At 30.7% G+C, this 72,089-nt stretch overlaps 2 protein-coding genes across 2 annotated transcripts; one reads left to right on the top strand and one right to left on the bottom strand.

Moving 5' to 3' along the window:
• Positions 1 to 23,304: 23,304 nt before the first annotated feature.
• LOC137928780 (neural proliferation differentiation and control protein 1) lies at positions 23,305 to 35,502 on the top strand. Its single transcript, XM_068771791.1, has 6 exons — positions 23,305 to 23,396; positions 24,188 to 24,286; positions 25,620 to 25,763; positions 27,172 to 27,327; positions 34,795 to 34,897; positions 35,266 to 35,502. The coding sequence occupies exons 1-6, from the start codon at positions 23,305 to 23,307 to the stop codon at positions 35,362 to 35,364; spliced, it is 693 nt and encodes a 230-aa protein (XP_068627892.1). The 3' UTR covers positions 35,365 to 35,502.
• A 20,695-nt stretch (positions 35,503 to 56,197) lies between these two features.
• Positions 56,198 to 66,182, bottom strand: DopEcR (G-protein coupled receptor DopEcR). The gene is made up of 4 exons (XM_068763902.1): positions 66,161 to 66,182; positions 60,539 to 60,715; positions 58,408 to 58,652; positions 56,198 to 56,794 (listed from the first exon to the last, which is right to left on the bottom strand). Exons 2-4 carry the CDS (start codon positions 60,711 to 60,713, stop codon positions 56,198 to 56,200), a joined length of 1,017 nt encoding a protein of 338 aa, XP_068620003.1. The 5' UTR covers positions 60,714 to 60,715; positions 66,161 to 66,182.
• Between the last annotated feature and the right edge of the window lie 5,907 nt (positions 66,183 to 72,089).

Raw genomic sequence — 72,089 nt, 5'->3', positions numbered from 1 at the left:
GTCATATACCACGATCTCGTTATATAATACTATATTACTTATAACCATGTAAAATCCGGAAGAGAAATGTAAAGGTGGACAGTTAAATTACCGCGTACTGATAGATTTAAAATTTATCAGGTAGATATTATGCCTGATCGCTGTATACCTCAATTCCAAAACCAATTAAATTTATAAATCGCTACGAAAGCCTTCGGCAGTAGATGAATAAAATATCAAATTCATTAATAACTCCTTTGTGAGGAACTTTGTACAGTATTACTCGTGTAATATTCTCCCATGTCTTTGAAATACCAAATAATAAATTTAAGATGATTGTTATACGAATATTTGTAAAGTTACCTTTATAGAGTGTGAAGTGTTTTTAAAGTAATATAAAGGTTTGTGAAGTATTAGATTTACTACGGCATATAGAATATTTTGAAAATGATTACAAAAAAATTCTTTCAGTTAGTTGTGAACACATAGGCTTGGGCCTTCCCCTAAAAATCACCACGATAACTGATCTTACGCTATCCTCATCCACGAGTCGTTTCATCTAGCGAGAGAATTGTTCATGCCACGTCTGCCAGCTCGTGTTTGCCATTCGGAAACCTTTAGACACCAACGACCTTTGAAAGACCACGCGCGATGTACCTCGCCACTACCGCTTTAGACAAATTCTGCGATCCATATCGGTAACTAGGATACATTTAAATTGGCAAAACATCATCTGTTTGCAGCTCAAAACCCGTGAGATTGGTAAAAAATCTTTGGTCATACTCCAAACTTATAGTCTATCCGCGAGTTCTGCTACTACTTAAGTAGGGGATACTGTAATTAAAATTTTAAATTGAAAACATAAAAAGCGTTTTAAAACGTATTTTCGTACACCGAATGAAGATTAAAAATAAATAACATTAGATTTAAGCCGCCTGCACTAGTGAGATTTTTAAAATAACTCTCAAGTTCATATTCTGTTTTTTACGACTATCATCGTTTTAAACTTTATATGAATTAAGCTCTATATAGATCTCCAAATCTTAAAAAAATACACTTGCAGTAAGGTTTTAGTGTTTTATGTAATGTTAGTTGTTAGTATTGTTGGTAATTTCTTTTTATTTGATTCGGACCCCACTTTGGTTAAAGGCCTCCTCCTGCGTATTCCATACATCCCCGTCTTTTATCTTATTCAGACAGTCCTTTCTTGCAATTTGTGAATCATTATTTTTTTATCTTTTGTATGGCTGACTTACTTTTCTTTCGCCAAATATACCTTTCGATTTAGCTGACAGCAGTGTCCACCTTTTTCCTTTACTGTGCCCATTGCCTCTTGTATCTAAGAGAATAGATGAGAGCTTCGTAAACGTTGGTAATCAATGTTATATTTAGGTATCTGATTTTTAGCTCCTCCCTCCCTGAGTATGCTTCTCTCCATTGACAGATTTTTGAATAGTCCTTATTTTGAGTTTAATTTTGTCGGTGAAAGTCCATGTTGAGTTACCATAAACCATGTAGCCTACACGAATCATATGATATTTTCAAAGATTGTGCTCTAAGTTCCTGTCAGGATTTCTTTCATTGTCCAGACCATCCTCCAGGCTATGTTAATATTTCTTTTCACATAATCTTCAATATTTTTTTTTCAATATACCTTAACTTATTAATATCTTTTGAAACAACATTGACTTAATGACATAAACAATTAATATGAAAATATTGTAAAGTACGTAATATGAAGTTACATTTTTACATGTTAGTGAGGAGTTTTTGTTTTTTTTTTTTCACATTGAATATAGCAGACACGGTGTTCGTTTTGTACTGCGAACCTTTAAAAAAGTGACGTTATGTTTTTATTTTTCTATCTCAAGTACTAAAAACTATTTAGATAGATGTTTATAACGAGCTTCTTTTTTAGTCTTTTTTTTTAGTTTAATGAAAGAAATAAAAATGTTTATTTTTTTATGCAATACCTTTACAAACTGACTCTCTTGGGATGATCGTTCCAATCTTATACCGCTTTCGCTTTCTCGAAGTAATGTCCCCTTGTCCTTACATCTTTCGTGACAGACCCTAATCATGTCATCGCGTTTCCCTTTTGTTTAAATGATTTCGAGAACTTTTGTGGTCATACGTTTTCCTTCGCTTCAACGTATCTACGTATAAGTTTACAGTTAATGCATAACGCATTTTTGCTGCACTACATCTTTGAAGAGAACAATACACGCAAATTAATAAATTATGTCATAATTATTTTTTTTTTTTTTTTAACTTTTGCGATACGTGTTCAACTACTCAAGTTAATTTGGTGTTTGGTGTAGCGCATTTAACTACTCGAATAAACAAATTGGAAACTGGAAATTTCTTGTCAGTAAAATTAAAGATATTAATAGAACAATCCCTTAATAATTTTCGTAACGCCGTGTATACTTTCAATTTTCGAAGAAAACTATTTTGTAATATTCTATAATAACAAGGTAGACATAATTTCGCTCGCTTCGTTCTGTAAGTTCCACTGAGATGCAGAGTGCCTTAATAAAATCGGTTAGAACTCATCAAGACGTCTGCAAATATTAATTTTGTGAAGTTATCCCACCTGCCTGGCCTAATTATTAACTAAACGCTAATGGACGAACTCCTCATTGAATTTATTTTGAATAGCATGAGAAATCTTTATTCATAATTTTAACTTTCGCAATAAAAAAAATTAAAGCATTTTTTAATCCCTTACAAATTCTTTTCATGTAAATAAATTTCTCCAATGTTTCTTTGCTTAGATTGTAAAAATGTAAGTAAATTTGATTATAACAAAAATGTAATCATTTAATATTCGAGCAGGAAATAAATTATGAAGAGAATATTAATGCCTTTACCATATGCGAGGCACTCATCGCTGTAGCAATCGCTCTGAGACCCAAAGGGCCTAAGACTGATCGATTGATTAATTCCTCTTAAACTAAGCTATAGCACATTTATCTGTAACATATATCTTGTTAGTTTGACAACCTTTCCTTTCTTACAAAATTAAACAAATACAAATTTTCACGAGTCATTGTAAATATGTTTATTAATTTACTTAACACTGTCAGCTTGTTTTATCATATTTAATTAAATATCGTCTCATAGTGATGATTTTCATTACCATTTCAGAAGTCCACTGCTGACTTCACATGTGTAATCCTAGCCTGTGTATTTTCAATAAGTTCAATGTGAACAGCGTTTTATGACGAATTCAATTTTATATATAAAATTAATTACATGTCCTTTTCAAATAACTTTTTTCTAAAATACTCTTTATTTATACTTTATAAAAAATATTGTAAGGACTAATTAACTAGCATTCGGTGATTTTCACTTGAACGATTTTAATTTGAAGAAATAGATAGTTTCGATTCTCCAGTCACGCCAAAAAAATAAACGACATATTGGATACAAGGTAACTTTACAATTCTTTGGTTGTGATGACTGGTTCAAATATGACTGTAATGGATATGTTGTCAAACTAAAAGTAGAAAAAACAGGCAATGCGACCTTTCCATTTAGTTAAAAATCTTGAAAAAAATGTTTTTTTTTTTTAATTAATTTGTAATTTAAAGCAGATATAAGAAACAGTAAAATCTGAACACCGATAAACACAACACGTCCTTTTGCTGGGCATTATTGGTGAACCAATGTTACAACAAAATGCTCCTATACTAGTTTTCACATTTTCCATTCTCTGCCACATACAAAAGCTTAGAAAGCAACCGAGAATTCTTTGTCGATTGAATGTAGTTCCACACAACGTAAGCCTCTTTCAAATAACATTGGTGCTTTTTCTTTTTCATAGGTTAAATTATTTAAAATTTATATATTGATAGAAACTTTTGATAATGTGTATCACACACAAACAAGAAACTTTTTTATTTAATGTAAATTGAAATTACTTATATAGGGATTACAACCTTTTACTGACTCGCTGCCATATCTTAAAAACTATATAGGGTTAAGAGATTTGAAATTGACTAAAATAATCCTTTTACGGAGTAGACTTCAGCTAAGAACAGTTTTTATGAAATTCCATTTATAAAATGGGTTTAGGACGGGTTCTTAAAAAAAATATACTTTCAAACTATAGGTCGTACAGGTATAAAACCTTTTTTTTTATTTCAAAAATTACTAAGATCGGATTCTATGAAAAGATATCCATAAAAGGCAATGCAGGCCACGCGAATCGGATGGAAGATGGCTAACATGTCCGTTGCTTTAAATAAATAACCTTTAAATATTAACTTAAAACATTTGTGATGTAGTATGTACTCCAATTATTATTAATTTTGATCGAGAGTCTAGGTTCGAAACATTAAGTTTATTACTTGAAGTTTCATAAAGTGGAATATTAATTTTCACGGAATTTCATTATTAAATTTAGATATTAATCCGTACTTTAAAAAAATACATTATAAATATAACATGTTAAGTGTATTTTTTTTTTAAAAAATATACTTAACATATCATATTTATTAAAATTTTGGTGGGCTGTCCAATTTGGGGCCGAATTGTAGAGAATAATTTAATATTATTATTAATTTAAAAAGAGACGTGGGTTTTTACGAGCTTTAAGCAGTATTTCATAAAGGCCAATTTAATTTGTACGGCTATGAATAGACACTTCATTGGCTTACTTGGGAAACCATTTATCGTCATTCGCAGTGAATACAAATTCCCGTGTTATATTACGAAACCATGCGTCTGGAGGTACGGAGGAAGTTTGAATATCTATACATTAATTTTTTTTAAATAGTTTTCTTTTTTGGAGAAAAATAGAACTGAAAAAGCATCCGCAATTTTGGTTACATTTTCCTACATTCAAGCATACTTGGATAAAAACACACACCCATATCTATATATATATATATATATATATATATATGATCAGAAAATGTATACAAAGTGGTTGGTTATAGATTTCCGATTATCCTGTATAATGTGATCGCTTTGAAACTCTATTAAAATGCGGCAGGTTAAAAACTTTCAGCATTAGAAAGTCTGCATGGACAGCCAGTTAATAATAACTAATTTTAATACCTGAATTTTGAAAACACTTTTTCTTGTAATATTACGTAATTTATTATTTCTGAAAGCATTGATTTTTGAACATGGTCCACGACACATTGATTGACAGTAAATAAGCTAGGTGTTCTCTCCCTTAGAGCATTTACAGCTCTAATCAATAACCTATCAATAAATTATGTATATAGATCTTATATAGTTGAAGCTTACATAATATCACATATAGTCAACTCAACGTCGATAAAAATATTATTTACGCAAAAGTTTACTTAAAATTTCAATTTATCGATAAATAAAATCAGGCTTTGATTTCCTTTTCTACCATAGGCGATGCCGTTGATAAAAAAGATGCTGGCAAATATACAGCAAGGCAGGAATTGTATGTTTATTGAAAGAACACGGTAGAGGAACGTACTTTTGCGGAGATTGCAATGAACTTGAATAAGTTTTTTTTTTCATTTCCTGCCGAGTTTTGTGGCGGTTAGATTATTATTTGTATAGAATAGTCAGAACCTTTTGCGATAGCAAAAAAAAACTTTTTTATGTAACTGTACCAAACAGTATCGTTTAAGCAAATCATTTTCGAACAAACTTTCCAAAAGTATTCAATATAACTTTACCACAAATTTTAAATATTTAATATTTTTTACAGATTACTTATAATATGTAAAACAAATATTGTTAGCATTGTTTGAAGAGACCTGTATTACTGATATTCAATATAATTTTAAATTTATCTGGCAATATATGGCCTCGGACATCTTAATACAATATCTGAATTAAAGATTATGTTCTGTACTTTTCTTAAGGCAACAAAATTAGTGCTGCGCATGCCCTGGTTCTTGGTCTCCACACTAAAACCTTGAGTTCTTCCGACTGCTACTTATACTAGCTAATATGTTAAGTATTTTAATTATAACACTCAAAATTATCATTCAATAACACTTGTGAGCAGTGGCAGCTCAGCGATAAAGGACTGACTTGCGACCATATGTCGCTAGTTCGATTCCCATGATGCACCTTATATAACCACCACTTTGTGCATTTAATATATTGGATTGGCACCGCCCACAAGTTTCCAGAGGATTTGCAGCAGCGTCCTCTGCGATCTTCAACCCAATTGCCAAAGCGTAGCGATAATGGTTTATCCCTCAAAGATATCTATACAGAAGGCCTATGCTTTGCAGTGAGCGTCTACAGGTCGAAAACAAAAGGAACAAGATGTATGTTTGGAAGTAATTGCTTCAACTATCGTAATAATATTAATGAAATAACGTTCATGAAAGTGTTTATATACAAAATATCAGGGCGCGTAAAAAACCCTTTTAGCCACGTGTTTTAATTTAAGGACGCAATACTTTTTACGTTTTTCTTATACGCAAAAATTTTACCATATAAATGATCAAAAGTGGAATATATATATATATATATATATATATATATATATATATATATATATATATATATATATATATATATATATATATATATATATATATATATATATATATATATATATAGATGTATATATATATTACGATTCTGAAGTAAATAAAAAGCTTATTTATCCTTATTCATAATGGTATTAGTAAATTAAACAATAGCAGTGAATGAATTTTATGTTAGAATAATTTGTAAAATTTTGAGCCTAAGAATGGCCATTCCAACACCGTGTAGTCTACATAAAAACTATTATTTGAAAGTTTTATTTACACCAGACAACGCTTGTTCGTTTTTTACGTTTCTTTGCAGCTTCGCAGTTAAAGTATCTTTTTCAATGCAAGGAGAATAGAGAATAATATTCTAGTGATTAAAATCCACCTATTTATAGTATTGTTTTGGAGAAATACTTAAGAGTTTATTAAATAAATTAATATAATTTCGACGAATCTATGAAAAAATAACTAAATAATAATAAATTCTCCTAAAGTATTTTAAGTTTGTTCATCGAGTTATCTTTATAATCATAGCCGAAGAAGAAAACTGTTAAAAAATTTAAATATTTATTTTCCGGCGTCTAAGGTATCTGATCATTTTAATTTGAGATATAAGCCGTTATTTCAAGTAAGCAGAGGGTTTTAAAATTGTTGTAATTGCTTTGTCAAGAATTTATAGAAAAAACGCACTCAATAACTTTGAATATAAATTATTAAGTAAAAATTTATTCGTTTCACATCTTCACTCTAGTAGAATGACCCATAGCAAATGGCGCTGAAAGCATGTTTCGACTAATGAATTATTTTAGTAAAATAGTAATTTTTATGTAGATATTCATAAGATTTCATAAGACTCCCCTAGAGATTTTTCAATAGTGATTTTAGCATTTCAATTTTTTTACGTGTTAATATCTCCGACCAAGCAATACGGCGATATTTAATATTATAATAATTGTGTCATGATTTCAAATAGTAAAAAATGATGAGTATTTTAACTCGTTTATTATTGTTGAGTCTCTATACACAAGAGTATAAGCTTTAAACCAATCCATTAAATATCTAGACGGTTATCTCGTTCCAAAACCTTTAGGAATAACCGATTCGTTATTTACTAAACACTATTACGATCGCATAGAGAAGAATTCCTTCAACCTTCAGACGTCCCCCGAGTACGCAGTTCAGATAGTACTTTAAATAAATTCAATTTATAACATTGCTTATACCTTCTATCATCGTTACTTGTATAAAATAAAATGTTATTCAAATCTCTTTCACGGTATGGGTATTTGAATTTGATATTTTTCAGTATCCTTTTACAATCTGATTAGCAAATTTGTTTAACTTACAACTATTTACATATAGCAGTTAATGCTGAATGTTTTACGATTTATTTCGAGGCGTTAATTCAAATACGCACATGCATAATGTGGATATTGTGTAGAATGTATATGTCGATAATAAGTCGCACCCATTAATTCAAATTGAGCCAACGTGATTACTTCAGGATACGCTAACTTTCAGAGAATACATGTGTCATAAAGGTAAATACATTATAAGGCTCACGTCACGATACCTCTCTAAATAGCCATAAAACAAAGACGCTTTCAGACTCATAAAATAGCGCAGACGAATGTATGTACAGATAGAATACTACAGATAACATTTTATTATCAACAAGCTTAGAGCTTACGAAAACAATATAATAGATTAAATAATTTCCAACACTAAGAAATCACTTTACCTTTAGAATAAAAAAATATTATCAAAATTGTAGTCTTCTTTGAAATGAGTTCGTAAATAAAGTCGAACAAGAGAGATCGTCTGAAATTCGTTGGTAAGCTAATATTGAAGAATATTAATAATATTTCGAATCCGTTGAACGAACTTATCTTCAATAGAATTACTAGCTATTCAAATAATTTGTGATTATTTTGTTTTGGAAACTGATCTGTAATCATTGTGAAGTACCATTAAAGGTAATATCTGTTTTGATTTACTTTAACAAATAAAGTCTAGAAATGGCGATTAGGTTTCTATTCATATTTCAATAACAAATGATTTCATTAGGCGATTGCGATTCCGAAATAAAATCATATTATTTTTAGATCCAGTCCCAAAATCTACGTAGATTTCTGCGAACTTAGTTGGGTGTACATGAATCTTAATTATTGAAATTTAAAATTCTTGGACGGTGGTTATAAAGTGGATGAAACTTTGTATTAAGTTTGTCTCTATTTAAATAACGGTTTCTGTACACGAATTCCATTCAGTTGATCTCTAGAGTGTTCGAGAATGTATTTACAGATCTGAGGAAATTATGAGATTGCGCTATTGTTGTTAGTTGCAAGCCGAGCTCTGTCCCTGTTCAAAAGCTTCGAGGTTAAGTAATGTCCGAGTTATTCTACATTCGAGTTCTAAGAGAATAATTAACAGCTAAATATTCTTAAACATTATTGGATTGCGTAAGTCACGCTTAAAGATGATTGAAGTTTGTAGAGTTGAGACCGTAGATCAAAAAGCGCAACATAGGACTTCCTCCCACAAGATGGACAGACGATCTAATTAAAGTGGTCGGAGGGTATACCGGAGGGTACCTAAGTTTATCAGTTGGAATGATAATGATGACGATGAAATAATTTTATAGATGGTTTATTAAGTCTATAGAAATCGATAGTCGGCATTTGGAACGCAGGTTTCACATGCTAAATTAAAATTTTTCATTCTGTCTCTACTAATTTTCGATTTTAGAGACGAATTATAAAACTCTTCGTTTTTACGAGGACGCTGCATATATAATACACCGGCGTGATAAAATTCACGTAAAAGCCATGATCATATTGTTAGGACTTAAGACTTTAGAGATTTTATGGAACACTTATCTTGTTTTACATGAGCCAAGCACAGGTTACGTCGTACTTAATCCAGTTATATCGAAGGAAAGCTATGAGAACATCTTTGTACATATTTAAGAATCATCTAGCACAAGCTTGTAAGGCTATTCCATCCTCTAACCCAGAATAGCCGTGATAACTTATTGTTGACAGCCTTTGCACTTAAATGTATCCTACGACGTATTTAGTGTTAAAAATGTGCGATCATGACGGACCTCCGAGATCCTAGAAATTCATAATCTCACGTTTACCCGTGAAGCTGAGATTAGATTAGTCCTGATTCGCCTCGTGAGTTCAATAATTTCTTTGACTATGGTTTCTTCAAAACTGTTGTAATTAAGCGTTTCGTTATTGGCACACACACCCCACAATCATATTGTTCCGAATAACTGCAATCGGAATTTTAAGAAAAAACTGTCAATTTGTATAATTTTATAATTTAGGAAAACGTGTCTCTTAAAAAGTTAATGAAAATACTATAATTTAATAAAACTTCAAGAATCTTTAATAATGGATAATATGATAATAATGATATAATGGAATTTTCGTCTCGTTTTTATTTATATGAGTTTATAGGTTATTTATTGAGCAGTGGTAGTCCAACGGTAGAAGACTGAGACTTGCGATCAAAGGTCGTGAATACGATTCCCGGGACACAATCTTATGTAATTCACACTTTGTGCATTCATTAAATGGCGTTGCCACTGCTTACAAACAAGTTTCCAGAGGATGGGCAGCAGCGTCCTCTGCTCACCATAATACCATACTGTGATCGCCATCTAGCCTGCCAAGCATGGTGAATGCATTATAATAATGCACCTAAAGGTCAAAAATTTAAATAACATATTGATATGTATATGTGTGTATGAGTGACCTGCTTCCTAAATAACGACCTTTGCTCTCTGCAACAAATTTTGTGTCATACCAATGGAAACGTTGTAAGGTTAAAAAATTGACTGAAGTGTCTGTTAATGAGTATTACGGCATTTTAAATAAACGAGATGCTTGTTAAATTAACCATCACATGCCTTAACTAGGGAACTAGTTACTTTGCAAACGAAGTCAACATTTGCATACCGGCAACGTCTACGTTGGGCGGATAAACTTGGAATGACAAATTTTTCAGTTTGCCTGGTGAACTTTTTATAGAGCGAAACTCAATTTGTCGGTGAGTAGCGAAGATATTTTTGAACAATATTTACTACACGCTTTCCATATTTTTATATGTAAGTAGCTTATAGAATAAAAGATCTAAAGGAAATGTTTTCTCTTATAAATATATATAACTTGATGTTTATAACCAAGTTTTAAATTTTCAAATGGATAGCAAAGTAATGCTTAAGTAACTATTTTATATATAATTGTTATCATGAACACTAACTAATATTCTATTAAAAATAAAGGAGCAGGGCAAATAAAATACAAATAGTCATATTGTGTCTCGTAGAAGCTCAACGAGGCGTTTACTGCCTCGGTTCGATAACATCGTATAAATTTAGTATAAAGTCATAGCTAAGTATTTCTTCCCGTCCCATTTCTACTAAACGCTTATTGCAAGATATTGCCTACATAAAGGTTATTATTTTTAAAAGAATGATAAAATCGATTTTATATGTAGTTATTTTGCGATTATCGTTTACAAGCTTCTTTTATATTCTTAAAACATTGGTGTCGATAAAAGATGATTATATTCTACGGTTTCTTAAGTATTTGTCGATTTAGAGAATATATTAGTCAAAAATATTTAAAATCGACGAAGAACCTCTAATGAATGCTTCAGATTTTGATTAGGACTACAAAATGAAACATAAGAGTACGCGTAGAGTAGGTGCGGCTATAACAAGTGCTATGGCTTTATGAACTCTGCAAACAATCTCATGAAACAAGTGTGCTACGGTACATTAATTTATACGCATTATTATACACTTGATCATTTATAGTGGTGTACGTCGTGATAAAAATTCTAGAAGAGCTAGAATTTAATTAAAACTAAAATTAATTCTAACTTTCCTTTAATAGCATACTTCAAATTATAACTACGAGGGTTTAATTCACGCTCTTATCTGTAAAGAGCTAACAACAAAATAAGATTAGTTTTTCATACTCACATCCATCACACATTCATAAATATCTTTGATGCAGTTAGGTCAAATTTGTTTTTTATATTATAATAAGATTTTTAAAAGGTTTTGTTTAAGTCTATATATTTATTATGAGATAATTTGTTACACGCGGGTTTATTTTAAAAACCGACACATCTGTCCAAAAAGTAACCATTAATAAAGCATAGAACAGTTTCCTTGATTTTTGTTTCTATTGATAACCTAATTTACATCGCTACTTTGTTAATATTTATTTATATTTCGATGCACATAGATAAGTATTACCAATATATAGATCATCGTAATTTCAAAATTTCTTCTTCTTTAAGTCTTCGGCTCTAGACTATGCCGAAGCGCATTCACCTTTTGGTAATTTAAGTTAGTGTTTTGAACTAGTAAGAGGTAATCTCAATTTAATTCTGGACTATATAATATTTAAAAAGCAAGCTCGTCCTAAACAGAGATCTTTAACTTCTATATACTTATAGATTACCATTCGTCTATTATGTTTTCAAACTTAAATAAAAAATGTAAAATTTCATGTATAGTTTTCATAAAAATAATGAACAATAGAATATGTGGTGGACTATAACAGGTTAGGTAGGCAATATTAGAGACAACACCTAACGAGCTGGAGCACAAAAATTAAAAGGCTTAGATGAAAGATAGACAGTTTATTTTAAAAGTTATCCGCCTACATCTTCAGACACACCAACGCCGTAATAAATTATTTGTCATGTGAATGAAATAGTTTTTACATAAAACTTTTACCACTCATTTGTACATAATAAACATTGATTCAAAATTAATATAAGATAGTCTTTAATTCAATATTACGTCAAGCATTTAAGATTTAATACAAATTCACAAATAACAACACATATGTCACTTGATCACTTAGTCACGCGGATCGCCATTTTTATATTTCATAATATTTTTCAGTGTGAGACGCGGTTTTAACAACCGGCTACAAATCATACGCCGCGCGTCCTTAAATTTTGCGCATGCGTAGACAGATGGATTGACAGATAAGCGAAAGCATTTTGATAACAGTGATTATTTCGCTACAAATATAAATGCAGATTTAATTTTTAAAGAGTATTTTATCCCAACGTCTTCCTTGGAGTTGCAGACATTATATCGTAATCATAAGTTTATAACTCTCACTATTGACATTCGTCGCATTGTCTTATTAATTATGTTACTAGGTAATAATGTTTTATGAAGTTTCAGTCAAGAGTTTCAGGTTGTCAGAGATGACAGATGTTTTGTTGAGTAACGGTTTAAAAGAAAATGAGACCTCGTCACTCCAAAACATGGAATTTACAGTGCGAAAATGCCTCAACATCTTTTGACGAACATTTTTGTATGAGACAAAGTTACTTTCTTCTAGTTCTTGAATAATTAGAACTTCAAATACTTTTTTTTAAATTTCACCAATAAACGGTCTTAGAAGTCCCGCTTTTCTTTTCTTTTCCGTATTAAAAGTCGTGGTAATTCACGTAAACTGTGTTCAACCAGTACAATATTTTCGGATCGTGGGGTATTCATAGCTGAAACAGTTATGCGGAATATCGGAACCCAGAAACGAATTAAATTTACACATATGTAATTTATCTCTCTAATACCGAAGTGTGAACAAAACTGTCCACGAGGGATTAGGTAAGAATTATTACACTAAGAAAATGTCTGGATAACGAAAGCTCACTCAACAAATCCGCATGGCCACTGATTACAACGTCATTTTTCTCTTTTACCGTTTATCGCTCTTTGAAATAATCGAATTTAAAAAAAATTCTGTAACCAGACACTTTGTAGTAGTCGTTAGTATATTTAAATTAAGTTTTCTGTTAACTACTATTTCTTAAATATTATGATCGCCGCCGTCGTTGTTTCAGCCCATAGTCTCTCTTTGCAAGGTAAAGACCTTCCCCAAAGATATCTATGGGAAATATGGAATAATGGCCTCGCCTGGCAGGCGGGTTGGCGATCACAGTGTGTTATTATGGTACACTTTGGAAACTTGATTGTGAGCTGTGGCAACACTAAACATTTAATGCGCAAAGTGTAAATTATATAATATTTTATTCCGGGTATCGAACTAACTACTATCACAAGTTTCAATCCTCTACCACTGCTCTAAATAATTATTACAATTTTTAATTATCAATATTATGTTGTACATTTCTATTCTCCATAAGTTTTGTAAACGTTTGATCTGATGCGAAATTTATTTTATACCTAAATCATATTTTTATTATTGTATAGTATATTTTTAATCACTAACCACAGATCTAAATATGAGAGCTGATTTAACGATTTTTCCCGTACCATGCTTATGAAAAAAAACTTAAAATTTTTATATTAAACTCAGATTTATTTACGTTTTAAGAAAAATGATTTCGTTCAATTTTAATTAACTGTCAGGCGATTACGATCGGGTTAGAAGAGGATTAGTTACATGATTTTTTAAAAAGCTTTTACAAACTTCAACAAAAATATTCTACAAAAATTACGAAACTTATTAAATTGTAGGTGACTCTCGAAATAGAAATGGTAATAGTTATAGATGTAAAAACATTGAAGGAGCGAATGTACAGCATATTTGCTTTATTGTATGTATTTATACGTAAATCAATGGTTTTCGATAATCAGTAACGTAAGGTATATGTCTGCACCGCCCAAACGGTTAACTGCTATAGAATGGCTTCGGCATATGCAAATAACGATAACAGAGTAAGAAAAAAAATGAACTACATTCAACACTTTTAACCTTATATGCCTACAACCAATCATCCTGTACATAGTAATTAATCATTTCATTACATTCCAGTTACCGTTGTTTCATTTAATACTAATATTATACCATTGTGAACACTGAAATATTTCAAGGTATAATGTTAATTCTCTTTTGAAATAAAATTTAATTAAACATCAGAGAGATAATTTTTGCTGCAATGTTTTATTGAAGGTCGAGTTCGGAACATTTGCTGAATTATTTAACAATGGAAAATGAATAATGCTTCACTAGATGCGAAACTTACGAATCATTATTTTAATGATGAACCTATTTATAGAATATTTAGTTATAGGTAATAATTAGAAATAATTAAATACTTGGAAAAAGGTCATTTTGTACATAGTTTCACCATAAAACTCAATTACTCGTAGTATTTTGGAGGATTAATTAACCATCCGGAGTGCTTTTGAATGTTTTCCTATAATTTACTTTCAGGTGAATCCAATTTTCATCTTAATGAACCGGACTATCGCCTCTATGTTGGTATATATTTGAAACTGAAACTTATTAATACGCTTAAAGCATTAAGCGGACATAGATGTATATAAAATAATAGAATCCATCCCTACCTTCTTCGGAATACAGTTGTCGCATCTTCATCTTTCTTTTTTTTTCTAATAACTGAGAGTCGTAGAGAAATTATGTCAGTCTCCGCTATTATTTTTCTGCGCTATGATTTTTTGTTTTCGGAAAATTTTATAGAGCCGTTTAGTGTGGTGTTGCACGCTTTTGTACGCTCGTCACCGCCGAATCAACTTTTCCTAACACTTTTGAACTACAATACGAAGCTTGCTATACAAAAATGTTCTACGGTGACTGAATTTTCAAAAAAATCGATTTCGTGGCCACGACTTGATAGTTACCTTTCTTGAAATACCGCTGCAATCTATAGGTATGTGTTACTATCTGTCTAGAGGTTCTTAAGTCTCGCTTTAAATTAAATACATTTTTTTCATTTTTCCAATAACAATACGAGTATTATCAACTGAGTCTTTCTGACAGATATGAATATCAGTGACGCTATGTTTTAACAGGACGGCGCTTTATGCCGCACAGCCTTTGAAACAATAGACTTAATGCGATGCAAATTTTTCGATGGAATTATTTTCCGAAAATCTGCTGTTACTCTGCCGCTCCTTTTATGCGATTTCAGAACAATGGAATATTTTTTGGAAAATATTTTAAAGAGCCTTTAAATAATCAATAATTTTTTCATTACGTGATTGAAAGTTTTGACAAATTATGGACATCCTGGACGAAGGGGAGACCTTTACGATTTCACCAACTATCCTTACAGACGTTGTACTGCCAGAAGTTATCGGCATTCTTATAAGAAATAAATATTAATGTAAGATATTTCATAACAAACGCTTTATTTGTTTATTAAAAGTAAAATAATAACTTTTTTTTAATTTCAAATCATTACATTTTATACTTTTTTTACACAGTGTTTTATCCTTTCTTTATTTATTAATTTTTAATTTCCAAAATTATTAGGAAACTTATAAAAGGATGATTTAAATCTTTAAAGTAATTCTCAAAATACGGCGTGCCCAAAAGAAACAATCTTTTTATGTATAATTGTTAAAATGACCCCTAACAATTGAATAAAAAAGTGACTGATTTTGATATAAATACAATTAATTTAGACTAGAGACTAGAGGTTTAATTCGAACATATAATAATGTCTATCTAATATATAAAATTCTCGTGTCACGGTGTTCGAACTTGAACTCCTCTGAAACGGCTTGACAGATTTTTACCAAATTTTATATGCGTATTTAGTAGGTCTGAGAATCGGCTACTATCTATTTTTCATACCCCTAAGTGATAAGGGTTGTTCATCCTTAAATTTTTTTTTATTTTTTTGACGAAATTTTTTGTTTTAATTTTTTTTTATGATACAACATACAAAAATACATACAACCCTAAATTTTAACCCCTCTACGATCAACCCTTATTTTTAATTGAAAATTAAAAATATTTTTTTTGCAAAATAACGTTTGCGGGATCAGCTAGTGTATATATAAAAATGAATTCTGTTAGCTTCTGCTATGTGTATATGATTGTGATATTAAAATATACTTAACAGTGATATTTAATAAAAATCACTGTCATAGTGTAATGTTTTTGCATTAATCGATTCGATAATCGATGGAAGGTCTATTCGTTTTATTGCGATGCACGGTAGAGAGGGTCGCGTCGGTAATTAACGGGGAAGCGGATGTTAGCATAGCGGAGATCGGACTGGCAGAGCAGCGCCACAAAGTGAAGTGAAAAAAAGCCAAGAAATAGTGTTTGTTTATTACTGGTTTTCATTGATTTGCATCTGCCGTACTCGTTCCTTCGATAAAACTTTTAATTAATGTTGTTTTGGTTTGTTTTATAAACTCCTTCGCTTAAATAGTTGACGTGTCCAAATTTATTTGATGCATTAACATTTATTAAAAATATGTAATTGTTTATCTTTGAGAAAAAGCTTTTTAACCTTCTCTTCATTTAAGAATCACTCTTGAATGATTCATCATTATCATTATCCTCATTTCAGTCATAAAACGCCCACTGCTGGACATAGCTCTTGAATTATTTTACACAATTAATGCTTATAGAAAATATCAAACATAAACAGCATAAGTCTTCGATTGAAATATAAAATCGGATTTGTTAGCAGAGATCACTAATAAAGTACTGACATAATTTCATGTTATATTTATGCATAAAGCTTTAAGTGGTAATATGTTTTTAACGTAAATTGCTAAGCTTTCGTCAAAAAATGGGTTTCCAAAACTCAAGCGCCATACCGCATCCCCGCAGTCACTGACACTGAAAGCTAAAGCTTCAACACAAAAACAGCCACCCCACCCACAACATATGTGTAACAAGATCAAACAAAACACTTCTAACAAACTCCTTTTCTGAGAAGGCCGCCCGCCCACCCGATTACGTACAGGGAGGGCGGTCCGAGGTAGGATTCAGATTAATCTTCGTTGCCATCCCAAGTCGCCCACATTTACTACACTCAAACGTGTATAGTCCGGTACCTTTGTACCATCGTCTATAACGTATAATAACGAAATTGTAAATTTTGATGAATTGAATTTTCATTGAAGCTGTAACAGCCCCAGGGCTAGCAGCGACTACATCTTCAGAAACAATACAAGGTGGACAATAGACCCCGTTAAGTCTGTCAGAACGGTGGCTACGGGCCGCTTTGAACCGTTCTTATTGTAATTTGTGGAGAGGATCTACGAGTGTTGGCATCAGTGGAAACAATGCGGCTGAAAAGGTGATGATGACTACACGTATTAAACTCTGCACGTTTCTTCAATTAATATTATAAACAATAGTAAAAGTAGTAGTTTATTTTGATCAACGTCTACGAAACTTATTAATATTCTCATACGTTGAGATATATTCAAACTGGTCAATCATTTAGTGGTTATGGGACTGACAGGACCGCTTTTGTAAGACCGCTTGGCCTCGGCTGACCTGGGCTTTACCGAAGCGTTATTCAAACGTTTTACCGATTTACAAACGTACTTCATTTATTGCTTTATTGATTTACATAATATTCGAATGAGGCGTTCATTAATATATAAATAAAACATATTCTTTTAATAAACTTTATTGTCTTTTTAACTAGAATTAATATTTATAATAAACTTGAACCACATTAGTTGAGCGTATTTTTAAACGAAAATTTTAATTATAACATCTTAATTTTATGGTAAAAAGCAAAACAATACTCAGAGACACTTTAAAGATATTTTTTTAAAATACTTTACTTAAAATGAAGAGGTCAGAATAACCTAAAACAGTTGTTTTTGCTAAAAAAAGTCGAAGACCAAAAATTTTTCTAGCATAGAACCATTTGACGAAAAGATGGTAATTGGTGTTGGTTTCAAGTGGCCAATATATATTATAATTTAATAAAATATTTAATATATTTTTGTAAACCATTGCTACGATACTAATGAAAGTTAAAATTTCAAATATTTTTTTTTGTTAATTGCCAACGAATAGCTATCGTGGAATATTACCTAGTCAAGAGTTCTATAAGTAGTACCACCGTAGGTGTAGATGAATTTTGTAAACAATGAGTTTTTTCCTTAGTTGGTTTTCTTACTCGAAAGTTCAATAATATTGTTATGTAAAGAATGTTACTAGACGATGTAAATAGATTACGTAATAATATAATAGTCTTTAGATCAACACTGCAGAATTTTACAGTTATTCAATACTTAGTAATAAAGAATAAGAACAGTTTAATTTTAATATAACATTCCGATAGAGAGAAGCTTTATTTGGTAATCGGTTTACCCATACTTGCGTTCACAGTGAAATTTTAATGCTTTTGTAAAATAATATCTTTCATTTTCAATGTGATACTAGCACAGGGTGATTGGATTGTTTTAAAAGCTTCAAATGGGTGAATGTATATGCCCATTATCCAGTAAAAAGCTCAGTGGTTTCACACCTACCTAATCACTTTTTAATGTTATATTAATTTTTTTTTCTAATGTAATAGGCCCTTAACTTCTGGTAGCAAAAAGTGTACAGTAATAAATAGTAAATAATTATTAATTTTAATACATATTAATGCGCGTTTTGTAAGCGCTTTCTTATTAGCATTACGTTATTTTTTTAAATGATAGATTTTTGTGGAGTGTATATGTATATGACAGAAAATGAGCTATAAATTCACCTTTTCAGTTTTTTTATTATAACATTTATTGACAAGCGCCCAATACACACGATGTATACAATTTTATTACTAAGTAAACATAATATTCATACATCATGTTGTATAGTGGCATCAATTAAACTTTTCACCTATAGTTTATTAAAATGTACATCGATTCCCAGACTGAACTATCAAAACGAGGCGACCCATTTTATTGACAATTTATAATTTAATATGCTCTTCGTTATGGCGGACGAATATGCAAGTTGTGTATGCCGAATGAAATTTCGTTTTTACTTTTATTTATCGCAGGAGGCAAAATTAATTACTACGATTATTATCGAATGTAAATGGATATTTGTTTCATTTAAGCGACAATAAATACCAATTAACCCAACAAGGGTTTATTTCAAACGAATATTATGTTGTCGAAATTACCACAAAGAATATGAATTATTTCTGACCAGAGTAGTTAAGTGCCAGTGGGTCGGCTACATTACAGGTGACCGGTGAAACCTTAAGGTTATAGAGCTAAGATGACGGAGCGGCAAACGCAGTATAGGCTGTCCACCCGGTGGTTTAACGGCACTGGATGCAGGCCTTTTCCAATCGGTCTGGTTTAAAATCTATACGAGAGGCTTATGCCCATTGGTGCACGGTTTATTGCGGAAATTATGATTATTACCTAAAACTGCAAATAATGAAGTCTTAGAAGGTTTAAAAGATGTGCTATACCTCTTAAATGATCGGGACAATTATTTCTCTTAAAAAATTATTTAGTTTAAAAATTGAAAGAAATTTATTTAGATGTATAGCGATCTTTAGATCTTTAATCTTTTCCTAAAAGAACGCGTAAACGTAAGGTCATTGTTCTTTAACAAAAATTTAATCTAAATTTAACTATTAACAGGACGTGAATGAACCTACACCATCGTTTCTTGAGATCCCATGGCTGGACGAGCTTCTATTCAAGAGGATACAGTTGGACACCGTGCTTAAAGCCTCTCTAATGCGTTCGGTTGTGAACAAATCGTTCAAAAAATACGGTTTTAGACTGCAATCGCCTGATCCTAAAACTGGAAGCGATTTGGTCATATACGACGTTGAGGAAGAATATCTAAACGAAAGCTACACTAGTACTCCCATATTTGACAAATATCTGAATATGGATGATGATGGTAAGTCGTAAAATTTTTATTTAACTACTTTACTTTATAATGATATTGGTGTCTGGATTGATGTGTATTATTAAATGTAACGAAGCTTTCTATAATTTATTACTAGCAAACAACGAAAACGTAACTCATCTATAGTTACAAATCTTAATTTTGTTTCAATTGATATATTCAACCATTAGAGAAATGATATGGCTTTTGGACATCCTGACAACAAACTCATGGGGAAAGAATTTAATGGATATGCCATACCATTTTTTCAATTTTTATGAACAAATAGTTAAATTCTAACTATGTACTTTTCGTCATTTTTATTTTTGAAAATTTTAGATATTAGATTTATAGATTTAAAGCCTTTGCTTAGAAAACTTATAATCGAAATACGTATGCGCAGTTAATAACAGTTAAAAAAATATTTTATTTATACTCTACAATTAACTTTGCTTTAAAACTGTATTTGGACAAATCCGTGACGTCTATTTCTATGTTAAATTCTTGTTGGAGCGTTCATGTTTATTTTTTAAAAATCTGTCGTATTTTTTATATTAAATATTCTATAACCTTATAATAACCTTATATAACCTATAATATCCTACCACTAAGTCAATATATGTTTTATATTGCATTTTTTAAGATTAAAAAAAACAAGTTTTTGGACTATTTTTTTTAAATTAGTGGAACTTGTAATAAAGAACAGATGTAGCAAAAACCTAACATTACGTTCAAGTATAATAAGTAATGTATTAATATGAATTTCCTTCTAGTATATACCTTACAATTATGTAGCGTCTAGAGGTAGAATTGTATTTGTAAATTTGACGCTCGGAAAATAATTGTAATTTAATCTACAGTATATGATGTTTCTCTTTCATTTCAATTTCACTCACTACTCATTCACCTCCGTATTAAGTTTAGTCAAAACCAATTTCGAGACCTTTGTAGCTGGATGAATTTTCATGACATTAAATATTCAATTAAAACTCTCAATGGTTTGTGGAAATGAGCCGGCTGTTGGACGGCAGTTTCCAATTATTCTGGAGCACCTTAAAGTTTATAATCTACGGCAAGCATCGTCGCTATAGCGCACGTTAAGCCGATATTAATATTTGAAATATTTCATCAATTTATCGTTTTGAATCGGTGATAAACGATATGCGTTAAAAAAAAGTTACAAAAATATTTTCGTGAAATTTGATGATACCAAATTAAGTTATCCATAAATATTATGAAACATGTTATTGTTATTTATGATGTAGTAAGTAATGAAATATTTTCATAGAATATTTAAATTAAAGAACATGTTTTCCTGTAGATTTTAAAGAAGATAATGACATGGAAGTGTTTACGAACGAACACGGTGAAATAGACCCACGAAAAACTCGACAGAGTGTCAGCAAGACAAAGGCCCTTGTCACTCAAGACCTGGATAACCTGCGAAATGGACTGTGAGTTTTTCATTGTTGTAAATTACTATTAATTTTGTTTTCTTTTAATAAAATTATATCGTTTCAATATTATATAATGAAAAGTTGGTATAAGCTTAGGTATTTCATCTAATTTCATCTTTTGATCAAGCACTATTAACTTAGTGTAAACAGAACCAAGATTTTCAATTTGTTATTAAAGCTCAACTTTGTATATAAACTATTTCTAAGCTTTTATTACTATGTTAACTAAGCTAAATATTGTATTTTGCAAAATTATTAAAAAACAAATATTTAGCTTAGTTGTAGTAGTTAAATGAATGTTTGTAATATTGGCATTAAGCGTACTAAATATGTTCAATGCATAGAAAACAATGTTCCTCATCAAATTGTTCTTAGCTAAATTTATTCTCCATGTGTTTTCATTTTTATGCAATTCTATATCAAATAACCAACACTGATGGTTAAAATTCTGTCAAGTGGAATAAAAGTTTTATAGACTATAGAGCACGAGATAGCTAACAGGTGTCGTATTGAAGGTTATAAGCGGTTGTTCATTTACTTCCCTATCGGTAAATATCCCAGGGAACGGAATAGAAATATTTTATTGGATTTGAAGCTCCTACATTTCAAATCCTCGGGAAGAATATTTGCAAAGAAATCTTTCTCGTCGGTGCGTTTATAGTCCTTTTATATTGTTGACAAAGCTCATAATAATAATCCTGCATACAGTTTAGAAAAGAATCAATCGTCTTATAATATAATAAAAAGAATTTGAATAGAGTTTCCAGTCTGTTTTTTTTAAAGAAAAATCTCATTAGTTTAGATTTTTTATGTAACTTATTAATAAAAAAGATCTAAACATTGTTCATATTACTTATTAAAAATCTATGAACAAGCAAGATATCTATGAGGAAAATATATTAAGCATTTTGCTGTTCAAATGCATAAGAGCACTTACTCGGTTACGAGTTTAAAAGCTCCTGAAATTTTATTATCAGATTTTTGTCGAAAGTGTTCCCGTCCCCGTTCCTTTCAGCAGCTGAATTTTTTATTACTTTTTCTTACCGGAGTTGTGTTACCATAACTGTTATTGTTTTTAAATATGTGTAATGTCTGTCCAATATGTAATTCCCCATTTGCACAACATTAATAGTTCGTTTATGAAGGTTGATTTTCGTTAAATTTGAGACTAAAGATTATTTTTTTATAGATATTATTTTTATAATATTTCGTCAGAATTTATTTGGAAAATACCACTAATAGAAAAAAATCTATTATGTTTACAGTGGTGTAAGACAGGCTGATTGGTTATGGGTATTAATACTGGTAAAAGGTAAATAAATGGCTTATTCGTCTCGAATAAACTTCAAAGTTTTTACACCTATTTCCAATCAAGGTGAATAATGTATATATTTTGAAATACGCTAAATTTATTATTTTTTTCTATTGGTATGCGTCAGGCCAATATTCTGGCAGCACAAAGTTTCCTGGACAATAAATGATTTTAATATGTAGTGATCCGAATTTTAAAAACACTCTTTCTTAGTATATTATCATTACGTTATTTATTATTTTTAAAGCTGTTCATTTGTAAATAGGGTGTACCATATATTAAGTAAGAGCAAATAAGCTACTATACGTTTACAGCTTTGAAGATTTTACACCTATAACCAATCAGCCTATATGTACATTAATTTATAAAGAAACATAGCACCTCAGTTTATTCCGTGTAAAGTTTTTCGTTACTTCGCTTTCAAAATGATGCTAGCAAACTCGGTTGTCTTGCATAAGGAATTTTCAAAGATTACATTTTTCAACAAAGCAGAGATAGCAATCTCAATGTTATCCAAGTTAGTTTTTCGTATTTCATTTTAATACTGAGAATGGTATTGTGTTATGCAATATTCCAGATGCTAGCCTAGCCTATAGTTTATAATGAAATATAACTCGTTTATACTGTATTTGTTTTGAACAAGGACAATTACTATTTTCTACTGAACGCAAATATACCTTATGAAGCTAAAACCTCCATACAGGTTACATAGTTGTTGAGATTCAATTTCAGGTTTTTAATTTTATTTAAATTAGTAACCTAACCACCTCTGTCTTGTTACAAACTTAAGCTTCCACATCGTATGAGAAGTTCACTGTAAACTTGTATAGTAACAATAACTTGCCGTTTTATTTTAGCAAATGAGTAAAACAAACATTTTACTTAGTAGAGATTTACTTTAAATACGTTTTACTAACGTATTCGAGGCTGAACCAAATATTCAGCTCTTTCATTTTGTACTAACTAATATGTCTTGGGGAAGGTATTTTAAAATAACTATTACGTTACTTGCACATATAAATAAAATAATTATTTAACTACTGTAATCAGATCATGCTGTGCACATGTTTAAATATATATAATTTGTATTATATGTAAATTAATAATTTTTCGAATCAATATTTTTAATTTTAATAATTATTTTAAAATTGACTTTTTTGTTTCAAGAGTTGGTTAGTAGTTTCACACACAACATAGTTAATTTTTTATAATCATTATTAATTTGGCGAGTAATTATTGTTGTATTCAGACAACACTTGCTTCCAATGGCTGATCTGATCACAGTAGAGAAAGTAACATTAATTACAGGGCTAATAAGGAATACCGCTTACCCGTCTCCCTAATACCAGCCAACCTGGGTTGGTTGAAAATAACCCATACGAGTGTTGAACCTAATACCGAGAAGAGGTGAAGAAAAAAAATCTATAAGAACTTAGTGATTGCCTTCCCACATCCGTGCCATCCTGTTAGTCGCATGGGAACACTACATTTCCTCATTGGTTCAGAACACAAATTCGGCATCAATTCGCACTGCATCGTACATGATTTCTCAATATATAAATTTAAATCTCAAAATTGGAACCAAAACATCTATTACAATTCAAAGTAAAGAAATGTGCTGTTCAATTTTTTTTGTTATTTTTTCATTCGCTCGTTAAAAGATATTTGGTTCCGGGATTAGTAACTACACGTAAAATGCTTTAGCTCGGTGAAATATATATTAATTTGTTACAATGTTCTTTTGTGACAAGTGTGTTTTTATTAATAATTTTATCATAGTTTATTCAAAGAAGCAACGTAATTTTTAGTAGATGGTCCACCAGCATCTCAAGAAATTTATTTCCACTTATTCGATACTTGTGAAGTAGCATGGTACCGTTCAGTTCTTTTGTCTCCGGAGCTTCTTCTTGATAGTAGCGTTTATAGAATACACTTTATATACCAAGCTTTTAGTTTTATCCAATAGTTGGTACGAATAAACGAGTTCGCCTGTTTTCTACTACGATATGATATGTTACCCCCATCTAATACTTCCTTTTTTTAGTTTGATTTAGATGTTTATAATGAGTTTAGAAATTCTTTGTTCATTTTGAAGAAAAGATTTATGTAATATAGAGATAAAAGAAAGATAAAATTTTTACGTGTTCGTTTATTACTAATTATGTGTAAATTGAAAGTCGCGCCTAAACACTCGCATGTTGAATGACGTCCTGTGTACAGCTTTCAGTCATCGGTTAATCGTACCAAGTAGTGGGCTCTTACAAAATGTAGTATCACTCTAACACTTAGATCTATGCACAAACTTTCGCATACAGGCGTAGGTGTACATGCAGCCACCGTGTTAATATTCTGTCACTTACATAAGTACAATATGGCTTAGCTTTATGTGTCAATATATTTTATATCAACGTTACACATATGTTTACATTTAGGTACTGAAGTATCTATATAATAATAGAAGCTAATTGAATTAATAAAATTATAATATTAATAAAATAATATTTTTATATCTTAATTGTAGTTAAGCACTGAGTGGTATAAAATGTAACGTGCTAAGTTTTAACACTTAAAGTGTATGGTTATATTTTTTGAACTTTCAACCACGAAAAGTTGAGATTTCAAGAAATATATTTAAAGAAAATACTGCATGTACATTTTAAAGTGGAATTCAATTGCGCCTGTATGCGAAGGGGTTTTTTTTATAAATAATTGGTATTTTAAGTATTAATTGGTTTTGTAGTAACAAGAACATCAAGCCCAAGCCTAACGTGTTCTACCCCTCAACTCCGGATCCGGAAAAAGCGCTCCACGGTATTATACTAATTACAGTGTTCGCTGCCTCCTCCACCATAGTCGTGGGAGCACTCGTATATGGGTGGTACATGTAAGTATTGATTTTACTATTTGTCACTGTTTTTAACTTTTCTCGTAATTTACGTTCGTAGGTAAGTTATTTGAAGGGCGCCCGACCGGCGCTTGTGCGGAGCTCCGTCTAGACCACACTAGACTGCTGTCAAACCTGTTTAACGCAATATATCAATAATTTCACTAACGAACCGATGTAATGCAAATTTATTCAGCGCATATCAAGGTCATGACTATGGCGCCACGGCTCTCAACTATCACGGGTTATCGGAATGACCTTCACGGATCACTGGGCTTCTTTATTAACTAGAAGTGAAGCTTTTAATAAAAGATCCGAGAAAATTTATTAATATGCTTGGCCGCTGACTCTCGCATAGGAATATATATTTTTTTCATATAACGTCGGGTTAATTTATTATAACATGAGATATATTGTAACTTTTCATCAAAAGAAAATAAAATCTCTTTAACGATACGGGCGTAAGAATTTTTTTATTGGAACCATTATAGAGCAATTATTTGGATCATTTAATCGGAATCCTCAAATAAATAAACACCCTGAAACGTGTCTATGTCCCGATGGTCTTCATTATGTTCAAAATTATTGACTGGCGGCTACCAATATCTTAATAATATCAATATCAATATCTTAATGAAAAACAATTCATTTCTAAAATTACCTTCCTATAACATAGACAGCAATATCTTATTCTAGAACATCTTTCTTTGTTATGAAGGCACATATTTGATAGCTACGGACAGCTGTTCTAAGTTATAGGAAAGTAAAAATGATGTCGTCATTCCTTTCGTTGTAATTTTTCTCTCCATCTTTCTTTAACCTTCTGTCTTGAAGATAATTAGAATGGAATATAGCCAAATTAGTCAAGCCGTTTCCCAGTTTTGTGTTTTGTAACACTTTTGTCCAATATTCTTTAGTTACGCGTATGTAAATGAAACTTCTCTTACAACTCCCTCAGTATTTTAAGTCTACGACCGATGTGTTAGTAGTAATGACTTATGACAGTGTTACGTTTCTTACTTCTGGCCACATTGGTAACTTCACTCAAAGGCCAATGCCTTTCTTGAGATATCATTGTAACCAACATTTCTCGGAGAATAAATAGGGTGAAGTGGCAGTATCATTACATGACGCGGAGAATAGGTGGCCACTTTTACATTTAAGCTCTGGAGAAGTAACCACGGACCATTGAGCGCAGCGTAGGAGGTCCACCTACACGACACTAGACAGGCAAAATTGTTAAGGACATATAAAGGTGCCGAATGCAGACCGCTTTCAACCGATCCTATTACTATTCTATGGACGAGTGCACGGCGTACGGCTACAATATTGAAGAAATTAACGTTTATTTGTTTAATTTTGTATACAATAAGTATATTTCTTTAATGGTTTCAATATTTTCGTTTAGCTTTATAAGACAGGGACCACCCTCAGTAGACGTTGAATATCCGAACTACGGAGTTACCGGCCCCACTGCCGATGCTCCCGGAGACCGCCGTCTTGCTCGCTCGGCCCAAATGTATCACTATCAACACCAAAAGCAACAAATCATCGCTATGGAACAGTAAGTAACCTTAATAACTCCTATTCAATTTTATTTAACATCGCACAATTAAAAGAACGTAATTAATAGTTGATATTTAACAAATAACAGAAACTTTTATAGTTGTGTACAAGTATAAAATAATCATTGATTATTAATATAAAACTTTAAAAATTTACGCATACATTACTCATGAAATAAAATTTATTTTGTAACGTTTTTTTTTTTAATGTTGAAATATCCTAGTAATACCAATGTATGTCCAAACTTATTAGCCATTGTAGTTAGTCTATTATACGTAAAATGAGGTCACAGTATAGTTCCACCTGTGTTATATTTCTGGAACATTAAAATAAAAATATAACCTCGATATAATCCGTTAAAAATTATATTTATTTCATGAGTTACAATGTGATTTTTTTGTTAAAAACGTAATGTAAAGAAGATTAATAATAAATATTTCCAACACGATAGTTTGAGAAGTAATCAAGGAAAGCAAACAGAGATTGCGGCGCGGCATGAGATGCGAGATAAGGGTTGTCGACAAGGCAACAGCCTGATATTGCCACTGTACAAACACTTACTCAAACCTTACAGAACACTGATTACCTCTAATTAAACTTACGTTAATTATTGCGCAATTTATTTCGTTATATTCATGTACATGAAGTAAATAATATGATGTACTTTGTTGACTAACGTAGATAATACCACAGAAAAGCACTGCGAAGTTGAATTAGATTTTGATCATGGTTCTAGTCCATTTTTGGGTCCGAAAATTCGTTTACATATACCACAAAGACCGGAGTTTTCAATTGCGATTGGTGTTACAAATGCGACACACTGATCAATATTCAAAACGCGTGCGAGTCGCTTCTACAACATAGAATAACTAAAAAAAGTTCATGAGAAATAAATTGGTTGTGATTAGCCGCCGCTGGTTTGATGCTATGGACTTGAGAGGCACATTTCTACTTTCAATATTGGTTTATTATTTTTTTCATGTCGTAAATATTGATTTCAGAAGATGATTTCACATTAAATGTGTGATTGATTATTTAAAAATCATTATAGTTTTCGATCATTTCGCTGAATTTTTATTTGATGTAATAACCTCTTGTGTAAAAAGTAAGTTCAAAATTGTTCCTAATAGTGTTTTAAAAACGGTTTCGGTTCAACCCTGCGTTTAACTGATATCGACTGTTGTAATCATCTAAGGCATCAACCGTTGAGCGAGTGAAGTCTATTGCGATGTCACGCTTCTCGAGCGTTATCAATTAGATAGTAGAACTATGTCGATAGAGCAGCGAACAAGTTAATAGGTTTGCAATTAATTTTGTGTATTTTAAAAATTATTTCAAATATGTCATCTAATTTCTTTCAGATATGAATATAATTAGGTTTTTATTATTTTAACATGCTTAACCGCATTAAATCATTAGTTAGTGCTTCTAAGCAGTAACTAAACGATACGGCGTTTATATAAAGATTATTAATTAGAGACTTATTATAAGGAAGGTGCTTTTATGTCATTAATAAATATCATTTGTGTATATCCATCTATCTTCACGTGCTATTTTACTAAGTTTTTGGAATATTATTATAGCTTTCAGAGATTGAGTTTTTGTTAAGAAAATTATACGTCGATGAATATAAATTTGTAGACATAATAGCTGAAAAATAGAGAAGAAACTAGGTGATATGTTACTTTGCAAAAGCGAACATATAAGTTGGAACAATTGATATATTACCTTAATTGGTTAACATAAATGATATTATGATAATGTGGGCAGACGTCCCTCTCAAGGTCGTCGGAAAACGCTGAATGCAAGCCTCTTCCAACAGATCATATCAGAAATTTGTAGAAGAGGCTTGTATCTAGCTTATGTAAATAAACTGTGTAGAAATTTTTTTTCAAAATAATTGTGCAGCCATTTTTGGTATAACTAACATGGCTAATGAAAAAAGGTATATACAACAGTAAGGAATTTTTAACAATTGTTTAATTATAACGTCTAGATATTAGTTGTACAGGAGGCCTTTTGACAACAGGTTCAACGAAGGAGAAGGGCCGGGCCAGATCCTGTCAGCAGAAAAACTTATGCCTAATCTGTAAGTTAATACAGATAATAATAATGGTGTATAAACTTACATGGTACTATACATATTTATGTATATATTTAAGATACTTTAAAATATATTAAAGTATTCTAACCGAGCTGTAGTTAATCACTTATATGTATATAAGTCATTAACTGTCCGAATTATTGAGAGCTTGTCTTAAAGCTTTATTTTATAATAAAAATCAAAGTCTTATAATATTATTTGCTTATAATATAGAACATTTCGAATACAATTCCCAGTTTAAGTATCATAAAATAACCTGATAATAATACGTATAAAACAGAAGTTTCATTACTACAGGCAAACATCAGTGAGGTTTTAATTTCAACTTGTAAATAATTCTATATTTTTTTTTTACAATTTGCACCGGGAAAATTGAAAAATCCTTACATAAGATCTTTCTACGTAGAAAGTTCACCTTTGCAACTTTAATGAAGTAATTGAAAACGTGAAGAATTTTATATAATATTACAAATAACGTTTGATTTACTTGAACGTTATTTCGTAACTATCGATTCTCTATACAAAAAACACTTTTTTTTTAAATTAAAAGATTTTTTTTTACATCGTATTTGGTTTTCTGTTGGTAGGCTTTGTAATTCTGAGGTCAGGCCCAACGGTTGAGGACTGAGACTTATGAACGTAGGTTTCGGGTTTTATTCCAGGTATTCAATATAATATAATTTAATCTTTTTGGATTAACTATATAGGATTTACTTACAAGTTTCTAAAGGATTGGAAACAGCGTCCTCGGCGTACCATAATAGCACACTGCGATTGCCAATCCGACTGTTAAGAGTGGCGATTATGGTATAGATTATTAAAAAATTTTCGGCGAGGATTTATCGTTTAAAAAGAGAGAAGAGTGTGTAATTTTGATAAACGTACGTGTCTGTTAAATCCACACCCACGCAAAATCGGGTAATAAAGTAATGGCTAGCCCAATAAAAAAAATTAAAAAAGATCACCGCACTCTCAACTGCTTTACATTAAATAGTACATTTTAAACACGGTCGTTTTAGTTTGGAATTCGTTTCAAAATTTAACCATTGTAATATGATTTTTTGTCAATCGCATAAAGAGGGATTAATCACAACAACACATTACCTGAAAAAAAGATATAAAAATACAGATTTGGCGCATAAAAGTTAAAAATATCATAGAATGCATGTAGTTCCATTTTTGAAAGGTAATAGTTTGGAAAATAATCGGCACAAAACCTTTTTTTTTTCATTTTCTGATAGCTACCACTTGTCCTATCACCTGATTTACGTTAGTTCTCAAAAACGTTGATTTAAGGGACATTGGGTAGTTTTGAAAGTACATACTTATTTGAAAGAACGAATATTTGATCCAATTCATTGTTATTTATTATGACAGTCCATTAGAATGGCCGGTAGTCCGTTTCCATTACTGGCAAAGTAATATCAAAGAAAGGGGTTAATTTCGTTGGCAGACACGTCATAATATTTTTTAGGAATATTCAAATATCGCATTGGCAGAACTTATTTATTATTAAAATAATTACTTCTCCTCTGTTTACGACACTGTATCATCTTATGCTTGTATTCAAGAGATATTGTACTCCGTTATATGATTTATGTTCGTTATATGTTTTAATGAGTATAAAAAATTACTTACCAAATTCTTTTGTTTTACAATTTAAAACTTGTTAATATTTTTACATAGTTGTATTAAAGAGTAATTTATACTACGAGAGCGTAATTCTCTCTGATAAAAAGCTTGTTTTTTATTGTTAATGTCATTAAGTTTTTTAAGGTTTTAATAGAATACAAATTAATAATAAAAATAGGTATGCCCACATATTAAAATTATTTTTTTATTTGTTATAACTAAAAACTAATAGAATCGGATGAGCTAATTGAAGTTGCTAACATAGGTCACTTGAATACTTTCCTTCTTTTACGACAAAGTAAATATTTGTTACAATCATAAATAAAAAAACATTTAAAAAATTTATATAATAAGTAAAATTAAATAAGATCTAAACCTTTGCAAGTTAATTGAATGAGCCACACTGTTTTACTACTTGGAATTCTATTGCAACAGTATAAATGCATTGTGGGAGAGTCGCTAAATTAATCGAATTAAACGCTGAAACGCTTGGAAGGTTCTTGGGGTAAGCCCTGAGCACTTAGTGATTGGTTTGACTCAATTGTCCTTTGTAGTTAACAGTGAATTTAACTCATCCATTTCGAAGGTTTTGTGAAGTCAATACGTGCTATTATTAGCTCCGACATTGAATTTTCACAACGATTACATGCTTTGTGAGCATTGTAAGCGCTTGGAATTTCTTTTAAAAAACAAAACGAACCACTAATTACGCTCCAACGGAATCGTTTATTGCAGTGTCGATATCCTTAGTCGTTCTCGTTTGTAATGTAAACTCTAATTCAACGTAAACATTTAATTAAAGCTCACGTTAATTAGCGATTCCTTCTTGTGTAATTAATACCTTTATCAACTTAAAAAAAAACATTACTTTATTTACAAAATCAGGCTTTATTTATAAAATGTAACAAGCGTTTTAAACTAACAATTGACTGTATCAGTAGCTACAATATTTTAAAAGCAGTTAAGAGACATGCGAATTTTAGAATTGATTTTACGTAAAAGAAGTGACTCATGCATCTTGTTTTCTCAATTTTTTTTCAAATAGATCTATTGTTTCGTACAAATAAATATTCATAAATACCGACAATTTCTGAAGAGAATACCGAATTTGTAATATCTGTATAAAGAAGCAGATGACAGTCAATGTTCTTGTTGTAGTAAAGATTCACATTTTTTCCCCTAAAGTAAGTTATTGAAATCTTAAATCGTTAAATCCAAAAACGTGAAGTAAGTTATGAAAACGTGAATCTATATTTAATATCCGAGTTGGGAAATTGCACGTGACGCACGCAACTAAGAAGCCTATCAAACTTTAATGCTTTTATTATTTTCGGGTAAAGCCATATAAAAAGTTAAGAAACTTCACTCAACCAAAACAAAATAACTACATATTTCAAAATCTTGCAACACAAATTTTGTATTGCGCTATAATTATTTATTTCTCTTATTTAAATTACAATTTTAAGATGCGAACACGAATTGTGCCCAATTAATGCTTATCTGCAAGAATATTTCATACATCTATTGCGTTGTTATTTAATTGAAATCAGCAACCATTATTATATGTATCATCTTCAGCCGTGGCGGTAAAAACTCAAAGAGAAAAGTCGCTCCTTCCCCTCCTTCCGTGGTTTCTGTAAGAGCAGTTCACAGATGATGGGCAGCAGCAACTCTCGTTATTATTTGAATTAAAAAAAAAAAAACTGCGCTTGGGTACTCGGACGATAATCATGGCGAGAATCTCTCACTTACACCTATTTGAGAAAAAATTAAAAAAACTAGACAGCCCAAGGCAGCTCCACTACTCCTGACATGGAGAGCAGCCATGATAAAAGCGAGCATGGGATGCTAGGGATAGACGATTGCAGACCACTTTCAAACGGCTATAATTGGAAATCTATGCGGAAGGCCACCTTCTAGCACTAAACATGTCCAAGATCTAAAATTGTAATAATGATGTTTATCTTACTTTTACTTTTAATTTCAGTTAAATCCAAAAAACAAAATGTAACTTTAATATATCCTTTTTGAGGTTACTTCGATATTTATTCAAACTCCCAGAATAAATTTTTTACGAAAAAATTTAACAATCATTTTTAAGTATAAAAGGATAATCTCTATGAGCCCTTAAAAAAAAATTCGGTCTTAATTGTTAGCGATGTAAAAAAATATTTGATTTTAAAAATAAATACCTATCATATTACACTATGCTATTGAGGAACGATCGTTTTACTAAAATTTACTAAACGATCTACAAATTTAAACAATGTTCACCCAGGACAACATTTACTTTTGGTTGACCGTTGATAGCTTTTACAATATCGTCCATTGAAAGGCATGCTAAGTTGCACTTGCGCATATTAGATTAAAACAAGTCACACTTATTGAAAAAACACACACATATACTATAATGTACACAATTACGTGTTCACAAGCATAAATAAAAGCATACATGTTTTTATCAAACAAATCAGTTCATGCATTTTAATCAATTTAAATAAAAAAAAAACAGAAGGCGATGATGTTAAAGTACTAATAATTCTAAATTGGAAAAAAGTTTTCAAAATATATATCGTGTATTTCTCAGATCAGAGCGTGTTTGAAATACTCCTGCCATACTGTAAGTTGAAGGATGCTATTACTTAATTTATATTAAATTGGGCTATTCTGGCAATTTTCAGGAAAATATGAATACATTGGTAAATAAATGAATATTCCAAGTAATTACTATTTTTTTAACACTAAGCAACAAGACGAGCTATATCTTCTCTTGTCGTTGGATAATAATAACATAACAATGCCTTTTGCGCTCAATTTAGACTAAATGTGCAATTTTGTTAATACCATATTTTAACTAACTATTGACTTGTTTTCTTGCCTAATATTACCTAATAAAAACATCAAATTATAAGACATGTTTAATGGGAATACTAACATTGTCTGTTTTATTTTCAGGTATAATCCAATAACCCACACCCACTAAATATGAATGTAGTACATGACAGATATCAAATATTATAGAATATATTTTGGTAGCGTGTTGATGCGGGCCACAACACTTTTATGTTAGGAAGAGTTAGAAAATAATATAAACAACGAAAAAAAATATTCGTGTTTTTATTTGGTCACTGTTTACCATATGCCTCTTGAGTGTCATAAAAGTATTGTGGTGACGCATTCTATTTATAAACAATAATTTTCAAGCTATACCTTAAGTTCCGAAGTTTAATGCGCATACGGTTGGATTACATCGTGTGAAAATATATTAAAACATCGATAAAAAATGATTAAAATATGAGTGCTGTGTTGAAATAAAAAACCATTTGTAGTTCAAAAATTCTAAATATTTTGTTGGAAAATGCGTGTTTTTATACATAATGGTGTAACTGATTAATAGAGAAATGTGCTATTTACAACTATTTTATCATCTATTTATTATTTTTAAGACTTTCTATTGCACTGAATTATTTTCTTTTATATGTATTAAGTTTTCTTGTTGATCTACATTATATTTTTTTTCTATTATATATACAAATGCCTTTGCGAATTAAATAATTATTTAATTTTTATCTAATATTTTAAATGTGAATGTAAAGTTAAAAATGAGTTATCGATCAATGAACTGAGGAATCGAGCAGCTCCAACAGCAGTTCATCGACAAGTGTTATAAAGAGCTTTAAACAGCTTGTGGAAAAGCATATACACTGTTTTTTTTAATTATTTGTGCAGGAATGGAATGGAAACTCGGGACGGTTCTGTATCTGACCCTGATTCCGAAGAGGAGAATGCCGAAGGAGAATACACGGTCTACGAATGCCCTGGATTAGCAACTGTAAGTAAAAATATTGATATAAGGAGTTCATCAGGAAGCTCATCGCCAGGAAAGTGCGGACCAAGAACGTCCTGCTCAATGGTGTTGACGCCCGGAAGTGTATTCGTTTGTTTTATGGGGCAAAACAAACAATTTTTGTAACTTAGTGGTTACAGTGTTATGCATACATTTATATAACTTATGTGTTTATTAGAACATCACAAAAAGTGATCTTGCAAATAGTTTATTTTTTCAATTTGTTTCAAAATACAAAAGAGATAAGTATGATTTTAGTATTGTAAAATAGTGTCAGCTGTGTCATCTTACTGACGAAATTTTTTAGGAGAAATTATATAAACTGAGTTTCAATGAATAAAATGTGTGTGCAGACTGGCGAGATGGAGGTCAAGAACCCAATGTTCAAGGAAGACCCGGCTCCGGCAACACCCGGCACTTGCGAGCTCGTGCACCCTCAGCCCAAAGAATAAATTACTGCAACGAATCAAGGCTATCGAGAAAATATTGACGTCTATGTACTAGATATTCACAGGTTTTTAATACAGGACTAGGTAGACTCAAACACGGCTCTAACCAATGGTCCTGTATTTAATCTGCCGTACATTGCCTTTTAGGCAATGTTTGAATATACCTAGTTTATAAGTCATATATTTGATGTATTCTAGTTACTTAAATGTTACTTATAGAACAACTTCCTACTACAACACTTCAACTTTTCCATAACAAAACTATATGAATGAACTACAGTTTAATGATTTCATGTGGTATTACTACCACATAAATTGAAAACGATTCAAATCAAAACGTCATAACTTCTTACTCTTACAATGTTCAAACAAACAATCACACGTTGTACTGATTAAACTTTAATAATATTCTTAAGTATCTCCGTATTTATTTTACTGTTTGCCTATTTATTCTGCTGTGACGTTAGTTTTTTTCTAGTCGAGTTTTTTTTCTTTGTAACTTCAAAAAAATAGTTACATATCTTATACACAGTTATATAATATCTATTTGTTTTTAACAGATCAAATAATTATATATTTATTACAAAATATATATTTGTTAAACTCTCTATCATTCTATGTATTTATAATATATAAATATTTATAATATATATTTTTAAAGTATGAATACGATTAGATAGAAAATATATATTTTATTGAATGTTTTGGAAGAACTCCTATAAACTATTGACCCTTCGCTCCCTTCGAATTTGTTAAACAGAATTAAAATTTTCAAAAATACGTAGATATATATTTTATTAATGTTGAATCAGTGTTACAAAAGGATTTAAAAGTTTTACGTAGCAGAGACACTAACAGGTGTGACCTGATCATATGGTGTTATTTTTGGAATATTTATGTAGACATGCCTATAATAGTATTACTATATAAATAAAAGAAGAGACTTTAAAGACCTTAAAGTTATACAACACCACACCTCTATTACTCTTCACTAAATCTGTAATTATACGCGCATACATTTAATCAAAAGATTACTTGTACTGAATAAAAAAGCCCTTTTACAGTCATTTTACTCGCCCCTGTGGAAAGACCGCACTAGATTTATTTCACGTAAAACTCATAGCACCTAAAATCATAAAAGAGGTGTGGTTTTCTAAATAGAACTAACAATATAGTTTTCTACAAATAACTCAGCAGCTTACACTATTTTTAATACCTATACTTTTAGTATGCAGTCTTAGTACTTGACATTACATCAGGCACTTCATGTTTGATTTAAACAACTTTAGGATGCATTACTATCATCACGTTTACAGGTTTCACGCTAAGCTTTAAAGTCAGAACTATTTCACAGGTCTTGTTTTTATCGTAGGATATATTTATGGGAATTTTAAATATTATATTTTAGATTATAGTAATATAATAAATATTAAGAAACTTCTTTAAGCAGATCTTCGCCCACTAACTTGACCTACGCTCTGAAATTGGCTAATAACGTGACCTTTGCAACAAATCTAGCTTTTATTGAAATTGCTGTTTGTTGCAATATTATATTAATAAATATATCATTAGAATGAAAACGCTGTTTTATTAGACTCTTTTTTATTATATTTTCCCAAAGAAACCATCCTAACTACCGAGAAAGGACGTCACGATTCCTAAACAATAATAATAGGCAATAACTTTTAGGTGTAATATAAATAAGTAAAAATGATGCAGTGATTCTTTGTATAATTGAAATAAAAACACTTTATTTTCCTATATACTTAGTCTGGGCATAAATACTGCTATAATTAAAAATAAACAAAATAATACTTTTTAATTCAGAATCTGTCACTTTAAAATGATTATTCATTGTGTTTTCTTATTTCCGCGATAATTTATTGAAGAATTTTAATAAAACTGACTGGTGAGACAAAGAGAACAGAATCGCTGTGATAGCATTACATAAAATAGATATGGTGCCATATACAATTTTAAAAATCACTCATATGCTTGATATCAGTCCAATGTTGGTGTCCAAAGATAAAACATTCCCTGTTTGTGACAGAGAAAGATCTAAACGTCCTACATGGTCGTACTAAAAAGGCCATTAAACTAGTAAAAGAAAGAATTCAAAGTAATCCAGTTCGAAAGCAAATGATTTTATCTCAGAAGATGAAGATATTATCTCGAACCATGTCGCGAATTTTAAAAGATGACAGTACCTGCAGTCTATTAAAAACGCACTCAATTTATTAACAAAAAATATGGTGGTAAAATCAAAACAATTACTTAAGGGGTACGCAAAGGGAGGTGACAATAAATTTTGTTTACGGGTGAGAACATTTTTACAACTACGCAATGTTTTAACAAACAATATAACCGTATTTATGCTGAAAAGCTGTAAAAGAAACTTCCCAATTACCCAACAGAGTACAACGTGGACCTTATCTGACCTTAATGTTGGTTTGACGAGGTCTTAGCTATGAAAGAGAGACAGCCACAATTTCTGTGAAAAAGGTATCAGAACATCGGCACAAGTATATCAAGATACCAGCTCCTTAACAACGCCATGTTAAATAACCAAGAATGGTCCTTTTAGCTAGACTTAGCGCCGGGTCATAAAACTTGATCCGCCGCCCAACCTTGGTTAGATATGAACATTCCGGACCATAGCAGATTTGAAGACTGGCCCTAATCTAGACCTGATATCAATCTAGTAGATTATAATTTATGGTCAACTTAAAGAGTTAAGCTTGCTCTTAACGCCATGATAATTTGATGTCACTAAAACAATTCATACGATTGGCAGTGCAGAATTTTCCCATAGAAAGAGCTGATGCTATTGCAAACTAGCCTCAACGTTTAAAGGTCTGTATTGCAGCTAACACACTGTAGTAGTGATAAATGTTACGTACAATGAACAAGTGTTGTTTTTATTTGTTATAAAATTTATGGCTAGACTAAGTATAATATCAAAATACATTAATATAATAAAACAGAAAAAAGTTATATTTTGTGACAGCATTGCTCGTGTGATTTGCGACGTACCTGTATCACCCTTGATGCTATAAATGTCGTTAAAGCTGTAATGACTCACCGTGACATATATAATTAATCAGTTTAAATGACGACAGTATTGCACTAACGGACTATCTGTCAGTAATATTAGCTTTGTTAAAACGACCACGAAAGAGGAATTTTCGTAGAAAAATATTGGAAAAATTAATTTCATTATTTAAAAAAAACATTTTTTTTTTCGAGATGTGATGGTCCAACGTTAGAGGACTGACTTGCCGTCGTTAGCCGTGGGTTCGATTCCCGGGATACAGTCTTATATAATTCACATCTTGTGCATAAATTATATCGATATGCTACTCCACACTGCGACCGCCAACCCACCTGCCATGCGTGGTAATTATAGTATATCTTCCCATGGATATCTTTGGGGAAGCCTATGCCTTGCAGTGAAAATCTACGGGCTAAAACGACGTACATATTTTAAATATATTATAACAGAGAAACATAAAATGACGTTACATAACTATATTTGGCGATGACGCTTTTAGTGATTTCTTCAAACAATTTCGAATGTATTGGAAAATTTTTGTATTTTTATAGAAGGCTTTCGAAATATACGTAAAAAGTAAGTAGAGATATGTAGTATATAGGAAATAAAGACTAATAATGTAAAATAAATTTAATAACAAAATACATTTGATAATTTAAAAAAAATTACCCTGTACTTTGTAGGCCATTGATAAATTATGCAATTTTTAAAAAAACAGGTAAGAAATGAGTTAGAACAGACGTGAATACAGTGAGTTACGAAATTACGATTCGAGAACCACAAAATGTCTTAATGATCAAGAATGTACATTAAATAAGAAAGTGAAGCACGCTTTTAAATAATGTGAAGTCGAAAAATAATACGCAGTACTCGTTAAAAGGAATCCCGTATTACAGTGAAGATGCCACTTGAGTTTTAACAAAATTGCTCCGTATTCCAAATATATGTAGACAATAAAATAAACCAGAAATGCACAAAAAATAAAATGTTATAAATTTCTTTAACAGGGGTTAAAATTTAATACCCGGTAATGAAGGGTCATTACCGGGTATTAAATCATATTGAGATTTAAAACATTAAGCACAGTAGTTTTACATATAAAACGACAGAATTATTAAATTAAAATCAATTTATTGTTAAATTTTAATGCTACTAAATAAGAGCGCTATAGGTCTAAGGGATAAGGTATCTTTTATAGAAATATTTTAATACAGAACAATCGCCGGAAGAATTAACTCCTAATTTGCAAATTTAAATATGAGTTTAATTCTTACTATTATTCAAATGTTTTATTTAACCTATAAAACAGTATTTTACAACATTTTTTGTCAAGCACCACCTTAGCGTTTTTAAAAATTTTACGTCGATCTATGTAACACATATAATTTTTATATTAAAGAAAATGTGCTCAGCTTGCTTCGAGTCCACTTTCAATTTGACCCCTGTGGGGCACAGGGGCCACGTTTTTTTTTTATAACGGCCCCCGTTATTAGGGGCCTTTCGTTCAACTTGTGGAAGGACAGAAATGACACTATCCCTTTTTTCGTTTAATAATTTTTTCAGATCTTATTTTATTTCCGCACTCTACATCCGTTCATCTCAATCTAAATGCGTTTCTTAATTTTCACATTTCGTCGGTCTTATCCTTTTAATTCATTTATCTCTTTTCCGATTCCTTTCTTCAGATACCTAAATTCTTGGTTTTACAATTTTTATATTTTTCTTTTACTTTACAAAATTTTGTTTTACAGTGATTATTTTGTTTACAATTAATTTTTTATTAGGCTTTACAATTTTTCCCAAGTATTTTTTCGTTTTTTTTTTTTTTTTTTATATCTTTTACAATGTATCTTCATCCCTTATTAGTAAAGCCATTTTTTCTGCGTAAACATTCATGCTTAACCGGCATTCGGAGTCGACCCGGAGTCTTCCGAACGCGGAACAGTGGGCTACAAGGTGGACCACGGTCTGGTCCACGCCCGTTTCACAGAAGCTAGTGCTAGTACAGAAGACAGGGCCCACGTTGGGAAACACTGTTATAAAATATGCGTTACATACAAATAGTATTTAATAAAATATAGAAATGACCAAATATGCTGATTGCAAAAATTGAAAACGACTGGACCGATTCGGTTATTTTTTTTTCATATTTAGGGTAAAGTTCGTTGAGATTCTTTAAAAAAAAAAACAAATGAAAAACTTGACGAAAATAGCACAATAGACACGTATAAGGATCTATTAAAATAAACAGTGTACCATAAAGCATTACAAAATGTAATTACATTATTACTAAAATCTTCCAAGGTGTCGATATAAGAAATTTGTTAAGTAAATAGTATTTGTTTACTATTAAACGATTAATGAAGTGTTCAATGCGAAACATATTTTAGTTTTATTTTTCTCTTGGACTTTGCACTTTGACAGACTAATAACAGCTGCCAATTAAAAGTCACTATTGCTAGCAAGTGTTTAAACTAAAAATTATTATGAAGAATTAAATGAATGAATTGTTCCGATTTCAAAATTTATTCCACGGCTTAAGAATAATGATAACAGTACAGTTATGCAATTTAGATTTATCGGCGAGGCATAAACAAATTTACGATTACAAATTTTACGATCCTTGTGTAAATAAGATTTTTTATTTTAACTAAATCTTCTATGTTTTGCTCATTTGCATCATTTAAAAATTAAAATGTTTTGCTCATTTAAATTTCTGGTCACAAGTACGTGAATCATGATTTAAAAGCAAACAAAAATCAATATTCGATATAGACCTATCCTGATGTTGCATATTGCTTTGTACCGATGAATAAAGAAAGTACTGGTCTACTTAATGGCCATCAATCCGAAAGACAACTTCATTAAACGCTATGGCGTTTATGAGTGATACATTAAAATGAATTCAATAAGCCTTTTTCATAAGATTTGACTTCTAATACGTGATTTAAATTGTTTTATATTTAGATAAATAAAAACTCTTAAATATGGTATTGTGGAATTAATCAACAATCAGTTTATATTTCTCGATAAAAACTTGCTGTGAACAGAAATAACGTCTCTCTCCTACGAGCGCCATCGGCGAACTGAAGTCTGCCAGACAGAGATAGCGCTACACTTCTATGAATTCATTTATACATACCTAGTATATAGGTAGAAATTTACATTGACACTGAAAATGGTACCTCCCCAATACTCTTAGATATAATATGGACAAGTGAATGCTAATAGGCTAATTATTTCATATTTTCTTTCTGCATTCGCAGAAGTTCTTGCAATGCTTGCGTCATGTTCTATGTATCATATTTTGATTTATACAATTTACAAATGTGCTTTGTCTCCTCGATTTCAGAAAAATAACCATTAAATATATAGCTATACGGTATGAAATTATCATTGTCAAAATTTCAGAAAACAGGATATGCCCAAAGACAGACAACTCCACCAGATTTTTATGTAGTTGATCAGAATCAGCCTGCACTGTGTCTTTCGTTACGAAAATTTTATTTGTCCACCTTGTATGTGGCCAACTTAGGAAATTAAAAATATGAAATATATACATTAAAGATAACAATACGGAGAAAGTATAAATAATATTAATTTTAATTTCACTTAAACCACATAAATAATTCGACGATTTTTCTATACGGAGTTCACATTGTGTTATTCTTCGAGTTTAGATTTACCTTATTTCTTTTTCATTTAGATGTAACGCTTTGAGTCTTGAAATCATATTCTCAGAAAAAAATCATTCTTATTATTTTCTAAGACTATTGGAATAGCGTCTGTTAAGAAAATTGTTATTGTCTGCACGAACCATTGATTTATACTAGTTGTTGCCCTTGAACTAAATCCTTCATTGTGATACCATGTAAGAATAATTAGAGAAAATGTCTGTACATCTATCTTTCTTTTATTGACAAAAACGAAATTTAATCTTCTTAACTGCCTATTTAAAATTTATTAATAAAAGGTTTTTTTAAGTTTACAAAAACCTGAGTGAGTAAAGTCGCTTCTGCCTTACGTCTAAGTAATAAAAATGCCTACTTTAGCCACCATAAATATTAAGTAAAAGATCATATTTGAAAATTTTAATAGCATTAATTATTAATTAAATGTCGTACATACTCGTTGGTAGTCCAACGTTGATTAACAAACTAGTTATAGTGACCGTTCTATTCGTTCTCAATGGTAACTGTGTTGGTGTTAACCTTGGGTTGTATATAGATTCCGCTATAAGCAGGCGGGTTCAGATCATCCTCCCTTTCTTCTTTTGATTCATTTCTCCCTTCCAAAATTTTTCTCCCTATAAATAACTATGATGATTTATGCTATTCTATTTCAATGACGACTTTGTTTATAAAATCGGCCGCCTTCAGAATAACTGCATTCGATTTATTTTCTATCTCCGCAAATTCAACCATGTTTCTTACTGTCGTTCTCGGCTAAAATTGCCTATCCAATAGCCCTGTTGCTTGCTTGCACTAACTAATCTTTACTTTGATTTTTTTTTATTCTATACCTTATCATCTCAATTCCAGTTAGTAGCTAGTATACATAACAACAAAAAGCGCTTCGCTCTTTGAGCTATTGTCAACTTGAATGTCCCTCTCATATTACTGAATTTACTCACTCCTCCTTCTTATATTCTTCCTTGGAACTCACGTTCTACACGCGCATTCTAAGCAAAGGTTCGAAAGCTGTTGCTTGACAAGATTACGAAATAATCACGATAGTTGAATTTTATTATATTTCCGTGAATGGTATATTTTCATATTTAAATTTATGTATTGTATCGTATTTACATTAGGTTTTTTTATCTTAATAATAACTAAAATAATAATTTTCCATCTCATTAAGACTTTTTTTGTCCTTCTCTTTTTTAATTAATTTATTTCCACACTGCCCAAACTGGTAGAAAATGCATTTGGCATTAACATCGCCGTTATTATTTAATAATAGGTGTATAATAAAATAAATAACAGATCTCCTTTAATAATTATTACTATTAGCTTAATATTAAAAATTAAGTTCTTTGACATAAGATACATAAGAATGGTGCAGATATGGAATATAACTGTTATTATTGAAGGCTTGATTTTATTGAATTTAATACAACTTTGAAATACAGCACAGTACGTTTGAAACATTTTTTATACAACAATTCAAACAAATTAAATCATTTATAATATTTTTAATATTACATTTTACTTCAACATGTAATTATACATTAAAAATGTAGTTGGAAAGTACTACAGAAGTTTCATTTTATTTTATTATAGAATTCGAAAGTAAGCTGCGTTAATTTAAACAGTAAATAATCACGTTTTACAATGTTTATTCAAAATATTAAATTTCGAAAGAGTTGATTTATCTTATTATAATTTGTAATAAGCAGAGAAAAATGTTTGTTACGTAAGTTAAAAAGGTTAGTAAGTACTCGATCGTTTAGATGGAACATATAATTTGAACATTTGGACTCAATTAAAATGCGTATTTAGTAAATAATTTTCATTTACAACTTACATTAAATCCTTGGACGCTTTCAAAAAGCGTCGATTTCCTTCTATCGGAGATCGTATCTGTTCATAAACTTCGGTACCTTTGAGGAATAAACAAATCTTCATATGAAATTCTCGACTGTATCGTTCCATGTAGCTAGAGTTTATAAGCAGTGGTTGTCCAGAGCGACGGAGGACAGACTTGCAATCATAGCTCGCAAGTTCGATTCCCGAGATATATCATTGACACTTTATGCATTAATTATGAAGGATTACCACCGCTCATAAACATGTTTCCAGAGGATGGGCAGCAGCGTGCTTTGCATACCATTCTGCGATCGCCAACCTTCATGGCAAACGTGGCGATTATGGTATGTACCCCAAATATCTTTAGAGAACACCGATGCTTTGTAGTAGGCGTCTATGGGTTGCAACATCGACAAGATTATATTATAGAAATTTTAAAAATAGAACAGAAAAACATTTCCTTAAAGTGTTTAAAATCATTTCCATAGGGATTGAAGTATGTGTATGGTGTTATTGAAAGACATCGGTTATTCTTTCCTGAAAATTATTTACAATAGTGTCCTAATTTTTTCTCTTTATTCTTTTAGTTATTTTGTTAAAATGATATCGCGTTTAGAATAAAGCTGATGCTATATACATACATATTTATAATTAATAATACAAAGTCGGAAAACAATCAAACGTGATAAGTCCAATTTTGGGAAAGAGGTCAATCATCGAATCCATCCCAGTCAGTATTCGGGAAACTACGAAATATTTAATTTCGGGCCACACGTCCGCTTTTAGAATTTCAACAAACCATTTACAGAGCTACATTACATCTATACACGAGATTCAGGAATAATGAAATCCGTTGACAAACAAAAGTGACAGTAGGTAGCAGATTGAAATTATGATTTTGACAAAAGTTAACAGAATGTAATGAGATTTTTAATATAAATTTCGTTAATGTTCCTCACTTAAAACAGTTAACTGTTCGGATAAATTTAACGGACAAAATAAATCCGGGACCTTAAAGTCTTGGACTTATTTTGTTCGAGACTTCTGGTACTAGGAAGACTAGAAAACTGTCATTACAATTTCAAATATGATATTTTCTTTAACTATTTGTAAATAGTATCTATATACTTAGTCTAACCCTAAACATCGACAAAACAAGGAAATATTTATTTTTTTCAGCACTACGTGTATTGAAATTAAAAAATTAAAAATATTTAAAACTCATAACTAAACCCAGTTATGTTCATTGAGTTTAATATAGTCCTTTAAACTTTGAGGATAGTTACCAATATAGTCATTATCTTTATCGGACAATTCGTAAATGACTAAATTAAGGCAGTAATTTAAGGAACTTCAAATTAAGAGACTGTTTAGAACATATCATACTCTATATAATTTACCATATAATAACCTAGCAGATTAAGATTGAGATAAGATGATGGGCAATCTTCAGTTTTGATGTTTTTAACTAAGCAGAGGTCAAACTTCGTCACCCGACCTAAGTCCTGTTGAAAAAAAAAAAGATTATGAAACACAGTATTGTCAAGAATCGTGTCTTGTGACACTTGTGCCGATGTTTTTACACATGTTACACAATAATACGGTTCAGTCACTCCTTGAAAGCTAACATCCTACTGAACCATTGAACCATTAATCGATGGATAACGCGTAGGCTGTCTTCAGCAGACTAATTAAGAAGCTTCTATTGACCTTTGGCCAAAACTAGGACATACTTATTTTTATAACTTTGCGTATTGGTTAATTTTTTTTCATCAGTGAGGTTTTTTTTTTCTTCCCGTAGCGCATAAGAAGTTGTTTTGATATTACTCCCCTATTCTTACAAATTTCATGTGTTAAATAATGACCAGGATTTCTATTAGAGGCTGCAGATACTTTTTACTTTACCCACGTTTTTCAAATACACGACATAAACTTCCTTCACCTTCATTTGTTTCATCGCCTTTTTCGTACGAACATCAAGTGATCATTTCCTGACAGATCTTTTCCTGACATAAAACAGATGAGGTTTCATTTCACCTTTAAATGCATGATACCAATATGTTTGAATAATACCAACCGGAATTTCATTTTTTATAATTATAATTTGATATAATTACTGCACCGCTGTTTACGTTATTGACCCACTCTATTTTATAATACCACAAAAATATTTAATACAAATGGGGATGAAAATTAGAAAACATAATAAAAATTAATTAAAAATTAAAATAATAATGTTACATCATATACTCTTTTAATATAACAATATTTATGGCCGAACTAAATATTTAAAATAAAGAATCGCAACCCTGACCCGTATCCCAATAACGCAACCCTGACCCTAATCCGGAGCTTCCAGGCTGCAGCCGTGTTAAATTCAAATTCAATATTCATTTCCGCAGATTATCTGCGACAGGAATTGTTAAACCTTATAATGGAATGGGCACGTATGCCTATTACACATTAGTAGATCCAAAATACCTTCCCGATTTCTATCCAACATAAAAGAATGAATGAAATGAAAAAAATGAAAAAAAGAAGACTGATGAAGCTTCGTAAAACTAAAGCCAAAGTTCGCTAAATCTTTATTAACCTTTTGGTTGGTATAAAAATAAAATAATCAAGATAAATGACATAAATACCAAAATATTATGAAACAGATATAATATCTTTAAAATAACCTAACGCTATTAAGCTTGTGAAGAATATTATGTACTGTATTAAATGTTATAACAAGCATAAGTTGATTGAGTTTATAGTTGCATTATTTAAATGTATAAGCTATATGTTTATAACTAATACGACAATTAAATAAATAATGATAACAAATTACAATTTACATGAATTGCACACCTCTGTCGAGAATCGAATCTCATCGGAAGAATGTGCATTATATTATAGATCGGATTAAATTTTGGGCGGTTACATCTGCTCGATGTTATGGTTTAAAAGTGCTTTTAACGCAATTTTATTTTGAAAATGTTTCTTTCACGTCAATACTAATAAGGCAACTAAATTAGTGGATAGTAGAAATTTAGCAAACTATGATCTGATCTGACTGAGCAGTGAGCTGTAGTAATTGTACTATATTTATTTTTATTATTGCTTCTAAGGCTAACGAAATAATGTTTAAATAAGGCAGGACGACGTGACGTAAGCACGTATTCAGAGAAATTGTGTTACGTTAACAAGTATTCTCGAACTACGGCCATCTAATCGTATTGATTCATTACCTTGATAATTTCAGCCGTAAGTAATCTGCTGCCGTACATAGGCCTTCTACATAGATTTCTGATCCGGATATAAACAGTCCGCATCCAACGTTTATTAAGCATACTGCTAAAGCATATAAGAATCATTATTTTTTTTATTAATGAATCAGAGAAAATTTAATGCAACAATAATTTTTTTTATAAATCGCCTATCTCTTTTAGTTTTTAATATTATCATATCATTTAAGGATGGGGAAAATATGTGAGGAATCATAGGAAAAAAAATTAAATACAATGTTACAACTAATTTTTATTTAGTAAGGTAAAAATATCTAATCAATTTTGTAAGAATAACATTTTAATATCTTCAAAGCTACGGTACTAAAATTATTAAAATATAAAGTCGAATACTTTTTTAACTCATGCTATATCATGCTAGTAACATCATTGTAAATAGTTCGATAAATCATCTACTGATCTACATTTTTAAAATTGCATTATATATCTGATTAATGAAGTTATATGAAAAATCTTATTCGCAATTGTACTCTCCTTCTGTTGAAATTCACATATCTCACTGACACGGTACAAAAAGCCTAAAACTCTGAACCACGAAGAAGTTTTACAAATATAATATTAGCAGAGTATTGAAAAAGGCATTCGGCATTTTTCAGTATTGTATTAATTTATTTGCAAAGCCTCAATTGTATTTATGAATATAAAAATTTTCTTTATTATATTAATAAAGTACAATAATAAAAATCCAAGGACATATAGCTTTTATACATGTATGAACGTGTAAGAGATATCATCAAGTTTTAGTAAATTAATTTTATAAAGACCAATGTTCTGTGGCAAATTTTTAACATTTTTATTAACACTAAAGCAAATTGCCACGTCTGTTTGGCGCCTGATTTTCATACATTTAGTTATTAAAAATACAACTTCATAAAATAAAGACGAGTAAAGTCTGCTATATAAATCAAATAATTTTAGAATCCTCTAACTTTAGACCTATTTCTCTGTATAACCAACATTCAGTAAAATACATAAAAAGTCTGTTTTAATTTAGTTACATAAACTTTTCTATAAAAAATAGACTATCACAAGAAAAGAAATCCAGTTTTACAATCGGTCTATAGGTTAATATCGCACAAAATTTTTCAGACCAGCCAGTATTCACGTGACACTGTTTTTTTTTTGCGATTTGTCCAAGATGTTTAATTGCATAAAGTACGAGACACTGATTAGAAAATTACAATTACTATAAAATAAATAGACTTAAATTTATTCATTCATATTTAAACGCTTAAATTCAAAGGATAATAAATTGTTGATCATTGATTAAAATGGGCCTGCTACATGGTTCAATAATAGACCCTTTTAATTGCCCGTGTATATATACTTATCTTCTTTATTATTGTATTACTTTCAAACATAATTTTTAAATCTTTAAAACAGAAAGACTGCAAATAATAACATATATACCATGTAAACATAGTTCTCTCAAGGTATATATTGCCTAAATAATTATATTTTTTTACGAAAAAAAATACTCAATGCATTAAATTCATTTGGTCTTATTTTAAACTTCCCAATAAATTATTTTGCCTAACTAAACGAAAACTAGACGCTAAACTACAATAGTGCTCTCTTGTTTGTAACTTTTAGAACTATCTCAGCTCCTTAATGTATGTACTTAAAAATATATGTCAAATGAAAGACGACAGGGCATCAAGATTAGTCTAATTTTGTTAGTTTTACAGCATTATCTTATACGAGTTAATTTTATGAGGTAATGCTGCTGATATAAATACAAGCTTACACTATAGAACAGAATTGTTCGTGCAATTTGTAAGTTGGAGACTCTAAAATATTTTTTGTATATAAAAAATATTATAGAAGATAGTAAGTATATGTCACGACAACTTGGTCTATTCGCTGCATAATCATAAAGATAGGATATATTTGATATACAAATAACATAAATTGCCTTTGCTTTTCTCTAACTATAATTTTTTAAACTCTTTTTACTTTTATAATACACTCCAGCTCCACCTCTGAATCAACATCCAATAATTTTAGTTTGACGTAAATTCTTTTCAAATCAGTGCGCCATTCGTACCTTCGTAGCTATTAAGAGTTCAATTTGATTCTCACAATTGGTGTCTATAAATAATGAAATTTCTTTAAAAATACAAATGAGTAAAGTGAATAAATACCTTACTAACTGTTATTATTATTGATAAAATTTTAATTAACAATATATATATAACAGTTTATCTCTTCGTTACACAGATGCATTTAAATTCTACGGTATCACATTCTTAGAGTATGATGCTTCTTAAATCAAATCAGTAGATACTTGCTACTATAAGGGCAAATATCGCGTAATACATAATAGTGCTGAGGTAATATTATGAAAGTGGCTATATTTGTGCAATCAATTTAAAATTTTATTGTTGAAAAATAATAACATTTTACACTATGTTAATAATTCATTTAAATAAAATTATTAATATTTAATACATTTAATAATTTAAAGTAATTTCAAAATAGGCTTCAGAAAACGCTGCAAACCCGTTTCCGTGCTAAGGACTAATTAACTGTAGATGACTTCATAAAACATAGCATACATCAGGATTGATGTGTTGATCAGGATATCTATTGTTAATTAAATATTTAATAAAATATTATGAAATTCTGCGGTATTTCTTTTGAAAATTTTCATGTCTGAGGCATGTATCCTATCAGGTGGTGTATTCATCTTAACGTCAATAAGAGATGTTATATCTATGTCAAATAAAGAATTTTTAAATGTAATTTGAAAATGTAATTTATTTTAAAATTATGTTTATGTACTTATAAAACAAATACGGTCGAAAGACTGCTTATAACTACAATGAAATCTAATCTGAAGTAATTAACTAATAATTAACATTATTTTAGATTTACATAAATATTGTATGCCTATTTTTTTAATTCTTAACCGTGACTACGAGTTGAAATATAATAGGAAATATCATGAACATACAAATAATAGATCGCAATTTCAAAAAATAATTTCGTAATATAAAAGTTAAAAATTTAACCTTAATAATTATGTAATGAAAATAGTAGCAGATTTAGAACAGAGCTATGTTTTTAATAAGAACTGCCGTAGAGAATACATTACTCGGTATAAAGAATAATACAGTATTTAATTTATTACAGATGACATACGTGGACAATAGAAGAAATTCCTTTGCCTCGCGTAACGAAACATTTACCGCCAAATTTTACTGCGCAAATCGATAGAACACTGCGTGTTTTCCTTACTAAGGAGATGTATTTACAAAATGTATTCTATTCACACGACACAAGAGATAATATGGAATGATAAATAAAATCTATGTCATTGTAAGCCGGAATGTAGTTAATGTCAAGTAAACGAAAAGTACCCTAAATTGTTCCAAACAAAAGATACTTATGGATAAGGATTAGAATAAACCAATGCGGTATCCCAATTACGCACGTCTTAAATAATTATATTTAAATATATTATTACGTAATTAAGAATTGAAATGTTTATATAATTATTTAATAACTTTTTATAATAAGTAAAATAAACTTAAAACTATTATTATAGATATCGTATTTCATGCATTTATCTTTAAATACATTATAAAAATCTACTAAACCCGCAAACCTAATCTTGTCTATGCTATTAGTTTAACATTATTTTTAATTTCTAGGGTTATATTTGAATTATTACATGATATTCATTAATTATTGCAGCTTCATTGACTAATTATTTCTAATATCGAAACCCTACTATAAAACTACAAATCTCTCGTATATTAAAATAGTACTGAATATTTAAAGGCGTTTAATAAGATTGTGTAGTTCCGTCACAAATGATTTTTGATACATATAAAATATAAAAGTTTTTTTTTTATATCATTATCACTATTTTTACTTGTCATCATATATATATCGTTTAATTATAATTGTTTCTACAAAATATTAAGCTTTACATAAATTTGTTTATTTTTATTATTAACTTTTCAGCTTGTAGTGATAACAATTCATACTCTCTATTGCTAGTATCTTAACGGGAAGCAGTAATAATGATATATTTTATAAATACTATGAAAATATTTATTTCCTGTACTGGTTTGTAAATCAAGTAGTAATGTAAGACTAAAAATAATTTCAATATACTATGATGATTCAATTAAATTCAAGTTTTTGTTAATATATTGCCTTAGGCACGTAATAAAAATGTATTTAAATCTTTAAGAAATTAAAGTTAAGCAGAGATAAACATAGCCACTACTAGATTTTTATAAATTTGATCACATTGGTATTTATACATTTTTTTTAACTAGATTATTTCTTTCAATAAATATAGTATAACTTAACAGGAATAAAAGAGTTTAGTAAAAGTCTAAAGAATTGAACATACTACACTTCTATACAGTTATTGATACTAATAATATAAATGTTTTAAACATATGTAAAATCACCTTCAATATTATTACACTAATCTATGAAATAATTCTTTCTTTGCCTTTCAGTGATGATTACATATAATTAAATAGCAAATAGCTTCAACGACACTACAAGCTAAACCTAATATTTATTTTACTACTTTTATTATTGTACAATGGTGCCAAATGAGGTAGATAGTAATTGCGGAGTTCCATTTTGTACGAAACCAACACTTTTCTCATTTCTACATACATTCACATACGAATCATGGTCGGTGTAACCAATAGGTTAATCTGTAGACATATTTAAATTACTCATTTAATCACAAAGGCAAAGTAAATCTATTCGAAAAAAACGTTTAATTTTTATATTAATCAAATAATCGTACGATTGATAAAGTACATAAAGCATTTTAATCCAAAGTTATATTTTATAATTATACGATGAAGTACTCTGAATTTTTTTCAATTATAATTATTTCACAATGTAAATAAAGATGGCAATGTGTTTATTTTGATCCTAAGAGTTTTGAAAATCGCTTAATTAATATATATAACTCTTTAAATTCCTCAGCTGAATCGATCACGTTGATTGTTTAGAATAGGTAGATTAGTATAACGAAAACATGTTGGGAACGTAAAAATAAATAGTCATCTTGTATTGTATTGGTACTGGTATCCGACTGGCGAATAGTCCAATAAAATGGACGGTGAAATGAAGCTTTCAAAACGGCCAAATGTTCCGCATTTCAGGAACAATGCTGAACGCTATCGAATGGGAACAGAGCGGGACGTTTTCATTACGGCCATTATAATGTTTTGCTGTTTCACGATTACGGATTGCGGTAACAGAATGCCTAGCGGGAGTAAATGAATTTTCCATTATATTATTTGAATTTTTACATCTAGAAATTGTTAAGGAAAACAACTGACGCTATTTATTTTAAACAATCATCCTCTGTTAGAACAAATTTCTTACTAACTGTACAACTTTAAGCATTATTTATGTTTGATATAAAAAGTATAACCATGTCAATTATTTTATTGTTTACTTGCAGAATTATCTACATAACGATCTTATTGCATTATTCTCAGCGTCTACTTATTCCATTTATAGTAAATATGATATCTAATATATAATGATAAAAAAGCTTTAAAAATGATATACTACATAATACATTAGTTATAAAATAATTGGAAATATATTTATAAAATCTAGTTACTGCTTATTCGTACCGGTAATCGTATGGCAGAAAGTTTAAACTTTAAAAGAAAACCTTTAAAAAAAGATTTTTAAAGTTTCTACTTATTGACAACACAGTATAAATATATGAATATTTGATTGAAGATCATAATGGGCAAACTTAAAAATACACTTATATGAATATGAATATAATATTGATATGTTAAATAACAGAATAATATAATATTTATTTAAATTTAAGTACCTCGGAGCTTAGCAAAAAAAACTTAACCAGCTTTAGCTTCTAGTTAACATCTAAGCTTGATTAAATTTAGAGATGTACATAATCGTATTTAACTGAAGTAGGCATAAATGAATTTTTTTTATCAAATCGCGCGACTACTGATTAACAGCTCTATTATTTGAATTACTTTCTATAGTCAACGACACATGACGATGTGGATTCTGATAAAAATGATAAACATTAAAGTTGTGGACCAAAAAAATTATGACACTTCCTAAAATGCTACCGCATATAACTCTCAAGCTATATAACCGATCTAATCGGTTTCACATATTAATTTTTAATTTAACACAGTTGTTTTACATGAGATATGAATTATGAAAAACAGATCAATACATAAGAATTACATGTTTGAGAATTTTTAAAAATAACTATGAGATTAAAATGCTTTATATCTTATTGTTTAGTTTTAAACTTAACAAGAACAGGCAGTTCATAGAAACGCCGAATGCTTATTCTATTGTGTAAAATTTTTATTTAACTTCATTTATGTTATTTAGTAGCCAAAAGTTTTCATAAAAACTATAACATCAAATTTAACTCTAAACAGATCTTAATTTCGAAAAAACAAATTGTCTGCATAGCTTTACAAAATTTATTGCGTGAATACAATTAAAAATTTTGTAATATTAATACACAGAGAGCCGGTAAATAATAAATAAAGCCGAGTATATTTTAAAAGTAAGATGGCAGAAAGGCGTTGCAACAAACGCCATATACATACAGAAGCCCGTCAACGACAGGTTCAATGCACGGAACCTGTGCTCGCTGCGGTCTAATTCAATAGTAGGTTTACGTGTACTAACATATAAATTGATGAACAAGCAAGCCACTTCCGCACCAAATGGTATTTATTTGCCAAAGGTTGCCAAAGAATCCTTATAAGAATTGTGAACATTAAGATCGTTAGATCTTGTATATATTATGATTCGTTAAAATATAGAGTGTTAAGAATTGGAATAGACAATCTGGCAGTCTGGCGTTCTGATTAAAAATCAACGTATTCGCAACACTTTGTGGAGGAAGAGGATACATTTGAGAGTAAAAGAAGCGAAACAGAAGCAGTGAGTTGACCATGTTACGAGAGGAGATACAGGGACACTACATTTCTGATTGAGAGGAAAAGACGAAAATTATTTAAAAAGAAAATCTGTTTAGAGGACGGTTTTTGAAGAATCTCCGCGTATGGTACAACCTCAGAACGAGATCTATCTTTCGTGTAGTAGTTTCTAAAGTTAAGATCGCAAGACAAAAGCATAAAAATAACAATAAATGCTTCTGAAAACTGTATTGATTTTTTGAAATAATTACGTTTTAGAATTTGGCAGAAATATCGTGAATCTTAAAAAAAGTCTTATTTCTTTTAAATTACATAAATATGTTTAAATTTGTTTCACATCAAACATTGAAGTTGTTGCATAATGTCTGGCAATATGTTGCTTTAATTTAATAGTAGAGTATATAAAAAAGAATAAATGTTTAATGTGATGAAGACAAAAGAAATTGATAAACATTTCCATTACACATACAATGCTATGCACAAGTTTAAATTACTCAATGGTTAATTCGACCAGAATCCTATATTCTAGGTAACGAAGTTTCAGTTTTTAATATTATTTATCTATGTATTAAGCATAATATATGAAAACTATCTGGATTAACAATTTTTCTCTAACTATATTGCATATATTAACGTCCTTCTTAATTTAGAATATTGCTTAGCAAGTATTTTATAAATATCAACGATTGAAAATTGCTTTAATTTTGTCTGTTTATTATTATGACTCTAAAATTACGAGAATTTATAACACGCAATAACAATATCAGGCAGTGTTAGTGTAGAGGTTACTATCAAAGGCAAGTTTAAGACCACGCGTAAATAGAGCTAATGAATTTAGTTTTATGAACAAGAGTATCGATTTTATAGTATACAGTAAGATATAACTAGGATCACATGTACACACCATAAAAATAAATCCAAAGTCATTGCAAAATACATGTAGAATTTAAATTGCGACTATGGAACCAAACTTAAATAAATATTTACAAAAAAAAATCCTAGCTTAAATTCTACTTAATAATATCAACGATTATAATTTTTTGTACTTATTCTACTTAGATTAAAATTACAACAAAGCACAGAAATATTAAATGTATATCTAAGTTTAACTATGAACTGGGATTTGATAGTAGAATCTTACAAGTATTGAATTTAATACGACATTTATAAAATTAAAATTACATATTACTTATCTAATAAATCAAGTTTTTCGAAAGATTTCGTTGTAATTATAATTAATAAATTAATTTTATTATTAACAATTATAATTTAAATTATTCGTAAATAGAAAAAAGAAGATATGTTTCAACTACTACGTTAATTACACTAAATTATTATATGAATACGAAGCAATATTTAATTAAAATCTATAAAAAAGTGTATTAGAATATATGATCTTATATCTTATTTACCTAGCCAAACTTATAGTAATATAGTCACAAAGCATTTGGTAATTGCAAATTACATAATAGTATTTGTTTGTAGAATTCATGTGTTAGTTATCGTAAAAAAATGTGCGTAAGAGAGAGGAAATAAACATTTTTACACGTAAATAACGTAACGACAATTATAAAATTATTATTTTGCTTATCGAAGGCGACATGAGTCAAATTATGATAGTGTGTTATTGTATATAAATATGGAGCATGCTAATGGGGCGTTAATTTTTACTTAAATAATAGAAACATCAGTAAGCATAAAATATAAGTTATGCCTATTATCTATATCTACGTATAGAGATTAAACTATTTAGGAGACTTTCATTGTGATTTTGTTGCATGGAGAAAATATTTGAACCGGATAGCGAACAGTTCAAAGTGATAAATTGCTGCCAATAGCATTTGACCTAGTTCTGAATCAACCCGCTAACGAGTACCAATAATTTAAAATTCCGTTTAAACATTTTTAAAGTAATTGAACCTTCTACATATGATATAAATGTCCTGTTTACAATATTAATATTTTTTTTCCAGTTCAAATTTGAAAACACGAAAACTATATAATTTTTTTGTTTATTACGATAGTTCAATCGTCATTATCCATTCCAATTAGTTCTGCTTGAAGACGTCCCTTTGTACGGCAACAAGCTGTTAAGCAAAGGATTCTAAGAGCCAAACGGAATTGAGGGCTAAATGAAATGAGAATGACGATTTTCCAAAAAGAGTTGAGTATTCCCAACCAAACCACGCCAAAATGCAACATAGGAATTTTTATTTCGTTATCTGTAACATACTCGTAAGATTTAACACCAACGTAAGGAGCCCAGGACAGCCAAAAAGCAGAAACAAGCACGAAGCTCATCCAGTGGCTTGGATTGGCAAGATTCTCGGCTAAAGCTGTAGCATACTCTTTGTCGTGTATCGGTGCGCCACTGTTAAGTTTCCTTTTCATCGAGAAGATGTAGAAGTAGTTGTAGACAATGGAGATTACGCTGGGGCCGAGCACGAGGATGCCAAGAGTTGCGGTGTAAGCGTACGTTGTCCCCCAGTCTAGCATACAGATGAATGTTTCCTTGTCGAAATTCGCTTCCTTTTTGTAGCCGAGAAGAGGTGGACAGCACAGCATAGCAGCAGATATCCATGTGAAAACCATCCAGCATTGGCTACGTGTGCGAGTTTGTACCTGGCCATAATAACCACGCGTTAAGAGTGTGTCAGACGAAGATTGTAATCCTAATGGGTAAAGGGGCTAAAACGTGCAAACTAATCAATCGTCTGTTTTTATATTGTTCACTTGATTAGCCAATTGGTGTTTGATTTATTCATTTCTTATTTCAAAATATAACTTTTTCGACATTTGTAAACACACGATTTAAATACATGCGTATTTGATCAACTTTTCTATTATAGCATATATATATATATATACATTTATTCATTTTTAGGGTCTGTCATGCGATGCATGATGTAATTTAAAACAAATAAACAGCCTACAGAAACATTATATTTCTTGCTAAAATAACATTCTTATTGTAAAACAACCACATGGTGTTATACAATATTCAGTTTTTTTTTTTTAATTCTAGCAAGAAAGAAATGTATAACACGGATATTATTTGAAGAAAAAGCAAAAGGAGAAAGAATTAAAAGTTTAAAATTCATCACATGTTATTTCGTGCAAAAACATAGTAGGGGAAAGCAAGAATATAAAAAGAATCAAAGAATTAGAATTAAGTTAGAGAGAAGTAAATGCAGTATTCCTTTCCAAAGTTATTTGCGTAAAATGGATAAACTACTCGACAAATGAGTATTAAATGCGTATAGTCTTATACTAATGGAACTGCTTCATCGGTTAAATGGACTCAGTAGCAAATTTAACCTAAATGAGTTTTCAAAGCAGTATTTATGCACTAACTTTGTCGACCTATAACGAGAAAATTAATATATTTGAAAAAGTTTTATGTGTGTGTTTTTTATCGCTGTCAATATTTTAATCGACTATATTTATTTAATCGATTTTATTCGATAGTTACAGTCAAACAGCCGCAAACTTTGGCCAATAGATTTGCGACCCTAAGATGAAGGACAACCTGACTTTACTAAAGTTAATTACAATATGCACGTCTTGAGTTATGTGTTCTGTTTATGTAAAGAACATTTATGTTGATGTATTATCAAGCTAATTGCTTTAGGTTTTAAAAATTATGTAAGCAAAGAATGGCTCTTAGCTATTCTAGATCTACCAATTTATGTCAACGGTATACCAACCAGGTTTAATTCTTGCGTAAGACATCTAAACATGTTGCAATCTATGCAAAAATATTTATTTAAAATTGTTAGATAACATCTTAAAAGTAAAAACTTTACAGTGTCGCTCAACGAAATCATTGAATAATACTTTAAAATTTTAAACGCGTTTTATCTTATAACCTTTACTAACAGAAAGTAAAAATTCATGTCTTCTTATATATAATATAATTTATGACTTTACCCATACACGGCGGGAACACTCGGCGGCTATTAATGTTACGATTTACGGCGAAACAAAATTTACGAGATTCAGCGACGTTGCAAAGCTTTTTTAACTCTATGTTCTACTTAGCATTCTGGTTCTCAATAATGTATGTAACAATGAGGGATATGTTAATGGATCTAGGTAATCTAAACCACTAAATGTATTCAAGAGAAATGTGTTAACCTTTTAAGAACCAGAGAACTGCCGCAGTTAGACGAGACGCACAGTAGGCGATATTCTAAGTAAAGAAATATAAAAAAGATAACTACCGTCGCACTAACCGTCTCATATCGGAGAGGTTTTCGGACCGCTAGATAGCGATCCACAGATATCCACATAAATGTGTAGACCGAGACGGACCAGAGGGTAACCTCTACGTAGCCGGCTAGGCGGCACATGAGATCGCCGAACATCCAGCGGCCTGTTATAGCCGGGTAGACGGAAAGAGGAACCACGAAGAGCCCGCAAAGTAGATCAGCGACGGCCAGGGACAGAAGATAGTAATTGATGACTTCGCTCGAGAGTCCTGTAAATTAAGACATAAAATTTATTGTGCACAATATTAAACACAATTGGCGTTTCTGAATACACATCTTAATTACACAATATGCTATTGTTTATACTAATCACGTAAATACTAAACAATTAAACTTTACGGTTGCTCGTTTATGTAATCAAGTGTGGCTTACATAAGGAATTGACGAGAATGGAATGTATCAAATGCTATTAAAATGTAAATCTGTCGTAAAGCTATAACAGGTGAGGTTTACGTGGAAAAAATCTTTCAATGTTCAACGGGATTCTTTAGAATATATGATAGATTTTGACTTTGCACTTGAGTTATCAACGGAGGTAGAGACAATATAATTTACTTATTACTTTTAGCCCATAGATATCCACTGATATCTATGGAGGGTATATCATAATCGCCACGCTTGGCAGACGGATTGGCAATAGTATTGTGATATTAAGGCACGCAGACAACGCTGCTGTCCATCCTCTGAAAACGTGTTGGCGATCCTATATAATTAACATACAAAATATGAATCATATAAGATTATATCGTCGCACTCGCACGTATAACGATCGCAAGACAGTCCAGCCAGTGTTGTATTATTCCTTCTTTGTCATCATAATTTCAGTCGTAAGTTGTTAACAGTTCCGTCAGCCCATTGCGATTTTTAAATTATCATAGGTTCACTCACCACTAACCTAATTAATAGCAATAAATAAAGCTATTGTCCCATAAATTACATCTAGTATTCAAAAGAGGAAGCTAAGCCATGTTCTTTAATAATTTTTATGAAATACTAGCGTACTACGTACTAAAGTCACAAACGTTTGCCAGTCTTTAAGATGTTTGATCGACTCAAACCTTAATAAATAAAAAAATGTAATTTCAAACACATACCAATAATACATATACATTATTATTTCTCCGTAATGAGAAATGGCGTAAATAAATAATGTCAATGTTTTTTAAATGCGGTAACATGCGACGGTACAATTGGGCCATGTGAAAACATTGATTTTTAAAATGTTCACAAACATTCAACGAATATATCTACGATTTATTTATGGGTATTGCTAATGCATGCCTGTCTGGAAATAGAATTTTAGTTCCATAAAAACCTTATACAAAGTGTCTGAATATGTAAAAAAAGATGCATGAAATCGAATATAAAAAATTGTTCCAAGAAATAAGGAATAATTTTTATATATAAAGATGTCTGTACAAAGTCTAGTTTTTCGCGGCCTTAGAGAGAAAGACATTGCCTGTGAGAAAAGTCAGGGGTCAAGGAATCTAATCTCGATATTTGTTTCTGGGCCGGTTTGAACACGATTAATTTTCATTTTTAGTGAACATTGCTGACGACAGTATTCATATAATGTTTGCTTGCACCCAGTGAGGACTATAACCTGCAACTAACAATCATTTTCTTTGAATAAATTTAATGTAATGGGACAGTTTGATAATTTCAAAGTGTTCATCTCTAGCATGCCTCATATTATAATGAGTGGTTTTACTGATAAAATAATTGTTTTTACATACATTTTAATTTCATCGTCATCATTATATCAGCTACTATATATATATATATATATATATATATATATATATATATATATATCTTCTCATATATTTAAAATAAGACTAGTTGGAAACGGACTGCAGTGTATTTCGACCACTATAACAATGACGTCAGTCCAACTTGTGGATGAACGTCGTATGCGGCGCTTGTCGTTCTATAATATCCGCTTCTTATAATTGACCTAATATGAACTGTCAATATTTTATTAATAAAGGTGACCGAGAATCAATTTTATTATAATAGGTGAATATTCTTATCTTTCTTTCTTCATGTTTCGGCAGATGTAGGATGTAGTATATAAAATGTAAATGTTTATTACCTTTGAAGTTAAGAAAGGCTGCGATGATAAGAAGATTGGAGACGACGATGGCAACGCCCATTACAGCGATGACTGCGGCCTGGGTGAGTGACTCTAGTGTGGCCAAAGGGGAATCGGCCACACTGACATCAGCCCCTCCGGCCGCTCCTCTAGCACTGGTCATTCTGGCCGGCATACCTTTGAACAATCAACCAGTGCTTATCATCGGCGATATTATTAACATTTACTGCTAAATAGTAATCTAAATATAAAGTCACTGGTCTTATGCTTCTTGATAAATTTTTTATAACTTTTATTTTTCAAAAAATCGAAAACGTTATATTTTAGACATGTTATAAGAACAAAAGCTACACGATCCGTATATAATAGGGAAGTGGGTCGTTTCGTTGTTTTTGATTACCTTTTGCAGTATTCTGCGATAAACCTACGGGTCAATGAGTGAATGGGTAAAAAATGTCGTCACCTTCATAGTTACAGTGTGGCAAAACGAGGCTTTCCAATTTATGAATACAAGATTTTATTTTTACTGCCCTACATAAATCGTTACTTGGACTGGCGAATTTTATTTCTAGATATTTTAAGATAGGCTTATTTCACGCCAGGCTGCATATAGATATTATAAATTACATAACAAGAAATGTACTTTTCCAATAATTTTATACCTTTGTCATCTTACCACAGCTGGAACAGGAGTTTTGGCTACACATAATTAATATAATAAAACCTTGTCTAAGTGAAGAATAGTTATGCATATAAGAAATCGACGTGCACAAGTTACACGAAATAAAAACAAGCTTAGCTTGACGTGCCAACACAATCTTTATCTAGGTTACATAAAATTAGTAACTCCTTTGTTGGCAACTGTATGCGCTTTCACAATAAGCTTACCAGAACTATCAAAAAATCAATTCATTTATTTAAAAAAATACTTCAATTCCTACTACTATGTAAAAGATGATAAGTGATATTAAAATTAGGTGAAAATTGTCACAAAAAATATCCATCTTTTATGGGTTCGCGTTTGGAATAGTCGTATTTTTTTAAGTTACCGGATAAACATATAGGAGAGCTCTTTGCGTCCGTTTTCTCTTTACGTCCACGCGTGATCTCTATAAATGATCATGTTTGAAAACATTAAGCTTCTCTGGGGAAAAATGTGCCAGTTACATTTCTATGCAAGGCACATACGAATTAAAGGATTTCATATGTACAAATTTGTAATCACAACAAATTTTGGTTTCATTCCGTTATATTACTTCAATATTTATTTGGTGCTATCGCCACAGCTTTCCAGACACGCAGCAGTTTTAAGTAATACTTAAACTGCAATTACGTTTACCTTTACCAATCGAACTCCTCTCCTATTAAAATAATTGTTAAACAATCGTAGTAATGTTGCTTTTTTTATTCCAAAAAGATATTATTTTTGCACTTGAACGGCCTAAATAGTTCTGTTGGTTAAATATAGATACTTCTAGCTTTCATCTCTAGGGCAGAAAAATTAACTGTCATTTTGTTTCTAATTATTTTGTTTACCGGGTCGTGTCCTCATCTTAGTAGAGTGATCTTTAGGTATATTTATTTCCAAGGGCTTTTGTCCTTTCTATAATTCAATTCTATTATTACTAGACGTCTTAATAATCTGGAAAATAGAAATAAGTCTGATCTAGAAGATATCGTAGCCATATTCTGAAGGATTATTAAGAATTTTCATATCATACCCATCCAATCAAAAACTTCTTCCAGAATAGAATAAAGCTTTTCACAGTGGGACGTTCCTTGCTGAAAAAAGGTCTCTCCTATAGGTTACGAATCCACATCTTCTTAAAATTGTGTTGTAGTTTTAATATGTTGCCACAGCTAGTACGCTGATTATGACAAATACAAAATAAAAACCTTGTTTATATGTAGAATGGTTGAATAGATGAGAAAAATACCGATGAACGTACAGTACGGTTGAATAAGGCTTTTGATGTATTTTTATTTCTGAGCCTCCTCTCATATATTACAGGATAATTAATTTCACAATACAAAATTTATGAAGAATATCCTAAAAACAAAGGTTTCATAAACGTTGTATCTGGAACAACATGTAAAATTATTACTTCTGTTTAAAGTTGTTACTTTATTTCTATAGAATAATCAGCTGGTCCAGATATTATTATGTTAATTCAAAACTGGCAGCCGCAGTAAATTGAGTCAGAAAGTCGCAGCCGCAGTGCCTCCAACTCTTTATTAGACCCATTTAAGAAATAACTAGATTTAAATTTTATCTTCGTTCCAGTTAAAAGTAAATGTCATCTTTATTTATTGCTTACCTATTGTTATTATTTCATTTCATTTTTTCAAATATTAACAAATATTAAAATACAGTTAGGAATGTTTACACCAGAGCAATAGATTTTTTTTTATGTTCTACATGGTGCATGCTAAATTATGATATGGATATAACATAATCAAACTGAAAGAGTTACCCCTGGGTTAAGGATATACAATTGAAGGTTTGCATAGTAAATTCCATTTCGGGAGGTAAAGCCGAAGTAAAAGGGCTGTACTCTTATGTGAAATTTAAGTTATGAAGACATTTAATTGGCATTCTCTACTACTAAGCACAAATTGAAAACCATGATGCAGAGGTAACTAATATGCTTATATATTCTCAATAAATATTATTACTATTTATTACATAATTGTTAACGAAAATATATTTTAAAAATGAGATATGACGTAAACATACATTTTTTATACATATATGTATACATATACTATCTAATTCGTAAATGCGGAGAAGTTACGATAATACTTCCGCTAATGGGTCTCGGACCTTTATTTTAAACATAACTTGTTGACTCTTTAATTCTATTGGGATGTTTATTACAAAGCTATTTATACGTTTTGGACATAAAAATATAAATGAACGAAGTCAGATCTGTGTGTCATTTCAGCTCATAGACGGCCGTTGCAAGGCGTATGCCTTCTCAATGATACCTATGGGAGATATACCATAATCGCCGCCCTTATCAGACGAGTTGGCGGTCGCAGTGTTGTACTCCGGTACACAAAGGACGCTGCTGCCCATCCTATGGTAACTAGTTTGTGAGCAGTAACAATCCTATATAACGTATGCAAGAAGTGTAAATTATATATGATTTGATCTCAGGAATCGAACTTACTATCACAAGTCACAGTCCCCTACCGCTGGGCTGCCACTACCCATACTATGTTCATTCATGTTTACCAATTATTTAATAAAACAAACATTATCAACGACAACCACTCGAAATGTCTTGAGGTTAGGTTAGCCCAGCCAAGCTTTGGCGAGTAGTTAAAGAATTACTAAGCTGACGTTAAATAAGTTAGCCTAAGTTAGCCCACAGTCTGTAGAACTTCAAGCAAGACCGGAACCAGAAGACTGCGCCAAGTCTAATCGTGTTAGTTGAGTTGCGAAAAATATTAACAAATAGGATTAAACATTTACGAGTATATAGAGATATACTAGAGTCGGTCTTACCGCTCGAAGCGATCTATACCAGACAACCTTTAATCTGTTTTTAAGGCACCACGAATGGGATTAAACAAATACTCTCAACAAAAAATTATATCGATCACCATAAATAAATATTTATTATGCATATAAAATGTCAATTAAATATTCGTTTTCTTTTATTTATTTATTGACAACCCTTCAACTAATTTACATCTTAATAATTAATAAAGCGGGAACAAGTGTAGTTTATTCTGGCTAGCTATGTGAATAGGCTAAATGAGAATTTAGGTTACATATTTTTCATTTGTACATTTGTTTATATTATAATTCACGTAAAAACATTAACAGCGTCTACATATGTATTTGATGAAAAATGTCACAAGGCTTAATTTGTAGGGAATAGTATCAGATTGAGCTCCCCTATTGATATCCCCTATTCAATTTAAAGTTTTTTTTTAAATTTATTTCTATTCTTTTTTTGGGTATTTCTTCTATTGGATACCTCTCGTTCTCTCCTATCGTATTTATGAGACTGGGTATTACAATTTTATTTATAATATATAATATCTGTAATTATAAAACTAATTAAATTTCACAATTGAACAATTTTTGCTTAATTGCATAAGTTTCTGTTTTGTTTATTTTTGTCTTATTTATTTCACATTGATGTTTTTACCAGACCTGGACTATTTTCACCGTTAATCCTATTAATTACGTACTCAATTATCGCTCTGCAACATTTGAGGAACGCAGGCCTGTCTTCGTTACTGTTTACCAGTGAGGCGATACTGTCCTAGCTATTTTTTTTTCCTAGCAGGAATTCGAAATCGCATCGGATTATCCGAATACAGGATATTTGACCACCAGGTGCACTACAGTCTGGTACACCTCCGGCTCACAAAAACACGAGGGTTTCCCCTAGCCTAACCTTAATTTAAAAGTTTAATTTGGTCACTTTTACATAATATTTAACACAGTAGTAGAGCAATTCATTACCAAAGATCATTACCACTAACTAACACACATATATGATTAATGGTTATGTTATGTATAGTTATGTTCGTTTGTTTGTAAATATGTATTTTTTGTACACGTTAACTACCCATTATTAGTACTTTTACCTTTTCCATACTATTGTTATCTGTAAGAGATTGCCTTGTACGAGTATAATAAGGCCGCCCATTGTACTTTTTGTATATTATTGTAAAACTTATTAAATGTATCTTAACGTGTACAATACAGAATATTAAATTATATTATATTTCTTAATTTATCATAATATTTCAACTCTCACGTTAAATTAAGCATGTGCAGTATTGTAATACTGTACACCATTGCCATACGTTTTTAATTTCTTATGAATTATAAGTGACTTTAATCAATAATTTTCTACTTTAGTGTATTATTACGAATATAATGTCATTATCGAATTAAGTCAAGGTACTGCGTAAAAAAGAAGGTTAGCACCATGACACCACAGTAGTATTTGTATTAAAGGGTTCTGCGGCGAATTTTTGACAATATGTACAAAGCAAATGCAATGAGATCGTAAAAATAAAGTTAAGTATCTGGTACTATCAATATTTGACAAGTTCACTATTGCGACGCTAATTAAATTAAATTACGTAATTGTTATGTCGCGATAGATTCGAAATTACCGCTAACATAACGTTGTATAGAATTATTAAAAATGCAAAAGCTTATAAGTACAAAAGTTTGTGTTCAGAATGTGTTACCATGAAAACTGTTATGAAACAAAGTCACTTATTCATGTATTGATTGGGTCAATAAATACGTGAATAGGAGATTAAATGTTCATAGCTTTGTAGCGCCGTCGATTGTTCGAATTTGCATCTATAAATTTTAACAGGTGTGTGAGCGCGCATTTTTTAAATAATGGCACTTAAAAAGCTTTTGTGGCGTTATTTGTTAGCTCTTTCCCTTTGTTATTAACACAAATAAAAAATAAAAAATATGTGAGCCTGAAGGTTCTGAAGTGAAAGAGGACAGACGATCTTGTGGAGATTGTCCAGAGACCTCGGATTCTGGCCGGTTCTAACCGGTCCTCCTAAAAATCTATTGGTGAAGATGATCAGTGTTTGAAAATAAAAGTATACAAAGTTTAAAATACTCACCATCAATCGAAGTAGAGCTTGTGGGAAAAGCACAGAACAGCAGCGGCCATACCGTGAATATGTGCTAGGACTTTCGGGACCTGTGGGGTAAAAAAGTTGTTTTTTTTTGTTATTCTTATGAACAAAATGTTTCTGTATTTGTTTCTAACATTCATAAATAAAAATGTGTGTGTAAAACACACGTTTATTTATATATTACACAGAAGTGCGTGCACACCCCCGCACATGCAGAAATTCCGACCGATTGGTGTCTAATGGAATTATTAGACCACCAATATATGGTAAGCTTTGAATACATTGAGCAGCTAGGAGATGCAGAAAACGTGCTTCTCGGAACTACCGTCTCAGCACAAACTGAGCCTTTTTTCGTCTAATTTATCCTAATCTCTTAATTAAAAAAATTGTAGCAGGCATTTGTTCTTCCCTGTTGTGTTTGTTCCTCATAATCGTGTCCATCTTAAAACGCCTTGTTGAAATGAATGACGTCTTCTTTTTATGCCATTTTATCATCTTCTTTCGTCAGAGCAGTAATAATAGATAGCCCAGTGACTTTTCATGATCAAACCAGTGAGTAGGAATCGTCTACGTGGTCTGTATCTACTTTGTCCAAAGCCAGCAGTTTATAATTTCTCTTATTGTCTGCGGACGATGAAAACTAAAAACCTAGGAATCCTTGTTAACATTTTAGAGCTATAATATCCCAGACAAAAATACTCCTTATTAAAAATATATTTAATTATATCCGCAAAGTAATGTTTTAACAAAAAGCCAGAAGAAAGTTTACATTAAAAGTAGCTTGCAAATTATTTACACACCGAAGCCTTGAAATCGTAAATGCTACTGCCATTTGCGGCATCCGGAAATGGTAGAGTAAATATATTTGCAGAGAATCCCATCAAGTTCGCTGAAAAGCGAAGATTATATCTTAGAGTGAGGACTCCCTTAAAAGCACTAAAGTAAGTTCTGCATTTTGAATCGTTTAATCAAGATCAAAATTCTATGCAGTAATTATTCAAATTAAATTGCAGTTTCGTAGATAAAAGTGTCATTCAAACTATTTGTACTTTTAATTTGTTCGAAAAGTTTTTATTCTGTATCCGTACTAGTGTTACTGATTGAAATTATGAAACGTTATAAAATCGCGCATTGTCCTTCTTCATGTCAGAAATAATTTCTTATTTTGTATTTGTGTCTGTTGTGTGAATATTTACAATAAAAAGTATTAAATAAAAGGACCCACGGAGAGAACTATGCTAGGAAATAAAAAAACATAAATGACAGAAAGTAAACAATATAGCCCAGCGATTTGCCAAGATGAATTGGCAGTGAGTATGACACATGGATTGCTGAAGTGTTCTCGAGTGGCGATCACTGGCTGGTAAAAGCGACGTTGGTAGACCTCTTGTTAGGTACAGCAACGACTTAGTAAAAGTGGCGGGAGCCGCTGGATACGGACAACGCAGGACTGGTCATCGTAGCGATCTTCGGAGTGGTCTATACCATGCAGTGGGCATTTATCGGCTAATAAGAAGAAGAGCTCATAGCGCGCAGTATATGGGAGACGATATACTGGCAAGGGCAGCGTAGTTCGCCCATACATAATGTGTTAAGATCGTTGAAAGACGCTGGATGGAGGCTGCTTCTAACTGGTTCTTTAAGAAATTTATGAGACAGCTCTATATCCAACAGTGGACATCCTACGGCTGAAATAATGATGATGATGATAAAATAAAGTAAATAGGCAAACAAGTTACATATATTTCATTTTAATACTACATACAGGTTTCCTTGACATGTTTGTAGTAACAAATTTGATTTTTATTAAAAAATATTCATACAGAAAATATCCTATTTTTAAAAATTTTGTTTTTTTTTTCCAATGCTAACACATCGTAAGACTTGCAGCCTTGGGAATAACGAACGTTTTCAGTAAATTAAAAGGGGCGAAATATAGGACAGTGACGTCGCTCAATGACAATGTAACTTCGTATATGAAGATAGTAAGCAATAAGAAACGATAGCAGATCTGGGACTTGTTTCGAAGTAATATAGACAAACTTTTCTCAGCTTTTGTCCCAAATCATTTACAGTGTTATTTTACATTAAACGATTTCTGAACTGAAAAATAATGACAAAAAGAAACTTCTTGCCGTTTATTGTAACTTAATAAAGAAAAGAAGACACGACCTAGATAAGTTGTGAAAACGCTATTTGCATTCCTCTTCTAACCGGTTTTATTAGAAATCTGTGCTTAAAGCTCATATCCAGCCAGAAGTTTTATTACAATTGTACTAGTAATAAAAACTCCATCTTTTGGATAATATTGTTTCATGGACGCATTTTTATCACGCAATTATATATAAATAAATCTCAGCATAGCACATCGCTGTGAAAGTACATCTACGTGCATAGCATAACTATAAAATCGATGAACGAGCAAAGTCAGGTGTAAATACCACGCCTATATTCTCTCGATATTGTAAGCTGCTTGTAGCGGAACAAAGTGAGCAAATGTGGTCATTTAACTCATAAAGATATTATTATATTTGCGTTATCATTATTAATTTATTATTATTGTTATATTTTAAAACATAAAAAATTAGAAAATTATTTCATATTTTCACTGAAAATTACCGTAATATTAAATCTAAGAATTTGAAACTTTAGTTCAGATATTGAATTTAGGTTCAAATTATTTTAATATCTTTTTTAGATTTAACGCTAAAAAAATTCCTAATCTTATTTATATATACTGTCTGTAGTTCCTACAGAAAGCTTCCCAGAAAATAAGTTTTTCTAATAATAGGTGTAAGGCGTACAAAGGTAGCTTCATAATGGTCACCGTGTCGATAGAAAATAAAAAACATATGAATGTAAAAATTATTTGTTAATATCTTCAGAGTGATTTGGTTTAGTGAAGTCTTCTGATTGTAAAACTGTAAGATATTTTTTTCTTAGATGCAAAGCCAAATGAAGACTTTGTTAAATATCCTTAAAATCTCTACGTGCGAATATTCCCATTGCGGTAAAGATTTTTATAAGAATATTTAAAAGTATATTCTAAAACGAAATAAAATTCAGGTACTGTTTACTTTTAATGATTTCCGTTTAATCTAAACACGGCATTACACAGCCCAGTGTCTCATTTAAAATGGAATATGACCGTGCTTTTGCATGTTATTGTAAAACTAGTTATCTGCAATCGTTTAGAGATGGGAGAACCATTTAATAGCGCCATTGTTACTCGCTGAATGGTATAGTTTATAAAGTTCATATCTTAATAGGTATCTCGGTAACGTTATATGTGAAAGTTATAATAATGTAACTATTTTGAGTAGAAGGCAAACAATCGCGAATATTACACATTTTTTTGCATTATATTTAATGTTCAAGTAGCTTTTACATTTTTAAAGAAAACAATAAACAATTAAAATATTAGAGAATAATTATTAATCCATCAACCTAGCGTACTAATTATATTTAGAGAGACACAATAAATTATTTATAGTTATTATCTACTTTACAAATAATCTGATTAAACAGATTACAACACATTAATTATGATTTTATGCCACGAAACGAAATAATTTTAACACTCCAATTAAGGTAACAGTTTGGGTATGCAGCAAAATTTCGCACAGCAATAATCCGACAGTAAAATTCGCAATGCCGCTTTGTTCGCAATTTCATTCAAAATTTTAATTTTTCCTAATTGTTCGCAGTAAAACTATATGCGTGTTGGTTTAAATGCTTCGACCTGATTTGCAATTGAGAATTGATTGCTGAATTTGAATTTGTGTACACATGTGAGTGATTTTTTCAATAAACTGAAAACAAAGGCAAATCGTAGTTACAGTGTGGTTGATAAGTAATCCTTAGGCAACTATTAATGAATGTACAGGGCGATTGGTTTTGGGTCAATTATCGAATTACTACATATTATAATTAAGGTTTGTTGACTATTTGCCTCTACAGATTTTGTACTACTAGAAGTTATTGGCCTGTAATACATTAAAAATAATAAATTAGTGGATATTCCAGTGATGAATTTATACAGATTTACGGAGAAATAGACGTAAGAGCTTTTAACTTATTACCTAACAGATGAGCTATAGAAAAACTTTCATTCCTTTAACCAATCACTCTGTATACAATATGGATCACTATCAAAAGAACCCAGGATCGTCAAAACAGCGTTATTTTATGCGAGCTATAAGTTTCTCAGCGCATGCTCCAAACTTGAGTAGAAGCGATGCTCGACTATAAAATTTGACGTGTCAAGTGTCAACCCCATTCCAGACACCCCTAAACTTTAATGAATTGTAACTTTACTTACATAGCCAAAGCCACCCAAACTAGCACGCGCTGTGAAACTTTTAAGTTTTGTAAAATAACGAGTCTAGCGCTCACGGATTCTAAAACTTTCTTACAATTCCCTTATAATAAATGAACTATCATATGATGAAACATTTATTAATTTTTATTAATTGACAGAAACAATCTAGATGTAATAGTGTAAAGGTATATAGTTTTATCTTATTAAAAGATTTTAAGATTAGACAATACTGTCTGTCACCTGCCGAAGCCCCAAGATTGTCCTATAATTTCAACTAATCGCCTCTTGACCTGAAACTCACTGCAATGCGCCGCATTCATAAAAATGTATACATTGGACGATAAGTATGCAAAACTTCAAGCTACACACACTGCTTTAGCGTTTAAAATTGGTATTAAATTTTGCTTTCCATTTGTGTAAATTGAACGAAAACTTTTCTTTCTTTTATGATTTTATAAGTATGGTTAATAATAAATATTGAAAATTATTTTGCTTTATAAACATCATTTCAGCTGTAAAACGATCATTACTGGACATAATCCTTTACATAGATTTACAAAAAGAGCAGTTTGAAGCGAACTTCTAGCGTTTTCCGATGACTTGAACTATGACACCTGTCCGCTCTGTCGGCGGATGTCTTACGCTGTGCTTGCCGGTCAGAGGTCTTCACTTCATAACCTTAAGGACCCAGCGACCGTATGTTCTGACCACTGGGCTATGTAGTTGACTTTAGTTCGTCTACGGCTCTCCTCACTCCTGCTTTATATAACAGCAAATTCATTTTTACTAGATTCCATAGATTTATACTTATGAGAGCTCAAAACTTTTTAAAATAATTAATTCCGTAGGGCATCCTCTACTAAACATAAGCTTCTCCATAAATTTCACAGCTAAATAAAAAATGTTCACGATCGATAGACAGCGACATCATCCCAACATAATTGAAATAAAAAATCTGCATCCGTCTACTCGCATGCCAAGCGTGGCGAAAATATAACCATACTGTCCATATGGGATTAAAAAAAATAACATACGCTTTTAGATTTATTAAATAACGAGTAATATGCGACGAGAATATTAACGTTATTGAATGAACATGTTAATAAAAGAAGAATTTTATATATTTATTACACAATGCAATACCCTATACCTCTTTTTTACTTAGGTATTATGTCTGTATTTATTTTTTTAGAGAAGTAAGAAACTTTTATATTTTAGGACATACACTACACGGTGTTTGATTTCGTTGGTTAGCGTAAAAATCAAGCCTCCGTTTTTATACACCATAATATTTTTAACAATTAATTAAGTTTACAATAGTATTATTAATTTTATTATATCAATTGGCTTCATATGTTTTTTTCATTAGTTGAATATAATTAAACCTATTAATTACCTTGAAAATTCGAAAAATTCTGAATCAATTGACTATTGATACAATAAATACTACTAATAATTACTAAAATTTTAATATTCTTAAATATCGTTTACATTATATGTTTGATTTTTTTGATTAAGTTTTAGAAGATCTTGGAAAATATTCTTCGGTGAATGGAATAGTTTTAGTCGATCATTTAATGCGTGTGTTTAGAT

Source organism: Battus philenor, unplaced genomic scaffold (genome assembly GCF_028537555.1).
Source record: "Battus philenor isolate CCGP_79_NKW_IND1 unplaced genomic scaffold, ilBatPhil1.0.hap1 SCAF_1, whole genome shotgun sequence".
Classification (NCBI taxonomy): Eukaryota; Metazoa; Arthropoda; class Insecta; order Lepidoptera; family Papilionidae; genus Battus; species Battus philenor.
Note: the sequence above shows the minus strand (reverse complement) of the source record. Positions and strands in the feature narration are given on the sequence as shown.

Coding starts and splice junctions, on each gene's coding strand:
- LOC137928780 (XM_068771791.1), top strand. CDS start 23,305: ATGATGCTAGCAAACTCGGTTGTCTTGCATAAGGAATTTTCAAAGATT. Junction 27,328..34,794: donor CAAATCATCGCTATGGAACA/GTAAGTAACCTT, acceptor TTATTTGTGCAG/GAATGGAATGGAAACTCGGG. Junction 34,898..35,265: donor AATGCCCTGGATTAGCAACT/GTAAGTAAAAAT, acceptor ATGTGTGTGCAG/ACTGGCGAGATGGAGGTCAA.
- DopEcR (XM_068763902.1), bottom strand. CDS start 60,713: ATGCCGGCCAGAATGACCAGTGCTAGAGGAGCGGCCGGAGGGGCTGAT. Junction 58,653..60,538: donor AGCCTTTCTTAACTTCAAAG/GTAATAAACATT, acceptor CTTAATTTACAG/GACTCTCGAGCGAAGTCATC. Junction 56,795..58,407: donor AACCTCTCCGATATGAGACG/GTTAGTGCGACG, acceptor TATTATGGCCAG/GTACAAACTCGCACACGTAG.